Source organism: Equus caballus, chromosome 7 (assembly GCF_041296265.1).
Source record: "Equus caballus isolate H_3958 breed thoroughbred chromosome 7, TB-T2T, whole genome shotgun sequence".
Lineage (NCBI taxonomy): Eukaryota > Metazoa > Chordata > Mammalia > Perissodactyla > Equidae > Equus > Equus caballus.
This window is the reverse complement of record NC_091690.1, coordinates 32,562,466-32,634,554: the sequence shown is the minus strand read 5'-3', so window position 1 is coordinate 32,634,554 and position 72,089 is coordinate 32,562,466. Positions and strand designations below refer to the sequence as shown.

Genomic DNA, 72,089 nt, shown 5'->3' with positions numbered 1-72,089 from the left:
TATTTTTTTGAACTCTTTGTTGGGTAGGTTGCTTATTTCTGTTTCATTTAGTCCTTTTTCTGGGGTTTTTGTCTTTTTCCCTTGCTTGGAAAGTATTCATTTGCCTCCTCATTATGCCTCTTTCTCTGTGCTTATTTCTATGTATTAGGTTAGTTGCCTATGTCTCCTAATCTTGGAGAAGTGGCCTTAGGTATGAGATGCCTTATGAGGCCCAGCAGTGTGCTTCCCCTCTTGTCACCAGTCTAAATGACCCAGGAGTGACCCTTTGTGGGCTACTTGTGTCTTTCTGCTGTGGCAGGGTTGCTCTTACTACAGGTACCCAGGGAGTCTAGTCTTTCCTTCCCTGGCCAGTTGTTTGTAAATCTGGTTTGGGGAGGCTCAGCCCCATTGACTACAAAGTCTATCAGAACACTTCTATTGCAGTTTTCCTCTTAATTGGGTTGGTACCCAGTGTAGCTGGTTGCTAGGCTCAGGGGCTTACAGTTGCTATAGGCCTCAGGCCCTCAAGGCTGTTGTCAGTTCTCTTAGGAGTGCAGCTGAGTGGGGCTGGCCCTAGGCACAGGAACACTCAATTGTTTCAGGCTTTGGAAGGTGAGGCTTATCCTTTTTATGGCTATTTGTGAAGCACAGATCTTCTGTCACTGACAAGCTTCACCCTCCACAGGACCCCACATAGTGTCAACACAGTCCTGGTCCATGCACACTTCCCAACTCCCTGGAGCATACCTCAATGCTTCACTGCAGAGAGTCACACCTCTCCACCACTGGCCCCCACAATTCACCTGGTCCTCACACAGGCCCTGCCTCACAGGGGTGGACACACTTGCCTGCTGGTAGAGGATCGAGGCACCCAGTCAATGCAGGCTGAAAAGTAGCCTGAGGGCTTGCTGTTGGGTGGGACCAGTCCCTAGGGTGGGCTGCCTGCCCTGGCTGAACTAGATTAAATCTGTGGTCTAGTGGGTGTGGCATATCCTTGGGCTCACAGGCCAAGGGATGAACCTCAATGGCACCCACCGGGGTCTGTGTCAGCAGGCCTGGACCAGGTCAGAACAATGGCCCCCACCAATGTCTCAGTCTCTGGAGAGGCCCCTCTTCTCACCAAGATGTCCCCAGAGCCCACCAGGTGAGTCTTGTTTCACCAAAGCACTGTCAGCCTTCTCTCTGGTTATTTTTATGTTGCTATAATGAGTGAGTTTGTATGTGGGCCCTTTAAGACCCTGGTCTTTTTGGCTTTCAGCCAATAGCTTTTCTTGGAGCATCATTGCTGTGGTTAATAGCCAGTGAAGCCAGACAGTAAGACCCTCATCTCAGTTGGGCTGAGTCTGAAGTATGCTTACAGCAGTATCGCCCCTGTTCCGGACCTCACTTCTCCAGGGAGGGCTGCATACCTTAGGGTGTCTCCTGCCGAGAAGCTCTGCTGCTCCCAAAGGTGGCTTTTTTCCTCTCCAGTGGGAATTTCTGTCTTTTCTGCCTTAGTCAGGACTGTCCCTTGTTGTGAGCGTTCTTTTTATCAAGTTTTCAGTTTTCCATGTGGGGTAATTTTCCCAAAAATAGTTGCAACCGGGTTGTGTTCATGGGAGGAGATGAGTTCAGAGTCTGCTTACACCACCATCTTGATGAGATCTCTAAATTTCTGTTACTTTTTCACTCAATATTTTTTGTTGTGGTGATTGTAAAAAAATTATGGTTAGAATTATTAAGAGTTTTTGACTGGTAATTACTGTTAAATTCAGAAAACCTGATGGAAAATCTATCTTCTAGAAGAAATGACACATTTTCATTAAGGATTATGAAAATATTTTATTTGGAAATATTATGTGATAAATAAAATAATTATAATTCTGTTTTAATTTTAAGTGTATTTTGAGTTTTAAATAATTACATTAATATGTTATATATTTAAAACACCCATTTTTCTAATTTTACCATCAAACATACCACGCATATTGAGAAGATCACAGAACATTCATGTAGAGATTAATAAATAATATCAATGTAATCTCTACCTAGGTAATAAAATATTGCCCAGAATAATTTATTAAGTATTTACGGGTGTATTTCACCTCAAGCAGGTGTTTAGGTCCCCCAAACCTGGCCCAACAATAAGAAATAGGAAGTTCCTAAATAGCTTATTTCATCAAATTAATTAAACTGACTGGGTTCACTCACTACATAGTTCAAATTTTGGTCAATATTTTCATAGTTGGAGAAATATTAATATAAGCAGACCTATTTAGTGTTAAAAAAGTGAAGTTCTTATGTGGGTGTGGTTCATGGGGCCCCAAAACAATTACAATAGTAACATCAAAGATCATAGACCCCAGATCATCATAAAAAATATAACACTAATGAAAAAGTTTGAAATATTGCAAGAATTACCAAAATGTGACACAGATTCACAAGGTTTGAAAATGTTATTGGAAAAATGGTGCTGATAGAGTTGCCTGATGCAGGGTTACCACAAACCCTTAATTTGTAAAAAAAGAAAGAAAGAAAAAGCAATATGAAGGAAGCAAAATAAAATGAAGCACAATGAAATGATCTATGCCTGTATGTGGATCTATTTCTGAACTATATATGCTGCTCTATTGAGCTATCTTGTAGCCACCCCTGACACAGGAAGGGTTAATAATCACTGGAAAAAGCTTGCCAACAAACTGTGACCCAGAGGTGAGAAGACCGGTTAGCCAATGACGGGTAAGACCTCCATGTGGAGGCAACCTAAGCCAGGCATCGGTCGCCCAGGGGCACAGATGGAGAAACGATATCCATATCGGGAGCAGGAGGGACCGTTGCCTAAGAGACCTTGCCTGCTCTGAGATAAAAATATACGAGCACAACAATGACATGATAATATCAAAACACACGCCGAGGGAGGGCTCCTTGAGAAATCACTAAGAATTCTTGGCATTCACTAATTATTTCATCCAGAACACCTGTGTATGTCTAACAGATGTAAGCTATGTATATATTGAAACGCTGGTTATAATAAACTCAGAGTGGCCATCAGCCCTCTCCGCATCTATCCTGATGTGTACATTGGATTGCGACACCGACACTATCTATGTACCATCTTGCCAAAACTGCATCGTCTTGATTATTGTAGCATTGTAATGAGTCTTGAAATAAGGTAGCGTGAACCCTCTAACTTTGTTCTTTTAAAATATTGTTTTTGGCATTTCTTATTTCTTTGGTTTTCCAAATGTATTTGAGAATCAGCTTTCTATAAATCATTTTGCTTGGAATTTAATGAAATTGAATGGAATATTTACATCAGTTTAGACAGGATGCACATCTTAACAATATTGAATTTTCCAATTCAGAGACAAAGTTTATCTTCTATTTATATAGGTATACTTTGATTTCTTTCCTCAGTGTTTTATACTCCAGAGTGTATAGATCTTGCACATACTTTATTAATTTTATACTTGTTTTCATTGTTTTTGATGCTTTTGTAAATGGTACTGCTTTTTTAAAAATTCAATTTCCAATTCTTCATTGTTAATAAATAGAAATAACACTGCCCTTGTATTCTTTGACTTGATAAAATCCTTTATGAGTCCTGGTAGGATTGTTTTTTAGGTTTGTTGGGTTTTATTTTATATGATCATGTCCTTTTCTATAAGAAGTAATCTTTTTTTTTTTCTTTAAGATTGACACCTGAGCTAACAACTGTTGTCAATATTATTTTTTCTGCTTTTTTCTCCACAACCCCCCCCCCCGCCCCCAGTATATAGTTGTATATATTTTTAGTTGTGGATCCTTCTAGTTGTGGCATATGGGATGCCACCTTACCATCGCCTGATGACAGGTGCCATGTCCGCACCCAGGATCTGAACCAGTGAAACAGTGGGCCACCGAACCCAGCACACAAACTTAATCACTGGGTCATGGGGTCAACCCTTAGAAGTAATCTTATTTTTTTCCTTTGCAACATATATTCCATTTATTTATTTTTCTTGCCTCATTGAACTATGACCTCTATTACAATGTCAAATAGCAGTTATGAGAGTGGAAATTCTTATTGTTTCCACACTTTGGAGTGAAGGATTCACTCTTCACCTTTAAGTGTGAAGTCAGCTGTAGATATTTTTGGAGATGACCTTTCTTAGGTTGAAGAAATTCCCTTCCCTGCTATTAATAGCTTTTTTAAGCTTTTTCTGAATCTGTTTAACAGATATTTTGTTTTACTATTTTACTCTTCTAATATGGTGAATTACATTGATTGATTCAGGTATTAAACCAACCTTGCATTCCCAAGATTAAACCTTACTTTTTGTGATGTGTTTTTGTTTTTACATACTGTTTGATTCAATTTGCTAAAAACTTAAAAAAAAAAACTTTCCATCTATGTTTATGAAGGCAATTGGTCTTCAGTTTTCTTTTCTTGTAACTACTTTATCTTGTTTTGGTATCAGGGTAATTCTTGTTTTATAGAATGAATTATAAAATTTCCATCTTTTTTAAATTGTTCAGAGTTTGTGTAGAATTTGTATAATTTCTTTTGTAAAGCTTTGGTAGATTTTAACAAGAAAGCTATTTGGGCCCAGAATTTTCTTTGTGGGAAAGTTTTTAAAAGAATATTCAATTCCTTTAAAAGATGTAAGGCCATTCTATTTACCTACTTCTTCTTAAGTGAATTTTGGCAGTTTGTGTCTTTAAAAGAATTTATTTTTCATCATTTGTCAAAATTGTTAGTATAATTTATTCATAATATTTGCCAGCTTTCCTTTTAATATATGTAGGATCTATAGCAATATCCTCTCATACTTCTGATATTGGTAATTTGTGTCTTTTCTTTTTTCAGCCTAACCAGTCTGTCTAGAGAATTATCGCTATTACTATATCAAAAGCATAGCTTTTAGATTACCTGATTTCATATATTTTTCTTCTGGTTCCTATCTTATGACTTTTTTCTGTTATCTTTATTTCACTTTTCTGCTTAGTTTGCTTTTAATTTGATGCTCTTTTTGCAGTTTCATAAGATGAAAGTTTAAGTCTTTGATTTAAAACCTTTCTTCTTTCCAATGTATGCACTTAGGTGTCATAAATTGATTTGTAAGCCCTGTAACTACATTACATGTGTTTTGATATGTTGTGTTTGTATTTTCTTTAACTTTAATATGTTTTCTGATTTCCCTTTTTATTTCATCTTCTTTTTTTTAGAGCTTTACTACTTTTTTTCTGCTAACTTTGTTGATATTATGTACATACTATAGTATTCACATTCTTAAGAGTAAAATTCAACACTTTTTACTTTATTCAGAGAGTTACAAAACAATAACCTCAATCATTTTGGAAGATTTTTATCTTTCCTCAAAGACTGTCATACCCTTTAGCTGTCATACCTCTACTACCTCACCCTCAGTCCTATGCAACCACCAATCTACTTCAGGTCTACATAGATTTAAATATTCTAGACATTTCTTATAATGGAATAATAAAATATGTGGTCTTTTGTGATTGTCTTTTTTTACTTTACATAATGTTTTCAAGTTCATCCATTTTGTAACTTATAAAGGTATTTAATTCCTTTTTATTTGTTGAATAATATTCCATTGCTTGAGAGATACACACTTGTTTACCCATTCATCAATTGATGGACATTTAACTTTTCTGCTTCTTGGCTATTATGAATAATGGTACTATAAACGTTCATTTACAAATTTTTGTGTGGATATATGTGCTGCTAGGCATATATCTAAGAAATAAATTACTGGGTCATATGGCAATTTTGTTTTTATATTTTTGAGGAGCTTTCAGGTTGGTTACCAAGTGGCTCTACTGTTTGACATTGTAATGAGCAGTGCATGAGGTTCCAATTTCTTCACATCCTCAGCAACACTTGGTATCATCTGTCTTTTTTATTGGAGTCTTGCTAGTGGTGTGTGAGGTGATACTTTGTTGTGGTTTTGATTTGCATTTCCCTCTTACTAATGATATTGAACATCTTTTCATGTGCTTACTGCCCATTTGTATATCTTTTTTGAAGAAATGTCTATTCAAATAATGTGCTCATTTAAAACTGGATTATTTGTCTTTGTTATTGAGCTGAAGAGTGGTTTAGGCATTCTGGATACTTAATCCTTATCAAATAGATGAATTGTACATATTTCTTTCATTCTGTGGGTTGTTTTGTTGCTTTCCCATTGATATCCTTTGGAGGTACTCCTTATTTTAAACAGTTTGAACATTTAGAGAGACTGATACTTTTTTTTTTTTTTTTGAGGAAGATTAACCCGGAGCTAACATCTGCCACCAATCCTCCTCTTTTTGCTGAGGAAGACTGACCCTGAGCCAACGTCTGTGCCCATCTTCCCCCCATTTATGTGGGATACCTACCACAGCATGTCCTGACAAGTGGTGCATAGGTCCACACCCTAGATCTGAACCAGTGAACTCTGGGCACCTGAAGCAGAACATGCAAACCCAACCACTGCACCACCAAGTGGGCCCTGAGAGTCAGATACTTTTAGACTAATGAGGAAACTCTTTTTGTTAAGTATAGCTGATGCTCTTTTCCCTCCACTTCATATAAGCAGTGTGTATAAATACTTACCTATGCATATATTTCTCATATATATATATATATATTTATACATGGTTTGAATGTCCTAAGACAGTTGAGTTGATTTAAAGCTTAAAAGAGTAAATTCATTTAAAAATAACAAATGTATTCTATAGCTAAATTGAACAAATTTTCTATTACAAACATCCTCCACAAGCTTTTCGATTGTGGCAGACAGTGTTGGTCTCCTATCCAATAGAAATTCTTCTCTTTCTTTCTAATATCAAAAACCTCGCTGCATGATAATCACTGAAAATAGAAGATGGTCATATTGTCAGTACCGCTTGCAACTAGGTTGGCTGAGTGGCATAGTCCTGACTGAAGAGGCAGAAAAGGAAGTCATCTATTGGCTTCTGGAGAAGATTTAGTTCATGATATAAAAAGAGAGAGATGTGAGGAGAGTCCTTTTGCCTTGTTCTCTTACTTTTATCTTTGGACATAGTTGTCCTTAGAGGTGTCTAAATTTGGAGGTATGGCAGTCATTTTGTGACCATGAGGAGAACAGCTTGAATACTAAGTCCAACACTCTAAGGACAGTGAAATAAATAGTCCAGGTCCTTGAGAGTATGCAGTTTCTAACTCAACCCCAGGACAATGTACACAATTGTTTATTATTATGTGAGAAAAGTGCCTATTTTAAATGATTTTCTAACAGAATTCTGTAACTTAAAGCAGGAAACTTTCTAATTGAGGGTATGGGTTAAATCCTACATTCCTGAGATATAAAATGGAAAGCATGTTATTTTAATAGATGAATATCTTAAGTGGTGTAGCCGCCCCTGATGCAAGAAGGGTTAATAATCACTGGAAAAAGCTTCCCGACAAACTGTGACCCGGAGGTGAGAAGGCCAGTTAGCCAATGATGTGTAAGGCCTCCGGGGCGGGGGGGGAGTCAACCTAAGACAGGCACCGGTTGCCTGGGGTCACAGATGGAGACACGGTATTGGGAGCAGGAGGGGCCGTTACCTAGGAGGACTTGCATGCTCCAAGACAAAATATAGGAGCACAGCAATAACATGATAATATCAAAACAGAGGCTGAGGGAGGGCTCCTTGAGAAATCACTAAGAATTCTTGGCATTCGCTAATTACATTGTCCAGAACACCTGTGTATGTTTAACAGATGTAACCTATGTATATATTGAAACACTGGTTATAATAGACTCAGAGTGGCCATCAGCCCTCTCCGCATCTATCCTGATGTGTACATTGGATTGCGACACCGACAAGGGGTAGTCCTGCAACTTTTCAGGAAACATGGAACAGAAAAGCTGTAATGTGTTATGATAGAAAAGAGAGCATGTACAGATTTAAACTTAAATCTTAATATATTCTTTGGTTCTCTCAGCAGGTGTTTTCTGTTCATTATACTCTTGTGGTCTATGAAACATAAACATTCTCCAACATTTTCTTTTTCATATTTGTTGAGAAGAGTAAGAGTTTGCACAATAATTAATGTGCTCAAAATATTTAAATAAATTGAAAAAGTACTTTCACAATTTTTATAAAATTTAACTCTCACTTGATTTCTTCTTTAATTTTATCCAAAACTTGATCATAATTTGATACTTATACTTTGATTACAATGTTTCATTTGTCCAGCGGGTAATTGAGAAACACTGAAAGTTCTTAAATGAGGAAGGGACAGATCTGTGCTTTCAGAACTTATTCTAGCAAGCAGTGTATATGGTCAAATAAGAGGCAGAATGTGAGAAAAAGCTGGAATAATAGTTGGAGCCACTGCAAATCAGCAGTACAATTCAATTAAAACCTTATAAGTACCTGAACGTGCACGATGACTGAGGAAAATGGATCAAGTCAGTGTGGTTGCAGACTCTAATGCTTAGCATATGAGAAATGTGGGAAACATTCTGAAGGTTTTCACCAGAGGCCAATATACCTTACAGAATTATTTATGGAGTGCCTACTATGTACTCTGCACTATTCATTGCACCATGAGAACAATGGTAAGAAAGACAGAAGAGATCTTTGTCCTTATAGAACTTATAGTTTATGAGGGAAAACAGAATTAAAGGGAAAAAATGTTGAGTGTTACTGTGGAGAATCTATTGGAAATTTTTAGAACATAAATAGTGACAGCCGACATTGACTGACTATTTACCACAAGCCAGGTAATGTTCTCACTACTTCACATGGATTTTTACACTTAATCTTCAAGACAACCCAGTGGAAGAATTGCTATTATCATCACTATTTCAGAAATTATAAACTTGATGCATAGAGAGTTTAAGTAACATGTCCAAGTTAGTAAACATAGGAGTAGGAGTCAACACATACCCTCTAACTCCATAGCCCCACTCTTTTCTAGAATGAGAAGTAATTAATGACCTCATTTAGTGAAATATTACATTTAAGGACTCAGTAGGATCCTCGGGTAGAAATTTCCAGCAGATATCTAGAAGTAAAAACTTTGGGAGGTAAAAAGGCATTACTTTTTTTTTTTCTAGCGGTAACCAAGGAGAGACAACAACTAAATTGAGTTACTGCAAGTTTTGAAAAATTTCAGGTGCAGAAATAAAGAAGACTGTAGGCAGACTCTGTGGATATTTTCCATTCGGATGTGGAAAGAAACAGAGAAAGAAGATGTATAATAAATTTTCCTTAAGAGGTGAAGATGTTACGTAGATGGGAGTTTATTTTTACCTCTGCTTTAGGGGATATACAAACCCTAGAGTGAAGTGTAAACTAGATTAAAACATGAAGCCCCTAAGGAACTAAAGAAAGATCATGATCCAGAGTGTAAATATAATTCTCTTGTTTCCCTTTTACACATAGAATGTAATCCCTGGGCAAGACAATGAGCAAGCTTCTACCATGTTTATAATCAAGCACTCTATATTATTAAACTTAAATTCAATCTTCTTTGTCTTATCAAGTGGTAAATATGACAATAATAAAGTGTTTCTTTTTCTCTGCTGCTTGAGAGGGCTCAAAGTCATAATCAGAAGTTGTGATTGATAGTTAAGAAAGTTTTCAAGGGCATATATGAAATAAATATCTGCTGCATTCTTTTAAAATCAGAAGAACCAAAGCCTTGGAACCTGAAATTGCCTCTCCAGGACCATGGGGGTAAAGACCAAGGATAAGAGAGCAGTAATGTTTTCTGGCCTAAGGAGAGTGAGTTTCTGAATTTTATTTATGTTAATGTCCTTCTTGTTTTGAGATGGAAGTCCAGGGATATAAGATCTGCTATTTTCTTTCTCATTTTAAGCAGTCCTGAGATTCAAGTGAGACTGCTGGGAGAATGTGTTCAATGGAGATCAGAGAATATTCAGAGATTAGGAGGCTCAGAAAGCGCAGTTTCTCAGTCAGTAAGTTCTCTCCCCATGAACAGACTCACTCTTCTAGATTTATGACTTTTACTCTGTGACATGGGGTAGTAACTTAACCTTTCTTAGAATTTGGTCCCTTAGTTTTGGTTAGAAACAATCTTCTTAGTTCCCACTCCACCAAGTCTAATCTGCATTAGAGGCCAGCACCAGGTTTCTAGGGTCTCTGCCTACAACTTTACTGGTGAGGGGAAGGCTTAAGTGAGTGAAGAAATTGTAAGATGAGAGAAGGGTGATTCTGTCCTTGTCCATCCTTCTCTCTTATCCCTTGTTTTTTTCAGCAGTCATGTTTTCAGATGTCAAGAATAGCTTTCCCTCAGTAGGATAATTTCATGATGCTGTTTGCTATATTTAGCCTATGAAGAATGTAGTAAGGGAAAGTCCATGTCACTCAGTATCATGATGGAAAAGACATATTCTATGGGCCCAGGTTGGTCTAGTCTCACGCATTCCCAGTGTATACCTCTTGTAGGACAAGATATTGAGAGAAATGCTGAATTCTTCTCTAGTGTAACCTTTTTCTCCTGTGTCCACAGATTCCCTTAGAGAAGAATGGCTCCTGGAAATGGTTCCTTGGTGACTGAATTCATTCTGTGGGATTAACATATAGATCAGATCTCCAGCTTCCCTTGTTCTTCCTGTTTCTAGCAGTGTATAAGGTCACTGTGTGGGGAAATTTGGGCTTGATAACTCTAATTGTGCTGAATTCACACCTGCACGCTCCCATGTACTTTTTCCTCTTTAACTTGTCCTTCATAGACCTCTGCTATTCTTCAGTATTTGCACCAAAAATGCTGATACATTTCTTATCAAAGAACGTTATCTCTTTCATGGAGTATACGACTCAGCTCCATTTTTTCTGTACTTTTGGCATTTCTGGAGGCTATATGTTGACACCAATGGCCTATGATCACTATGTGGCCATCTGTAAACCATTTTTGTATAACATTGTCACGTCCCCTAAAGTGTGTTCCAGCTTCATGCTCGGTTCATTCTTGATGGCATTTTCTGGTACCATGGTCCACATAGGATGCATGCTGAAACTGACCTTCTGTGATGCAAACATCGTCAACCACTATTTGTGTTACATCCTTCCTGGTCTCCTGTTCTCCTGCATGAGCACCTACATCAATGAGCTGGTTGTTTTCATTGTGGTGGGCATAACATCATTGTGCCCAGTCTCACCATCTTTGTCTCGTATGGTTTCATCCTCTGCAGCATTCTCCACATCAATTCCAAAGACTTCAGTACCTGCAGTTCCCACATAATTGCTATTTCTCTATTCTTTGGATCAGGTGCAATTATGTATCTCAAGCCATCTTCTGCTGTGTCTATGGATAAGGGAAAAATCTCTTCTGTCTTTTATACCAATGTGATTCCCATGATGAACCCCTTAATCAACAGTTTGAGGAACAAAGATGTTAAACTTGCTCTGAGAAAACTCCTGAAGAGGAGAAAATTTTGATTAGAATCTTTGTCTCTGTGCAGGTAGTCACAGAACAGGGAGATTTGTGTGTTTATTTACAATTTTGTTAGCAGCAGCCTTCTAAGCCTATTTTTTTCCTCACAATGGTGATGGAAATTTGATGCTTTTCACTATTGTTTTCTACTTTTTTAGAGTAGTCTGCTTCCTTTCCTCACAATTTCCTTTCCTTTTCCTCATTTTTCTATTTAAGAGTAGCATGAAGGAAGAAATTTATCTGTTTTCTTTCTATTTTCATTATCTACATTCTTTATTTCCCCTGGGAAAAGATGAATTGTTCTGCTAATGATCAATAAAGTAACACTAGTGTGATGTCTTTCATTTGGCAATATCTTAATTGCTACTTGGAACTTGCCTTTGGAAGCATGAATCAGATAATCTGTACCTACTCCTTTTTTTTCCCATCCTGTAGTGGATAGGAATATGACCCCTTCAAATGCTGGGGCTTCACAATTATAGCAGGTTCCATAATGACCTTCAAATATATCCCACTTTGCAGAGGTAAACACTGTACATTAAACTTCTTTCGTTTTACTTGAGAGATTTTATAGTTGCCTTTCTACCCTCAGAGTAGTACATAATAGATTGTCCATATGTATTTATTACATGGATGGAATAATGAAACTCAGATAGATTAATGATTTAAAGTCACAAAGCTTGTTTATGAAAAAATCTAAAATAGAGTGTTAGCCTCTTGTTTTCAAGTCTACTGCTCTTTTTTTTTTTTTTTTCAGTGTGGAAGATTGGCCCTGAGCTAACATCTGTCCCAGTCTTCCTCTATTTTATTATATGGGCTTCCTCAACAGCATGGCTTGATGAATGGTGTGCAGGTCCATGCCCAGGATGTGGACCCCTGAACCCCAGGCCACGAAAGCAGAGTTTGTGACCTTAACCACTATGCCATTGGCCTGGCCCCATCACGTTTATTACTCTTTAGAGTATACTTTCTGTCTACCTACTTTTATTTTTATTTTAGTAGACATGAAATATGAGAAAGCATTTCCATTTTGAAAAGCTATTTCCATACACACAAAAGAACCTGAGATGTTTTCAGGGCCTTATAATTCAGTGAACAAGAAATAGGAGGAATAATTTCCCAGGGACAAGTTATTAGTTCATGACCAATGGAGACATGTGGCCAATAAAGAAGAGGTCCCTCAGTAGGGAATGGACAGTGAGATTTAGAAACCACATTTCATTCTGAATGTTTATCCTGTTCTGTAGAGTACTGTAACTATCTTTCTGTCCATAAAGTACTGCACTCATCATCGACTTTTCTTAAAACTTTTATTAAAACTTATAATACATAATGACCAAACATTAATAGTCGTTTGGGAATGAAGACCATTGGTTACGGTCACATTTGTGTGGAAACAGATAGAGACGGGACAACATCTTAAGGAGGTTATATACTGAGTGGAAGAAGGAATAGAAAATAAAATAATGAGAAAAGACAGCCCTTTCTATGTCTCTCTTCTCCTTTCTGAAAAAAATCTTACAAATATTATAGGAGTCAGCCTTCCAGAAAGGATGAAAGCTTAAGTTATTTGATATTAAAAACATTTACAGGGCTGTTGCACCTGGGAACAAGTAAATCATTCCTAGTTTTCATGGCTTCCATATGCTATGCCCATATGGATTTTAAAGTACAAAAACCTCAAATTGTAGCTGGGAAAGCCATGACAATTTGAAAGAAATAATTGGTGAACAAATTAAATTTAGACAATTTCTCTCCTGGAATTTGATGTTGGATTATTTTTCTTTTGAGAAAACAGGTAAAAAGATGACCACTCCAATATCCTCAATGTGATGTGTCATGATAATTTAAACATGTTCTAAGATAACTGTAATAACATTTACTATTTTACTGTTTTTCTAATCTTCATTCAATATTTAGGTATTTTGCAATTTAGCGTAGTTGGATTGTTGGCTTTTGTTCATTTTTTTGTTTTTTAGACGTTCAGCATTGCTTAAATCTTTGACTTATGGTTTTAAATGACTGCTCATAACTTACCCCTTGACCCCAATATTAATATTTGAACGTACAAGGTGTTACAATGGCTCTTAGAAGTAGTGTTCCAGTTTTCTCTGCACTGTCACATCTGTCCCAGGGAAGAACTTTGGGATAAGTGGAGAAGGGGATCCTGGTTCCCATTTCATAGATGATGAAACTAATGCACAGAGATTTTCATGGCTTGTTCCAAATCACAATTTATAAGTGGTAGAGCTGAGATTAGGATTTGGGTGTTTTGATTCTAGATATATCAAGTTCTTACAAATTATATAAAATTTACCATACTTTTAAACATCAGTGAAACATGAACAATGGTTTCAATGAGTAAAAATGCCTCTGAACACAAACAAAAGCAAAATTTTCAAATAGGAAAACTGTTCCTAAAGAATCTTTCACATTTCGTTGACAGCCATTGCCTAATTTAGTATAGATGAATATGTTAATGGATATATTCTTATTTCATACTTCTCTATAGAATGAAAGGAAACACATAAGTTTAGTCTATAATAATCATTATTGTTAAAATGTGCTTCCTAAGTGCCAGAGTCAGCAGTAAGTTCTTACTTTCAAGATTACATTGAATTTTCACATCAATGATATTGGTAGGCAGCAATATGATTAGCCCATTCTGGCAGATTGCTAGCTATTCACCTCTTCTTCCACAGCACACATTTCCCAGTCATTCTTGCAGAATGATGTAGCATGTGACTGAGATTTAGACATTATGAACATCACCCCATGGCCATGGAGTGCCCTTTCCACATTCTCTTTGTGCTGGATGCAGATGACCATGAGACCCTACTTAGGTGTAAAGCTCTAAAGAAAAGCCAGAGAGGGAATGCAACAGATTTAAGAGAGGGAATGGAAGAATGGATGGAACTACCATCAAGTAGGGGCACATAGAGGGCTCTGAGTTGCTGACAGTAATCTATTTATAGATCTCCATGGTAATTATAAGCTGTTAATTTTATAATAGGCATTTGAAGTGTATATTTTATAGACTTCTACATATCTATTTATGTTGTTTCACAATAAATTAAGGTTACAAAACTTTGATTATACTTCTACTTAAACTGAGCATTAAACTAATCCCTAAGCAAAGGATGAGAATGACAATCCAAGTAGATGGGAACAGCCTTGCTAGCATAGATTGGCTCACACAGAAGAAACCAGCAGAGGTTGAGTAACACGTGCAAAGTAATCTAGACCTGTCCAGGGCAGAGATAATCCCTTTACCGCACTCAGTGACGAATTTCTTCCAGTGTCTGTGGGAGGAGGAAAAAGAATGTAAAATCCTACTTTATAGATTTGTGGTAGGTATAAAACATTATATTTAGTTTAATGGTATAGTAGAGAGGGTATAGTTCTCATTCCACATCATACAATTTCATTTTCTATTTTTTCTTTTTTGGAGGAAGATTAGCCCTGAGCTAACTGCTGCCAATCCTCCTCTTCTTGCTGTGAAAGACCGGCCCTGAGCTAATATCCATGCCCATCTTCCTCTGCTTTATACGTGGGATGCCTACTACAGCATGGCTTGCCCAGTGGCCCGATGTCCTCACCCAGGATCCGAATTGGCGAACCCCAGGCCTCCAAGAAACAGAACGTGTGAGCCTAACCGCTGCGCCACCGGACCGGCCCCTAATTTCATTTTCTTAACCCTTTCTACTTTCTTTATAGAGTCTTTTCCCTAAAGAACTTCTTCATGCATTACTTTGAAAAGGTCATTGATGAGAAGAATTTGGGGATATAGAAATATAGAAATGTTTAGGCATAGAGAAAAGACTGTTCTTCAATCTCCAGAGTGTTATAAAACATAATGATTGAATCAGAGCCAGGGATCACAATTGCAATTGAAGTTTAGGGATGACTCATCAGTAAAGAACTTTGTGTCTAGTCCCAGAATATTGGGTTAAAGCACTTTATATTCCACCTACCTGTCTGGATAAGCATTGTTCCTGGATAACAGCATGGGCTTTAATCTGAATACCTGAATACGGAACTCAGGTTATCTCTGTTTAGTAAAGCAGAGAGTGAATAAGTAGTTGGCCCTTGGTTTTTGAATGTTTGTACTTATAATGGAATCGTCATGATTATTAACTTTCTATAAACTGGTTAGAACATGGAGCTTGCCTTGGATTCCAAGTAAATGATTTTATTTATAAAAAATGATGGTAAAATAGCATGATGACATAGTACTGAAAATAAACATTTTGTTAGTTATTGCTAGGAATTATAATTTATAGGCAGAGTTTATTAAGATTAGTTTTTCACACTGTAGTAGTTTTGATACGAATAAATCTTGTTTTTAGGACATTTGAAATTGCAGGAAGGCTTTCCCCTGAAGACTTAGTGTTCCTTCTCTCCATTCTATGAGTTATATGTAGAGACTTTGTAGAGAATTTACGATTTAGCAAAGTTCAGAGGAAACAGTTTTTTATTAGTGCATCATTGATAAGACAGTTGATACTCGAATAGGGTAAATCCCAGATAACTGTACTTCTTTTCAAGTAATACATGTACTGTCACAATTTGGGACTTACTAGGACACATTTCTGAGTTCTACTGTCCAAAAATTCAGTTGTCCATTGCCTTTACACAGAGTATTTTCATGACTTTGATTTGTTCAGAAATTTCAAATTGGCAAATTTCAAGGAAAGGAGAGTGGCTTTTAAACATGGCCACTTGGTTTTGAGCAAAGGATGATAGTTAAATGCACTGGTCACACAAGTCGTAGTTTGTCAGGTCCTCCTTCTGTTTCTCTGGGGGGTTTTTTTTGTTTTTTTTTAATTAATGTTATGATAGATTACAACCTTGTGAGATTTCAGTTGTACATTTTTGTTAGTCATGTTGTGGGTACACCACTTCACCCTCTGTGCCCTCCCCCCACCCCCCCTTTTCCCTGGTAACCACCGATCAGATCTCCTTATCAATATACTAACTTCCACCTATGAGTGGAGTCATATTGAGTTCGTCTTTCTCTGACTGGCTTATTTCGCTTAACATAATACTCTCGAGGTCCATCCACGTTGTTGTGAATGGGCCAATTTTGTCTTTTTTTATGGCTGAGTAGTATTCCATTGTGTATATATACCACATGTTCTTTATCCAATCATCAGTTTCTGGGCATGTAGGTTGGTTCCACGTCTTGGCTATTGTAAATAATGCTGCGATGAACATAGGGGTGCAACAGACTCTTGAGATTTCTGATGTCAGGTTCTTAGGATAGATACCCAGTAATGGGATGGCTGGGTCATAGGGTATTTCTATTTTTAACTTTTTGAGAAATCTCCATACTGTTTTCCATAGTGGCTGTACCAGTTTGCATTCCCACCAACAGTGTATGAGGGTTCCTTTTTCTCCACATCCTCTCCAACATTTGTCACTCTTGGTTTTGGATGTTTTTGCCAATCTAACGGGTGTAAGGTGATATCTTAGTGTAGTTTTGATTTGCATTTCCCTGATGATTAGCGATGATGAACATTTTTTCATGTGTCTATTGGCCATATTCATATCTTCTTTTGAGAAATGTCTGTTCATGTCCTCTGCCCATTTTTTGATCGGGTTGTTTGTTTTTTTTGTTGCTAATCAGTGTGAGTTCTTTGTATATTATGGAGATTAACCCTTTGTCAGATAAGTGGCTTGTAAATATTTTTTCCCAATTAGTGAGCTGTTCTTTTGTTTCAATCCTGTTTTCCCTTGCCTTGAAGAAGCTCTTTAGTCTGATGAAGTCCCATTTGTTTATTCTTTCTATTGTTTCCCTCAACTGAGGAGTTATAGCGTCCGAAAAGATTCTTTTGAAACTGATGTCAAAGAGTGTACTGCCTATATTATCTTCCAAAAGACTTATTGTCTCAGGCCTAATCTTTAGGTCTTTGATCCATTTTGAGTTTATTTTGCTGTGTGGTGAAAAAGAATGGTCAATTTTCAATCTTTTACATGTGGCTGTCCAGTTTTCCCAGCACCATTTGTTGAAGAGACTTTCTTTTCTCCATTGTAGGCCCTCTGCTCCTTTGTCGAAGATTAGCTGTCCATAGATGTGTGGTTTTATCTCTGGGCTTTCAATTCTGTTCCATTGATCTGTGGACCTGTTTTTGTACCAGTACCATGCTGTTTTGATCACTGTAGCTTTGTAGTATGTTTTGAAATCGGGGATTGTGATTCCGCCGGCTTTGTTTTTGCTCAGGATTGCTTTAGCAATTCGCGGTCTTTTGTTGCCCCATATGAATTTTAGGATTGTTTGTTCAATTTCTGTGAAGAATGTTCTTGGGATTCTGATTGGGATAGCATTGAATCTGTATATTGCTTTAGGTAGTATGGACATTTTAACTATGTTTATTCTTCCAATCCATGTGCAAGGAATGTCTTTCCATCTCTTTATGTCATCGTCAATTTCTTTCAAGAAAGTCTTGTAGTTTTCATTGTATAGATCCTTCACTTCCTTGGTTAAGTTTATCCCGAGGTATTTTATTCTTTTCGTTGCGATTGTGAATGGGATTGAGTTCTTGAGTTCTTTTTCTGTTAGTTCATTGTTAGTGTATAGAAATGCTACTGATTTATGCACGTTAATTTTATACCCTGCTACTTTGCTGTAGTTGTTGATTATTTCTAATAGTTTTTCTGTGGATTCTTTGGGGTTTTCTATATATAAGATCATGTCGTCTGCAAACAGCGAGAGTTTTACTTCTTCGTTGCCTTTTTGGATTCCTTTTATTTCTTTTTCCTGCAGAATTGCTCTGGCCAGCACCTCCAGTACTATGTTGAATAGGAGTGGTGAAAGTGGGCATCCTTGTCTTGTTCCTGTCCTCAGCAGGATGGCTTTCAGTTTTTGTCCATTGAGTATGATGTTGGCTGTGGGTCTATCATATATGGCCTTTATTATGTTGAGGTACTTTCCTTCTATACCCATTTTACTGAGGGTTTTTATCATAAATGGGTGTTGGATCTTGTCGAATGCTTTCTCTGCATCTATTGAGATGATCATGTGGTTTTTGTTTTTCATTTTGTTGATGTAGTGTATCACGTTGATTGACTTGCGGATGTTGAACCATCCCTGTGTCCCTGGTATAAATCCCACTTGATCATGGTGTATAATCTTTTTGATGTATTGCTGTATTCGGTTTGCCAAAATTTTCTTGAGGATTTTTGCATCTATGTTCATCAGTGATATCGGCCTGTAGTTCTCCTTCTTTGTGTTGTCCTTGTCAGGTTTGGGGATCAGAGTGATGTTGGCTTCATAGAATGTGTTAGGGAGTTCTCCATCTTTCTCAATTTTCTGGAACAGTTTGAGGAGAATAGGTATTAAGTCTTCTTTGAATGTTTGGTAGAATTCTCCAGAGAAGCCGTCTGGTCCTGGACTCTTATTTTTGGGGAGGTTTTTGATTACTGTTTCTATTTCCTTACTTGTGATTGGCCTATTCAGATTCTAAATTTCTTCCTGATTCAGTTTGGGGAGATTGTAGGAGTCTAGGAATTTGTCCATTTCTTCCAGGTTGTTCAATTTGTTGGCATATAGTTTTTCATAGTATTCTCTTATGATCTCTTGTATTTCATTGGTATCTGTTGTGATTTCTCCTCTGTCATTCCTAATTTTATTAATTTGTGATTTCTCTCTTCTTTTCTTGGTGAGTCTGGCTAGGGGTTTGTCAATTTTGTTAATTCTTTCGAAGAACCAACTCTTTGTTTCATTGATCCTTTCTATTGTCTTTTTTGTTTCAATATCATTTATTTCTGCTCTTATTTTTATTATTTCCCTCCTTCTACTGACTCTGGGCTTTGTTTGTTCTTCTTTTTCTAGTTCTGTTAGGTGTCGTTTGAGGTTGCTTACGTGAGCTTTTTCTTGTTTAGTGAGGTGAGCCTGTATTGCGATGAATTTCCCTCTTAGGACTGCTTTTGCTGCATCCCAAATGATTTGGTATGTCGTGTTCTCATTTTCATTAGTCTCCAGATAAAATTTGATTTCTTCTTTAATTTTTTCATAATGCATTGTTTGTTGAGAAGCGTGTTGTTTAGTCTTCACATTTTTGAACCTTTCTCTGCTTTTTTCTTGTAGTTGATTTCTAGTTTAATAGCATTATGATCAGAAAAGATGCTTGATATTATTTCAACTCTCTTGTATTTATTGATGTTTGCTTTGGTTCCCAAAATATGGTCAATCCTTGAGAACATTCCATGTGCACTTGAGAAGAATGTGTAACCTGCTGTTTTTGGATGAAGTGTTCTATATATATCTATTAAGTCCATCTGGTCTAATTTTTCATTTAATTCTATTATTTCCTTGTTGATTTTCTGTCTGGATGTTCTGTCCATTGGTGTTAATGGTGTGTTGAGGTCCCCTGCTATTATTGTATTGTTGTTGATGTCTTCTTTTAGTTCTATTAAGAGTTGCTTTACAAATTTTGGTGCTCCTGTGTTGGGTGCGTATATATTTATAAGTGTTATATCTCCTTGGTGGAGAGTCCCTTTTATCATTATATACTGTCCCTCTTTATCTTTCTTTATCTGTTTTGCTTTGAAATCTACCTTGTCTGATATTAGTATAGCGACACCTGCCTTCTTTTGTTCATTATTAGCTTGGAGTATTGTTCTCCATCCCTTCACTCTGAGTCTGTGTTTGTCTTTGGGGCTGAGGTGTGTTTCCTGGAGGCAGCATATTGTTGGATCTTGTTCTTTGATCCATCCTGCCACTCTGTGTCTTTTGATTGGGGAGATCAATCCATTTACATTTAGAGTGATTATTGAGATGTGGGGGCCTACCACTACCATGTTGTGTCTTGTTTTCCAGTTTTCTTCAATTTCCTTTGTTTCTCGTCCCATGGTTTAATCTGTTCTGATGTAGAGCTGCTGCTCTCTGTTGTTGTCCTTCTACTTATCTCCTCTGCTCTTGGCTTTGTAGCCCCTTTCCTTTTTTGGATTTTTCAGGAATGAGGGTTTTCCTGAGGATTTCCTGAAGAGGAGGTTTTGTGGCAATGAACTCCCTTAATTTTTGTTTATCTGGGAAAGTTTTTATTTCTCCATCATATTTGAAGGATATTTTCGCTGGGTAGAGAATTCTCGGCTGTAGATTTTTGTCCTTCAGATTTTTGAATATATCATTCCACTCTCTTCTAGCCTGTAAAGTTTCTGCTGAGAAATCTGCTGATAGCCTGATGGGGGTTCCTTTGTAGGTTAGTTTCTTTTGCCTGGCTGTCCTTAGTATTTTCTCCTTGTCGTTGACTTTTGCTAGCTTCATTACTATATGCCGTGGAGTTGGTCTTCTTGCATTGATAAAGTTTGGAGATCTATTGGCTTCTGTCACCTGAAGATCCATCTCTATCACCAGATTTGGGAAGTTCTCAGCCATTATTTCTTTGAATAGGCTTTCTGCACCTTTCTCCTTCTCTTCTCTCTCTGGTATACCTATAATCCTTACGTTGAATCTCCTAATTGTGTCTGATAATTCTCAGAGAGTTTCTTCATTTCTTTTTAGTCTTGCTTCTCTCTCCTCCTCTGCCTGCAGCAATTCTATATTGCCATCTTCCAAATTGCTAATTCTTTCCTCCATATTATCGGCCCTACTGTTCAGAGCATCTAGATTTTTCTTAATCTCCTCTATTGTGTTCTTCATTTCCAATATTTCTGTTTGGTTCTTCTTTATCGTATCAAACTCTTTTGTGACATAGCTCCTGAACTCGTTGAGTTGTCGGTCAGAATTCTCTCTTAACTCATTGAGAATCTTAATGATGGCTGTTTTGAAGTCATCATCATTTAGGTTATATATCTCATTTTCTTTGGGATTGTTTTCTGTGTATTTGTTACTTTCTTTCTGTTCTGGAGATTTAATGTATTTTTTCATATTGCTTGATGTTGTTTATTTGTGCCTCCGCATGGAGATAGAGTTTAGTTGCTCCTTTCACTTGTTTCAGCTGCTGCGGTGGGGGAGCCGCTGTTTATACTGCACCAACCAGGAACCCTGTCCGTAGTTGCTAACTGGGCCTGGGCCCGGGCCCCTCCTCGTAGTCACAGTGGTCCTTTGGATTCGCTCCTCTGCCGTGGGGGCCGTCACAGGGGGGCTTCAGGCTGCTGGTGCCTACTGTTGCAGCCCACCTAGATGTGCTCCCTCCTTGGGGTCTGCAATGGTGTTATGGGCTTTTCCAGCGGCCAGGGGTGGGATCACTTATATTTGTCGCTCCGTTGCTGTCGGCACCCACAAAATCTCACTTGTCCTCTATGGGTCGCAGGAGAGCTATTGGCATCTTCTACAGTCTGTGGTTAGTTCACCTAGCTATGCTGTTTTTGCCCTGGGGTCTTCCAGCCTTGTGGCTGTCAGCTGGGTGGTTTCTACTGGTGCTGTGCAGAGGCTTTCCCTAAGGCTGCTGTGAGCCTGTAGGGTTTCCCCCTAAGCTACGGAGCTGGGTCTCTGGATCTCCCCCCAGCCCCAGTCCTCTCCGAGATCTCCAGCAATCCCTAGTCCCACGGGGCGGGCAACGGCAGCTGGAGGTCACCCCACCCTCTGGGATTCTCTCTGGGACTCTCCCGGAGCCGTGAATGCTGGGCGTGGCCCCTCCGCTAATGGCAGACAGAGAGTTTTGTCTGCTGCCTGGGCAGAATTCTGTAACTTCCCCTCCGGGGCGCAGAGCGGGCCTATGGAACTTCCCCCAGCCCCAGTCCTCTCCGAGATCTCCGGCAATCCCTAGTCCCACGGGGCAGGCAACGGCAGCTGGGGGTCGCCCCGCCCTCTGGGATTCTCTCCGGGGCTTTTCTGGAGTTGAGTGCTGGGCGTGGCCCCTCCGCTAATGGCAGACAGAGAGTTTTGTCTGCTGCCCGGGCGGAACTCCAGAGCTTCCCCTCCGGGTCGCAGAGCCAGCCTTTGAAACTTCCCCCAGCCCCAGTCCTCTCCAAGATCTCCAGCAATCCCTAGTCCCACCGTGCCGGCAGTGGCAGCAGGGAGACCTCCGTACCCTCAGCGACTCTCTCTGGGACTCTCCGGGAGCCGTGAACACCAGGCAGGGTCTCCCCGCCAATGGCAGGGAGAGGCTCTCCCCGCGGGCCCAGGTGTGCAACTCCAAAGTTTCCCTCTGCGTTTAGGAGTAATTGCGGGGGGTTTAGGTAGGGTTCTGGTCACCTGTTTCCACCATCGCTCCTCTGTTGTGTGCTCGCTCCTGCCCTAGATGTGTGTAGGTCTTCTGGGGACGTCCGTTGGAAGAAAGCCGCTTGTGGGTACTAGGCTGCTCGGTCGGGGTTGGAGAGTTTTCACCTATTTCCACATCCTCCTGGAGGAAAGTCCATCCGCCTTCCGATGTATAGTCGCGTGGGTGTCTCAGACGTCCTGAGATGCTGTCTGGATATCCTTTGTCAAGCGATAAGTGTCCAAATAATTGTAGACTCGAAGGGGGAGAGACAAAGAGGACTACTCACGGTGCCATCTTGGATCTCCTCCCTCTGTTTCTCTGTTTTTGCTCATATTTTAAGAAAAAAATACAGTCAGGCTAGCCAGTTCTTAATCATAACACCTATTTTAAGCCTTATAGTCAAACTTTCTTTGTAATGGATGTACAGAGTTCATTGACCTCCCCGCCTTCCAAGGACACTGGGCCTGGGCCCTACATGAAGGAACGTGTCTGGCCTCGAGGCCAAAGATGACCACTTAGGCCCTGACTCTAGTGCACAAGTTACAAAAAATATGTCCTGCATCATGTTCCATGTCTGGGTTAGCCACCCCCGACGTGCACCTGACTGGACTTTAGAAACATCCCACCCATGGGAACAAGAAGAAATAACTCAAAGTATACAAATGTCTAAAACCCTGAGTCAGAGCCCAGAGAAACCTTAGGATAAAAGGGAGTCACAGACATAGAACAATTGGGAGTCTCACTGAGGAAAGGGCGCTTTGCCTCAGACCCAGACAATCGGCACTCCCACCCTCCATACAAACTGTTGAGACTTCCCCAGCTGATTGTGGTGTGGATGTAGTAAGTACTGATTTGTTGTTCCTCTCTATCCCCTCTCCTCATTCTGTTTCCCTTTATCAATAGACTTTGATTGCTTAAACAACCAAGTAGCCTTGGCGGTACCTGTCATTCCTTGCCCTTTGAGGCTGCGGGCAACACTGGGAAACTTTGGTTGTTACAGAATTCCCATGAGAGAGCCTAGTGTCTCTTTTTTAATATCACAAGCACATGTGGAGATTTCTTGGGTGCTTTCTAACCTCAATTCATGAAATTAATAATTTTCTCCTCACCTTGGATCCTTTTCCAAAATACTGCATCATAAATTTACCTTCTTTAACCAATTTTATGAGCATAGTAGTTTCAAAATCATATGTGATATACTGGGAATATGTTAAACATAGATCTTAGATCATAGATATAGAAAGTGAAGAAAAATCTTCAAAGTGAAATCTAAAATTAAAACTTCAGAAGGCATTATCTTTAAGTGCCTGCTGTAATCTAAATGTTTGTGTCCTCTTCAAAGCCATGTGTTGAAACCAAATCTTCAATGTATTAGTAGTTGAGGACTTTGGAAGTTGATTAGGTCATGAGAGTGGAGCCCTTATTAGTAGGATCAGTGTCCTTATCAGAGAGTTCCGCTGTCTCTTTGGCCATGTAAGGACATAGCAGGAAGATGGAATTCTATGAACAAGGACACTGAATCTGCCAGTGCCTTGATCTTGCACTTCCCAGGTTTCAAAACTATGAGAAATAAATATTTCTTATTTGTAAGGTGTTCAGTCTATAGATTTTGATATAGCAGCCCAAATGGATTTATACAATGCCTAAATGGTCTTTCTCATATTTATCTCTTTAGAGTTGCTATGTAAAAAAAAAATATCCTGTAATTGTGAAAAGACAAGACATTGTTTTCTGTTCAGAGGCACTTCTTTTATTTTGTGAGGAAGATTAGCCCTGAGCTAACATCTGTTGCTAATCTTCTTCATGGACTGGCCTTGTGCTGAGAAAACTCACACTAATAAGCCTGTCCAGACACTGGTCACTTCTAGTTTTTTGTATTAGACCAATCTGCTTTACATCTTCTAGTGGTTCCAGGCATCTGGAGCATGTTGGGTCACATCAGCATTCCAAAACAAGCAAAACTGAAGCCAGTTCCTCAGGCAGCCCCCACATAAGTTGGGTCATTGGAAGCAAAATACACCTTTTCCCCTTACCAAGGAGAAAGAAGGGAAAGGATTTTATACTGCTAGTTTTCTGCTGCAACAGGGCAGGGGCCATAGTGACTTCTAACTAAAATTGCTATCTGTGTTCTCTCTCACATAGGGCAGCTAAACGATTCCATGTCCTGTGTCTCCTCAACTTTCTGAGACAGGCTATTTAGAAGCCACTCTTCTGGAATTCCCCAAGTAAAGTCAGGACATTAGATGCATGGTTTAGCAATTTCCCTCCCAAGAAGAAACTAGGAACTGGGTTTCTTTTTCTAATCAAAACATGCCATACAAGGGTAGGTATTAAGAGAAGAAGAAATCTTGAATTTCCCTAACAGCTTCATTATGAGTGGTTTCACACTTAAAACTGGGTGCAGGACAATCTTAACTACTATCTAGAGTTCTTACAAAGGGAGCCTGTGCATGAACTGTTTTTGAGTCACTGTGTTCATAGGGATAAGATGGTCTAGGTTTCCTCTTCTGGCATTTTTATGAAAGGGAAATGGGAGTTTGTTTGTGGCTCTTCCTTGGGGGATGTACAATCCCAACAGTGACGAGAAAACTTGAGTAAGATTTTGAGTCCCTGAGGAACTGAAGACAGTTTATGGTCCTGAATGTAAATACAATCCCCTTAGTTCCCTATTACACCAAGAAACTGGTCCCTTGGGAAGAGATTGAGTAAACTTCTGCGTTGTTTATAACAATGATTCCATCATTACACTCACATTAAATCTTCTGTGACTTGCCAAGTGTCACAAATAATTAAAATAAAAACTGTTTATTTTTCTCTGCTGCTTGAGAGGACTGAAAGTCATAATCAGAAATTATGATTTGTAGTTCTGAATGATTTCCAAGGCATATCAGAAATTAAGTGTGGACACATCCTCTTATATTCAAAAGAACCAAAGCCTCAGTGCCTGAAATTGTCCTTCCAGGACAACAGGGGTAATAATAGTGATAAGCAAGCACCGATGTTTTCTGACTTAAGGAGGGTGAGTTTCTGAATTCCATTTATATTGATGTTTTCCTTGTTTGAGATGGAATACTGAAGATCTAAGATATGCCATTTTCTCTGCCATTTTTGCAGTCCCTGAGACTCAATTGAAAGTGACAGAAAAATCTATTAGAGAGGTGGCGCAGGAAATGGTCAGAGAAATTAAGGGGCTCAGAGGGTGCAATTCATCAGTTAGTAAGTTTCCTCTCTTCCAGTGAAACTCTCACTTTTCTACATTTATGGCTCTTATTCTGTGACATGGGGAAGTAATCTCCCATAGAATCTCTCATAGAGTCCCTTAGTTTTGGATTAGAAACAATGTTTTGGGTTCCCACCCCGTCATGTCTAGTCTGCATTTGAGGCCAATATCAGCAACTAATGTCTTGGTCTCTAATTTTACTAGTAAAAGAGGGGTCAAGTGAATGAAAAAATGTAGAGATGAGAGAAAAGTTATTCCCTCTAGATCCATCTTTCTTTTCTTTTATCCTTTGGTTCTTCCAACAGTTAGATTTTCATATGGCAGAAGTTCCCTTCACTCTGTAGGCTAAGTTTTGATATTCTTTGCTACCTGGCTTATAATGACTCTATAAGGAAAAGTCCATGTCACTCAGTTCTATGATGATGGTAAAGCAATTCTGTGGGTGCGTGTTAGCTTAGTCTCAGATATTCACAGTGCATATACCACACTTCTGAGAAGAGATATTGTGGAAAAGCTGTTTTTCCTCTATGTCACTTTTTTCTTCTTTGCTCACAGATCCTCTTAGAGAAGGATGGCTCGTGGAAATGGCTCTTTCATTACTCAATTCATTTTGGTGGGATTAACAGATCAACCAGATCTCAAGCTCCCTCTGTTCTTCTTATTTCTAGTAATGTATATTGTCACTGTGTTGGGAAATATGGGTTTGATAACTATAATTGGGCTGAATTCATACCTACACACGCCCATGTATTTTTTCCTTTTTAATTTATCTTTCATAGATTTATTTTATTCTTCTACCTTTACACCCAAAATGCTAGTTAACTTCATATTTAAGCAGAATATTATCTCCTACATGGGTTGCATGACACAGCTTTACTTTTTCTGCTTTTTTAGTATTTCTGAATGCTATGTGCTGACATCAATGGCCTATGATCGCTATGTGGCCATCCGTAAACCACTTTTGTATAGCGTTGTCATGTCCCCTAAAGTGTGTTCCAGCCTTATGCTTGGTTCATATTTTATGGCATTTTCTGGTGCCACGGCCCACACTGGATGTATGCTGAGACTGACCTTCTGTGATGCAAATACCATCAACCATTATTTGTGTGACATCTTCCCTCTGCTCCAGCTCTCGTGCACGAGCACCTACGTCAATGAGCTGGAAGTTTTCATTGTGGGGGGCATCAATGTCATTGTGCCCAGTGTCGCCATTTTTGTCTCTTACGGTTTCATCCTCTCCAGCATCCTCCACATCAGTTCCACAGAGGGCAGGTCCAAAGCATTCGGTACCTGCAGTTCCCACATTATTGCTGTTTCTCTCTTCTTTGGATCAGCTGCATTTATGTATCTCAAACCATCTTCTGCTGTGTCTATGGGTGAGGGAAAAATCTCTTCTGTCTTTTACACCAATACAGTTCCCTTGATGAATCCCTTAATTTATAGTTTGAGGAACAAAGATGTCAAAATTGCTCTGAGAAAAACCCTCAGTATGAGGAGGTTTTAATCAGAAACAGTATCTGTCTGTGCATTTAGTCCCAAGAAAGGGAGATTCTGTGTGTTTAAAATACTTTTAGTGGCAGCCTTCTTATCTTTTTTTTCTTAACATGGTGAAGGAAATTTGCATTTTTATATCTAAGTCTTCTTCTTTCTTCACCAATTGCACAGTATCTTCTCCAACTTTTTTGTACTTATTAATAACGTTAAGTAAGAAATACATTACCTCTGTCTTTTTATTGTCATTTTGAATTTTTTTTTCCACTAGGAAAAGATGAATGGTCTCTAAATGACTGAATTAGGTAACACTAGCGTGACATTCTATTAATAGGCATGTTCCTATCTGTTGCTCCCTATTAGAAGCATGAATCAGATACTTTGTTTCCCCTTTTATCTTTCCATTCTCTAATTGGAAAGAAAATGTCCTTTAAATGCCAAAGATTGAAGGTGCATAAAGACTATCAATTACAATCCATTTTGTGTCTATAAACATTTTGTATCAAGCTTCTTTTGGCAAAGAGTTTTCTTTTTTACCTTTTTATATCAAACTGGCTCACAACAGATTGTCAAAATATATGTTTTGCATGGATGTAAATGAGAATGTTAGAGTGGTTAATGATTTACATAAAGTCACACAGCTTCAAAAGAAAAAATCTAAACTAAACTCTTAGCCTCTGATTTCAAGTGTATTTATTACTCTTAAGTATACACTGTATCTTCTTCACTTATTATTTCTGTTTTAGTAGGCATGGAATATGCTAAATCATTTCTAATTTCATAGTTTGCTGAGCTTTATTCCAGGATGATATATGAATTTCTCTCAGACCAGGTATTCCTTTCTTTGGTTTTTGTTTAGCCAAACAGTTTGATGGTTCTTTTTATTGGAAAATGGAGACCTTTCGAACTAGTATATTGGTGAGTTGACTGGCTCAGATAGGAAGGTTACTTTTTCTGCAAAATGAAAAAACTGCATTTGGAATATTTACAAGTGTTTGTATTTTATATAACAGAGCATGGGAGATAAGGAGGCTACAAACGTGCCATTAAATCAGGACTCCGTAAGACATATGGCCAATAAATACAATCTCTCCATGTGGGGAGTTGTCATGAGGATTAGGAACTTCATTTCATTCTGAAATTATATCCTGTTCTGTAGAGTACTGTGAATATATTTCACTGTCCTTAAATCTTTGGTAAAACTATAGGCACAAGTATAGTAGTAGTGCTTTTGGGAATGAAGGTGAAAAACCTGTGGCCCCATTTTGGGAGGTGCGTAGAGAGAGAGCAGCAGCTAAAGGAGATTTTTAATAAGAGGTATTGAAACTCAAATTAGGAAGAATTTATAAAGTAAAAGATTGGACAGTGAAAGCCCCTACTTATGACTCTCTCCTTTCTGGAAAGCCCTAGAAATGTTATGAAGATCATAGAATTTCTCTGGAAAAATTGAAAGCTTAAATTATTTGATTTTGAAAAGTTATATTGACAGGGCTGGGGGACCTGGCAACAACTAAATCACTCCTGTTTTTGTTGGCTTCGATATGCTACTTCCATGTGGATTTTTAGGTACAAAATCTTCAAATTGCAGCAGTGACAACTTGAAAGAAATATTTGGTTAATGAATCAAATTGTAACATGTCTTTATTGGAAAATCTGTTGGATTTTTTTTATAAAAATGCAAAAAATGGTACTCAAAATCCTCAATATGATGTGTCAGTGACAGTGTGAATGTTTTCTAAGATACCTGCAATAATATTCATTATTTAACACTTTCCTAGTCTCTACTCAATATTTAGCTAATTTGAAATCTGTCATAGCTAGTTTTTGGCTTGTTTGATTTTTTGTAGACGTTTGGCATTACTAACTCCTTCACTTACAGTTTTAAAAGACCACAAATATCCCATTCTTTAAAGATTTTATTTTTTTTTCCTTTTTCTCCCCAAAGCCCCACAGTACGTAGTTGTATATTCTTCATTGTGGGCCCTTCTAGTTGTGGCAAATATCCCATTCTTTAATCTCAGTATCAACATGTTTCTTGTTAACTTTACAAGTTCTATTTACATATATTTATATAAAATAGTTGATCTTGGTTGCTGTTTCCTTTGCTTTTTTTTTTCTTTTTTACTTACTGTTCCTTTTGATAAACTTGTTTTTTCTTATAGGAAGAAATGTGTGTCTAAACAAGTAAATATATCTGAGCCATTTGGAAACCTATGTAGATATTTCAGAGGTGCATCCACTCTGTTATGAATTTTATCAAGATTTGAAGTTTCCCAGGAGAAGGTTAAACTTGGTCACTAGTTTTTCATTTCATGAGCCTGAAAATTCAAATGAAATCTCTTCATTTTCAGAAAAGATAAACTGGTTTTAAAATTTTTTATCTTTAACTAATGTGAAAAAAATAATAAAATAGTTTAAATACAGTTATAATAATTAAGGGTTGTAACTTTTTAAAAGGGGCAAACTAGTTTAGCAGCTTAAGTACATTTTAGTTAGCAATAAACACTACATATCTATCTATTTTGACTTTTTTCAAAATGAGCAATCAAGTCGGGGTACTTTACATGAACAACATAGTTATCCTTAGTAGATTTTGTACTTTTGTGTTAGGTGAATGGAACTGGCAAGTTTTGAGGGAAGATATGATTATATGAAAATTGTCACAGCTGAAAGTCAAACAGGTAAGCTAAGGAAGTCACCTATTCCTGAGTGCTAGGACAGAGCTATTTCTGAAGAAACATGAAAGACTAGAACTAGAAAGGGACAAGTATAAAATAATGGACAAAGAAAAGAGCTTACTCAGCACTGACATGTTGATGAGGAAATGTGAAGAAATTACCATTAATTTGATAGAATTCAGTCTGGAATCTATGGATTAAACTTCCGAATTAGTAAAGCCTGGTAAAGCTGAGATTCAATGATATATTTCAATTTGCTCTTGCATTATTCAGACGATAACCTTCTAATATCCTCTCAACAGCCACAAAAGAGCTCTTAGTCCCTAAATTTTTAAAACTCTTCTTGGTCTTAAAGGAAAGCGCACACTATAGGTAATTTCATCAATAAATTGTGATCTTTGTTTATTGAAACTGAAGTTTGGAATTTTGTTTCATTAATAAAGTTGATAAGTGTGATAGAATTCAAAGTGCTTTGTAATCAACTGTCTATTAAACTCTAGAGAGCGAAAAATTGTCTTTCAAATTTCAGAAAATTGGTGCTGTAGTTGATGTAATTTTGATATTTTACCCATTCTTTTTCTCCTGCTTGGATCCACCACCTCCTAATTTTCCTTACCCTATTACCCGTTCATCCCACCTTCTCAGAGGCATTTTCTGATTCCCAAAGACTTGATGAGGGCTTCCTTCTTTGCCTTGTATCCCATTGGTGTTTGTTCTACTATAGCATGTATTTCATTGCTTTATAAATGCTTTTTACATTTATTTGTCAATCTCAATAAAGAAGTAAAACTAGAAGCAGATTTTTCCCCTGTTGAAATGAATCAGTTTTTGACTAGAGCGCAATAAAAAAGTATGGATTAAACAAAACCATGTTTTAATGCCACCACTTGTATTACAGGCATAGGGAAGAAAATGGAGTTAAGACTTTACACTTTCTCATCACTCTAAGTGATGTACATATATACTCACTGAGGATGGTAAGTGGAGCTGACTTAGCAGTCTGAGAGGCTCAAGAAACTGGGCTTTTCTTCTGTTAAGGGAGGAAACAAACTGAAAACTACTATCAGACAGTCTTGGCAGATTTAAGTCTTATTATCTTTGATACCCTGGAGACAGATGTCTAATTTGACTCTTATGGGGCCAACTAGATATAGTCCTGACACTTGCAGAGAGTTGCCAGACATTCAGGGGCTCACATGTCCATGCTTAAATCATATATACAGATATATATGCATATACGACAGTCTCCCCTAATCTGCAGTTTCACTTTCTATGGTTTCTGTTACCTGTGGTCAACTGCCATCTGAAAATATTAAATGGAAAATTACAGAAATAAACAATTCATAAGTTTTAAATTGTAGGCCATTCTGAGTAGAGTGATGAAATCTTGCACTGTCCTTCCCCATCTTGCCCGTGAAGTGAATCATCTCTTTATCCAGTGTATCCACATTGTACACATTGCCTTCCCATTAGTTACTTAGTAGCCACCTTGGTTATCGGATCAACTGTCATGGTATCACAGTGCTTGTGTTCAAGTAACCCTTATTTTATGTAATAATGGCCCTAAAGTACAAGAGTAGTGATGCAGGCAGATCAGATATGTAAAAAAGAAGTCATAAAGTGCTTCCTTTAAGTGAAAACGTGAACATCTTTGACTTAATAAGGAAAGAAAAAATAGTATGCTGAGGTGGCTATCTATGGTGAGAACAAATCTTCTATTATGAAATAGTGAAGAAGAAAAAAGAAATTGAGGCTAGTTTTTCTATTGACCTCAAGCTGTGAAAATTACAGTCACAGTGCGTGATAAGTGTTTAGTTAAGATAGAATTTGGTACTCTCTGTGGTTTCAGACATCCACTAGGGGTCTTGGAAAATATCCTCCATGGATAACGGGAGACTAGTGTACATACATTAATATATATATGTGTGTATATATACATATATATGTGTGTGTGTTTATATAAAACAATTTGAATTTTAGAAACTATTCAATAAAAAAACTTTAGGTTTTGAATTTAGTTTTACCTAAACACCATTAAATTTGGGATTATCTATTTTTATCAACAAACTGAGTCTCTATATCTAGGTTGTTGCTTAATTTTACCCTTTTCCCCTACTCAGCTTTGACTTAGAACTGTTAGCAATATGTTAGTTGACAACTCTAAGGCTAGATCTATGTCCATGTTTAGAATTTTTTTAAAATGAATTTTCTGAGATACACTAGGTTACAAATACTTTATCCAAATAAAGAGGAAATTGAACAGGAAATTTAAAAAGAAATAAATATTGGAGAACCATGTCCCCTGAGTGGGGAATATTTCAACAGATGTATTGTGTTTATCCATGAACTTGATCAGTTTTAGGACCACAAGTTTTCTCTAATTTTAAAATAAAAACATTTTATTTAAGTACTAGTTCTTAAAGAAACTCCTTAAATAGAATATTTTAGAGCAAATGAAATTAATTTTTCATTTTAGGAGACAACATCATAGCAGCAATACCCCAATTCCCTGGCTTCTAAAAAGGAGAAGCAATCTAAAGAGAAGGAAAACTCATGTCAAGGAACGTGTTAAACATGGAGGATACGAAGATAAATCAGACAGGGATACTAATTCATCGAAAAGGTCATGTTTAAAGTGGAGTTTTGCAAAAATTTCATCTTAGGGAAGAGTAATGGCTATGCAAACCCCCTAAGGTGCTACTTTTGGCATGTTTGAAAAACAGTAAAGGCTACTGTACTGAATGAAAGGAGTGAGAAAGATTGTCAAAGGAGACAAGGACAGAGATGTAACATGGGGCAAGATCACATTGGATCTTGTAGGCAGCTGTGAAATGTGAGCTTTTTCTTTCAGTGAAATGAGTACAGGAGTTTAACACATAATCTGACTTATGTTTTTAAAAGATAATCCTAGTTTCTTTTTTGGGGAATAAGCCATGGAAGGCAATGGATAAAGCAGAGATCCAGCTAGGAGAGCTTTGCAGTAATTCTAGTAGGAAGATTGGTTTCTCAAATCAAAGTGGTAGTGACATAGGTGGGATGTACCTTGTGATTATGTACATACTATATGTTTCAATTTAGTCATATTTTACTGCATAAAATTTGGAAACCTTCTTTGCAAATGATATCTTAAGCAAATTAGTGGATGGTAGTGGGTTAGGAAAAAATACAGCTTAATTGTAGGTAACAGAAATAGGATTAATATATATTGTATTCAACAATTGGTCAACAAATGAGAACAACCTCACAGAAAGTGGGGAAAGAAAATAAATTGACAAGCCATATAAAAGCAAATTCAAATGGTTTAAATATTTATGAAAAGCTGCTTGAGCTCAATAATAGAAGAATGCATATTAGAAAAATTGGAGAAGGAAAGCAAGTCCTACACATTCTCTGTGGGAATGTGAATTATTATAGCCTTTGAGAAAAACATTTGACTATATATTAAACTGAAAGACAACTATATGACATTTTATTTCATCAAAATAAAAATACTGGCATATAATGTGTAAGTATAATGAAGGCTTATTTCAGCATTGCTTTTCATGGTAAAACCTGAAAATACAGAGGTTTTCTATCAATGTGAGATGGTTGGATAAGAAAGTGAAAGGATAAAAAATGACTATTCCAGAGTTTTTATCATAAACTGATGTTGAATCTTGTCAAATTCTTTCTCTGTGTCTATAGAGATAATTGTGTGATGATGAAAACTCTCAAAAAAGTGGGTACTGGAGGAAAATACCTCGACATAATAAGGACTGTATGTGACAAACCCAAACATCAGACTCAATGGTGAAAAACTGAAAGCTATTCCTCTAAGAATAGGAATAATTCAAGGATGCCCATCTCACCACTCCTATTCACCATAGTATTGGAAGTCTTAGCCAGATCGATTAGGGAAGAATAAGAAATAATAGGCATCCAAATTGGAAAGAAGTAAAACTGTGACTGTTTATGGATGACATGGTTCTATATATAGAAAACCCTCAAGAATCCACCAAAAAACTATGAGAAACAATTAATAAATACTGTAAAGTTGCAGGTTACAAAATCAACATACACAAGTCAGTTGTACTTTTATACACTAACAATGAACTAGCAGAAAGAGAAATTAAGAAAAGAATCCCATTTACAATTTCAACAAAAAGAATAATGTATGCGGGAATAAATTTAACCAAGTAGGTAAAATATGTATATGGTGAAAACTATAAGACGTTATTGAAAGAAATTGAAAAATTATATAAAGAAATGGAAAAATATCTCATTCTCATGGATTGGAAGAATAAACATAGTCAAAATTTCAATATTACCTAAAGCAATCTACAGATTCAATGCAATTCCCAGTCAGAATCCCAACGACATTTTCCATGGAACTAGAACAAAGAATCCTAAAATTTACATGGAACAAAAAAGTCTGAATAGCCAAAGCCATGCTGAGAAAAAAGAACAAAGCTGGAGATATCACACTCTCTGAATTCAAAATATACTAAAGCTATAGTAATCAAAACAACTTGATAATCTCCAAAAAACAGACATGTAGAACAATAGAAAAGAATTAGGAGCCCAGAAATAAAACTAAACATCTATGGACAGCTAATCTTTGACAAAAGAGCCAAAACAAACAATAAAGAAAGGAAAATCTCTTCAAATGGTGTTGTGAAAACATAACAGCCACAAGCAAAAGAATGAAAGTAGACCATTATCTTACATCACACACAAAAATTAACACAAAATGGATTAAAGACTTGAATCTAAGCCCTAAAACCATAAAACTCGTAGAAGAAAACATAGGCAGTGTCCGTTTGATCCTAACCTTAGCAGTATCTTTTTAAGTAGCATGTCTTCTCAGGCAAGAGAAACAAAATTAAAAATAAACAAATGGGAATATTTCAAAGTAAAATTTCTGCATGACAAAGGAAACCATCAACAAAGTGAAGAAACAACTCACTAACTGGGAGAAAATATTTGCAAATAACATACTCAGAAGGGCTTAATTTCCAGAATATAAAAAGAACTCATATAACTCAACACGAAACAAATGAGCAACCCGATCAAAAATGGGCTGCGGTTATGAACAGATGTTTTTCCAAAAAAGATATACAGATGGCCAACAGGCACATGAAAAGATGTTCATCATCACTAATTATTAGGAAAATGTAAATCAAAACTATGAGATATCACCTCATGTCTGTCAGAATACCTATATTTAATAAGAGAAAAAAATAAGTGTTGTAGAGGATATGGAAAAAAGGGAACACTCATACACTTCTGGTGGAAATGAAAACTGATGCAACCACTATAGAAAAGAGTATGGAGATTCCTCAAAAAATTAAGAATAGAACTACCATATGATCCAGCTATTCACTTCTGGGTATTAATATAAAGAGCATGAAAACTCTAATTCAAAAAGATGCATGCACCCCTATATTCACTGCTGCATTATTCACAGTAGCCAAGACTTGGGTGCAACACATGTGCCCATCAAAGGATGAATGGATAAAGAAGATATGGTGTATATATATACCATGGAATACTACTTAGCCATAAAAAAGATGAAATTGTGCTATTTGAGACAACATGGATGGGCCTTGAGGATATTATGCTAAACAAAATAGGTCAGACAAGGAAAGACAAATACTGTGTGATTTCACTCATGGTTGGAAGATACACAAAGAAACACATAGATAAGAACAGATTGGTGTTTACTAAAGAGGAAGGGGGTTGGAGTTAGGTGAAAAAGGTACTGGAGCACACATATATGGCAATAACTGGAAACAAGACTTTTGGTGGTGAACATGATGCAGTCTATACAGAAGCCAAAATATAATGAGGTACACCTGAAATTTATACAATGTTATAAGCCATTGTGACCTCAATAAAAATAATAAAAAATAGATATTCCATGCACATAATCAAAGAGAGTAAGCTGGCTATTCTAATATAAGATAAAACAGATATAAATGAAAAATTAGAAGAGACAGAGTACATTAATAAAAAGTTAAATAGAGCAAGAAAATATGAAAATTATAAACATTTACGTATCTAGTAACAGATCATGGTAATAGATGAGGCAAAAGCTGACAGAATTGAAGAAAGAAATAATTCTACAGTAATAGTTGGAGACTTCAATACTGACTCTCAATAAGGGATAGAACAAGGAGATAATTAAGAAAATAGAGAAATTTAGTAGCACAACAAACCAAACAGATGCATCAGAATACAAAATGTTAAGCCGAGTGCAGCAGAATACAAATTTTCACAATTGCACTTTGAATTTTTCCAGAATAGACCATAAATTAGGCCACAAATTAAGTCTCAATAGATTTAAAATTTAAATTTTATAAAAGATGTCTCCTCTGACAACAATGGGATGAAGTTTAAAATCAATAACAGAAGGAAAACTGGAAAACTCACAAATTTGCAGAAATTAAACAATGCACTCTTTGCAAGCCAATAGATCAAAAAAGAAATCACAGGGGAATTTAGAAAATACTTAGAGACAAATGAAATTAAAATTACAGCATACCAAAACATATAGGATACAGCAAATGCAGTGATAAGGGAGACATTTATAGCTATACGTATTTACATTGAAAAATAAGAAAGATCTCAATTCACCAACCTCACTTTACAACTTAAGGAACTAGGAAAAATAAGAACAAACTAAACAAAAAACTAGCAGAAAGAAAGAATTAATACACATTAAAACAAAGATTAACGAATTAGAGAATAGAAAAGAGACAGAGAAAATCAATAAATCCCAAAGTTAGTTCTCTGAAAAAAATCAACAAAATTGAGAAACTTTTACCTATATGGACTAAGATAAAAAGACTTAAATTACTAAAATCAGAAATGAGAGCGGGGACATTGTCAATGATTTTACAGAAATAAAAAGGATTATAAAGGAATGCTATAAACAGCTGTATGCCAACAAATTGGATAATCTAGGTGAAAGGAAAAAAATACTATAAACAAAAAAGTAGGAAGATTAAATCATGAAGACATAGAAAATCTGACTAAACATATAACTAGTAAGGAGACTGAACCATTAACTAAAAGTCTGCCAGCAAAAAAACCTCCTATATTTAACGGCATCACTGGTCCATTTTAGCAAACATTTAAAGAATAATTAACACTAATTCTTCTCAATCGTTTCCTGAATGTTGAAGAGTAGGAATACCCTTTCTTACTGATTCTTCAAGGCCAGCAATACCTTGACAGCAAAGCCAAAGATGCTACAAGAAAAGAAAACTATAGACCAATATCCCTTATGATCACTAATACAAAAATCCTCAAAAAAACCCCAAAACACTAGTGGGGCTGGCCCCGTGGCCAAGTGGTTAAGTTTGTGCTCTCTGCTGCAGGCAGCCCAGTGTTCCGTTGGTTCGAATCCTGGGCGCAGACATGGCGCTGCTCCTCAAACCACGCTGAGGCAGCGTCCCACATGCCACAACTAGAAGGACCCACAATGAAGAATATACAACTACGTACCTGGGGGCTTTGGGGAGAAAAAGGGAAAAAATAAAAAATCTTTGGAAAAAAACCACTAGTAAACCAAATTCAGCATCATATTAAAAGGATTATTCACCATGACCAAGAGGAATTTATTCCTAGAATGCAAAGATGGCTGAACATATGAAAATTGATCAATGTAGCAAACTACAACAACAGAATGCAGGGCAAAACTACATGATCATCTCAATTGATGCAGAAAAAGTATTTGACAAATTACAGCACCCTTTCATGATAAGGATAGTCAACAAATTAAGAATAGAAGGTAACGACCTCAACATAATAAAAGACAGACTTGTAAAACCCACAGGAAACATCATACTCAATGGTGAAAAATAGAAAGCTTTTCCTCTAAGATCAAGAAGAAGGTAAGGATGCCCACGGCTGCCAATTATATTCAACAAAGTGCTGGAAGTTCTAACTAGAGAATTAAGCTAGAAAAAGAAATAAAAGTCATTCAAATAAGAAATAAAGGAGTAAAACTACTTCTCTTCACAAATTATACGATCTTATATGTAGATAATCCCAAATATTCTACAAAACAATGTAAGAACTAACAAATGAATTCCACAAAGTAGCAGGATAAGAGTCAGCACACAGAAATGACTGGCATTTCTATAACTAACAATGAACAATGCTAAAGAGAAATTTTAAAAGCAATTATTTTTATGATAACATGAAAAAGAATCAAAAACTTAGGAATTAACTAAGGTAGTGAAAGGCTCCTACAATGAAAACTGCAAAACACTGCTGAAAGAAATTACAGAAGACATAAATAGAAACACATCTCATGTTCATGGATTAGAAGACTTAATACTTTTAGGATGTCAATACTACTCAAAGTGATCTACAGATTCAATGGAATACTCACCAAAATCCCAACGATATTTGCTGCAGAAATAGATGAACCCATCCTAAAATTTATACGGAATCTCAAGGGACCCTGAATAACCAAAAAATATCTTAAGAAAGAAAAGAGAATTTTAAGGAGCTCACAGTTCCTAGGTAAAAACTTACTACAAAGCTAGCATAATCAAGAGCATGGTAATGGCATCAACACTGACAACGGAATAGAATAGTGCTCATAAATAGTGTCCATCCATATATGGTCAAATAATTTTTGACAAGGGTGCCAAGACAACCAAAAAGGAAAAAGACTGTCTTTTCAACAGATAGTGTTGGAAAAACTGGATATCCATATGCAAAACAGTGAAGTTGGACACTTACCTAACACTATATACAAAAATTACTCAAAATGGATAAGACAAATATAACTCCTAAATATGTGAAACAGAAGAAAATATAGGGCAAAACTTTACAGTATTTGATTTGGCAATGATTTCTTGGATATGACACCAAAGGCACAGGCATCAAAAGAAAAGATAGACAAATTAGTCATTATAAAAATTAAATGAAAATTGTGTTTCAAAAATCACCATCATCAGAGAAAAAACCCAAGCCAATGGATGGGAGAAAATTCACATTAACAGTAGTGAATTCATCAACATTCCTCCTAGCCTAGTTTCTGTTAGCCTCTTCTCATTTTTATTAATGATAATGCCATTCTCTTTGTTTCCAGGAGCCAAACACATGGTCACTTTGAACTTCTTCCTCGTGCTCTGTATCTCATATTTTCCATGTCATGTGAAATCTTCTTGTGTCTCCCAAGTCACTCTTATCTTATTATTACATGGGCCTTCTGTTGAAGTGCTGTCTCAAAATTCCTCTGATTCAACATGCATCACTTCTGGGTTCATTTTTTTACAAAAGTGAACCACATCAAAAAATGAATCACATTTTTCTGCTATTCAACATCCTTTAATGACGCCTCATAACATCCCAAATGTAAAAAAAAATAAAATAAAAGCCCAAATGTAAAAAAGAGCAATAAAATATTTGAATTTATTCTGACTCAGTTTTATGAATTGATTTTCAGCTTATTCTACATGTACTCTTGACCTTAATTAAAATGGAGTGGTCATTCTTCCCCCCATAAACATGTGTTTTCCTGTCTCCATACATTTCGCCATCACTTTTGTCCTAATAATGCTTTTCCTCTGACTATGCCACTGATCAAATCACCGGCTTTAAGATTTCTCTCTTCAAACTTTCCAATTTATTAGTGAAGTTCTCTTCTAAGGCAAAAATATGATTCTTTGTATTCTTATCAGTGCGCAGCATTGCAATGCCTGTGTAGAGGCTTGTACATTATAGGCCTCTGTTAGATGTTTTTTGAATAAATGATTGTAATAGTGAGTACATGACAAACACTATAGAAGTTCTTCAAAAAATTAAAAGTAATTTTTAACAATCTTATGATCCATCAATCCCACTTCTGGATGTATCTACGAAAGAGCTGAAATCTTAAAGAGAATCTCGTGTTCACTGCGGCACTATTCATAATAGCCAAGATATGGAAACAACCCAAATGTCCTTTGAAAGATAAAGGAATCAAGAAAATGTAGTGTACACATACAATGGAATAGTATTCAGCCTTAAAAAAAGAATGAAATCTTACCATTAAAAAGTATGGATTAACCTTAAAAATATTATGCTAAGTTCAATATGTTATAGTCACAGAAGGACAAATACTTCATGATTTCACTTATATGAAGCATCTAAAAAAGTCAAATGTATAGAAGTAGGAAATAGAATGATGGTTACCGGAGGATGAGGAGAGGAAGATAGGGGAGTTGTAGTTCAATGGATATAAAGTCACACTTATACAAAATGAATAAGCTCTACAGATCTGCTGCACAACATAGTACCTATTGTTAACAATATGGTATCATACACTTAAAAATTTGTTGAGAAGGTAGATCTCATGTTGAGTGTTCTTACTGACAAAAGAAAATGTCAAAAAAACACAAAAGGACACAAAGAAACTTTTGGAGGTGATGAATATGGGGTTTTTAAATATGTTTTTTAGAAATAAGTCAGAGGGAGAAAGTCAAATACCATATGATCTCACTCATAAGTAGAAGATAAAAACGACGAAAAAACAAAGAACACATAGCATTGGAGATTGGACTGGTGGTTACCATTGGGGAAGGGGGAGGGGGGGCAAAAGGGTGATTAGGCTCACATGTGAGAGGATGCACTATAATTAGTGTTCGGACGGTGAACATGATGTAATGTACACAGAATTCGAAATATGATGTACATCTGAAAAAAATAAAAATTTAATAATAATAATTTTTTTAAAAGATTGTCTCCTGAACTAACATCTGTTGCCAATCTTCTTTTTTTTAATTTTTTCTCCCCAAAGCCCTCCCAGTACATAGTTGTGTATTCTAGTTGTGAGGATGAATATGTTTATTACCTTGGTTGTGATGATGGTAACATGAGTGTATGCTTATATTCAAACACATCAAATTGTATAGATTATGTACAGTTTTTTGTATACCAACTATACCTCAATAAAGCTGGAAAAATATTAATATATGTCTCAGGTAGAGTTCTATGCATTGTTTTGCAAATGTTAAACACAATATAAGACACAGCCTCATCTATTTAACATATAAAAATATTACTGTAATATCTACCATTTTAACATGCTAACTCTAGAGCTATGGTGTCCAATATAGCAGCCACTGCGCTCACGACTGAGCACTGAAATGTTGCCAGTCCAAATGGAGACGCTTTGAAGGTGTAAAATATACACCAGAGTTGTAGACTTAATACAAGCAAAAAATGTAAATTATCTCATTTATAGTACTCATATGTTGAAATGAAAATATTTTAGATATTCTGGGTTAAATAGAACATATTAGAAAATTAATTTTACCTGTTTCTTTTTACTTTTTAAATGTAGCTACTAGAAAATTTAAAATTACCTATGTGACTCTTATTTGGGGCTCATAGTATATTTGTATTGGAGTGTACTACTCTGAGGAGCATTTAATAGGAGAAAATAACTCCTTTACATGCTTATTCCATTTGCACCACAGTTTATGCCCATTCAGGAGACATTTTCAGCCTCTTTCTAATAAGAACACTCTGAAACTTTAAAAGACTTAGGACGCTTACTGACGGTAGTTAAAGAGGAAGAGGTTTTACTATATCTTGATTTTGGGAGACTTACTCATAAATGGGATACCATCTGGAATATTGCAATACTTCAATTTGTAAAGCATGAGAGATAGAAATTTCTATTCCAATGAAATTGGCAGAGGCTCTACCTTTGAGATGTTATTATAAGGGAATAACCCCTGACCACGCTAGGTGTGATTTGTGTGTACCTACGTTAAGGGAACTGTAGTTCCTATACACATAGTCTCACAGTTTTTCACCTTGTTGTAAAACACTAGAAGTGATCATTGAGTAAGTGACTAGCCTTAGAGCAGAGGGATACTAATTAACTCTCAGGTCGAAAGTTAGGAGGACCTAGAGAGTAAAGACACAGAAGATTATACCCTCCACTAAAATGGGGAGAAGGAAATTTCTAGTGTAGATACAATTTGAGTAGAAGATGGTCTCTAAGAAGACACATGAACAGAAGGTCAAGAAATGCATGTGTCTTGTTCTTTTGAGGTAAGCCTGTATTGCTGTATACTTCCCTCTTAGTACTGCTTTTGCTGCATCCCATAAGTTTGGGTATGTTGTCTTTTTCATTTTCATTTATGTCCTGGCATGTTGCACACGGAAAAAATGACAGCATTTTATTTTCTCTGATCAAATCTGTAAATATTTTATTTTTTAAAATTACTTCATTTTTATGAAAATAATTTATACTAATTTCAAAGACATTCCGATAAGATAAAAAACTAAAATGGAAGAGCAATAAAAGTCGTCTCACATTTGATTACACACACACACAAAGTAAAATATCAGTAAGTAATCATATATAGAGACATATATACACAGATAGATACACAGAACAGATAGAAATTATTAAAGTAGTCTCATGTCATGCAAGCTTTAATAAACAAAAACATTATATAAATTTATATAAATTTTCCTGATCATGGAAGAAGAAAAATAACTCAATTTTTTTTTTTTGAGGAAGATTAGCCCTGAGTTAACTGCTGCCAATCCTCCTCTTTTTACTGAGGAAGACTAGCCCTGAGCTAACATCCATGCCCATCTCCCTCTACCTTATATGTGGGACACCTACCACAGCATGGCTTGCCAAGTGGTGACATGTCCACACCTGGGTTCCGAACCAGTGAACTCAGGGCCTCCAAAGCAGAACATGCACACTTAACCATTGTGCCACTGTCCCGGCCCCGGTAACTCAATTTTTAATGGAACATATTTCAATGGAAGGTATTGCTTTGGATAACATACAGTGAAATGTTCCAGTGCTCAAGAGAAAAACCAATACCAATTGTGCCAGACTTAGGGAGATATACCATGTCAGTAATATTACCTATTGCTAGTAATGTTACTCCATTAATAGAAAGGCAGTTGTCCTTCTTGACTGTACTTCACATAGAAAACTTATATCATTCACATAAATAGATTCTAAAATTGGTCTTAGTATCTTTTTACTTGCTCATTCCTAATGTCAGTTCTGTATAACTCTGACATACATAGTGTGTGAATTCACATGGAATCTCCCTCCAGGTTATCTAAGAGCTGTTTGTTCTCCCCTTTGAGGTACAATTTAAGGGCTTGATATGTTTTTCTCCACTTCTTTAACCTGGTAGTATGGAGGCAGAGTGGAGGAGAGAATTTTTGTATGTACCTCATATTTAATGAATGGGGAGCTGTGCTTTCTTTGGAGATTTTGCTTTATGTGTTGAATCAGGATGCACTCCACCTATTCAGGAGGGGAATTTATGCCCATTGGGATAGTCTTGGAATTCAGCTCATTGCTAAAATTCAGTATGGAGCTTTGGAGACTTTGCTTTCATTAGAGAAGATCTCTTTAACTTGGAGTTTACAGGTCTGAAAACTTGGATAGGAAGTTTATTTTCACTAATCTATAACGAAAATGTAACATTACCTTCAAGTCAGAAACTTAGTAACAAATCCTGTTAAAATACGCAATATCTATGACTTTGTCACCAGTAGAATCACACCATATTTTCCTACCACATTAAAGTTGTTGTACATTTCTCAAAGGGATTCTTAGAATGAAATTAAGTTCTGATCATGAACATTTATACTCACCCTTACTTCAAATTACAGTATTGTATCTGCCACTAAATTTTGCCATTTAATTCATTAATAAAGAACTATTTGCATATATTATATGTATAGCATATATAATACATATATTAATGTATATAATATACACTAATATATATTTATAGGTATATTACTGTCACAATTTTTAAAAATATTTTGATAATCATGGTTTTAATCTTATATATTTTATCCAGTTAGAGACATTATTCTAAGAACTTAATTCTTTATCTCACAACCTAAAGTGTTTCTGATTCAAAAAAGGATTAAGCAGTTCTTCATTAGAGGAATCCCTAATAGTTGTATGTAATGTCTCTTCCTAATCCCTTCCACATAGGTAATAGCTCTTCCTAACTTTGGTTTGTGCACTCCTTAGTCCTAAGAGGAAAAATAATAAGAATCTGTCTTTGGCCATCACTCTATCTCCAAAATGATGATAGTAAGATTTCCCAGAGTCTCATGAATCCAGCAGTTTCTATCACTACCATAACTTGATGCTCATTTCATGGACTTTAATTTTTTTTTTTTTGTATTTCATACATATATCAAATCAGTGATTTTGTAATTTGTGTTTATCATTCTTACCAGAAACTCAGGTTCACATTTTTGTTTCTGTCATTCAAAAAGCTCTTATTAGTGTTTTTTCTTTCCCATTACCGGACTTTACTAAGGTTATTTTGCAAAGTTAATGCTGAGGACCATTCCATGGTGAATTTTTTCACAATAATCTCATTTTCCTGATCACCAAGGGCCACCTAATTGGAAACTTAAAAAAAATAACATTTTATATAAATGTCCTTATTTTCCTGGAAATCTCTGAATATTTGATACTATTGGCTACTCACTCTTTACTGAAACTCTCTGTTTTGGATATTGCAAAGACTGCAAGAGGTTGGATAATTGGAAGAATTCACAAGAATTCATGTAAGGCTTTTAATGAAGACAAGAGGGACAGAGGGTGGAGCCAGGTATCAGGAGCCTAAGAAACTTCCAGTTGTAGCTTTCCAGAGTCCTTCTTGTTGGCAGAAGATGGATTTATTCCCCTGACTGAAACACCAAAATTTGCATGATGTATCTTATTTTAAATAATTTTTTTCATCTTATACCTAAAGTCATTTAACAAATATTAATTAAACTAACTCTAGGCACTCTTCAACACATTCTAAGTAAAATAATGAACAAGACGAGCAAAGTCTCTGCTGTCATGCAGCTTATATCTTAGAAGGATGAAACAAACAATAAAATAAATCAACAAGATAATGTATGGTACTGAAAGGAAAACAGGATAATATGACTCTGAGGCAATTTAGACTGAGTGGTCAGGAAAGGCTTTTCTGAAGAAGTGATAATTAAAGCAGAATCTCAGTATGAATAAGATTCTAGGCATGTGAGGACCTTGGTATTGAACATTCTAAGCAGTGGGGAAAACTGCTACAAAAGACGGAAAGCTTTTAATAGATCTGAGGAGCAGAGAGTAGACTTTGGTAGTTAGACCATTGTGATAGATGGTTATGTTTTCATAAAATCAGAGCAGAAAGTATATGATGTCAATTTTTGTCGTTATTGGTGATGTTAAGTTTAATCATTAGGTTAAGATGGTTCCCACTAAATTTACTATTGTAAAAGTATTCCTTTCCCTTTGTTATTAATAAATAATCTTTGACATGATACTTTGAGATTGTGTGTATATCTTGTTCTTACTCCCCTATAATTTTTTACCCACTGATTTTAGTTTTCATTGATGATTCTTACTTAAATCAATTATTAATATGTTCACTGCAGCATAAGTTTGTAATTTTATCATTCCTTTTATATTTGTTAGTTGATGTTGTCTGTAATGAAGAGTTTTCCCTTTTATACTATTTATTTTATTATTGTCTTTGTTATTTTTACATCAGTAAGGACTGATGATTCTCACAAACCATTCATTTTGGTGTTCAAATTGTCCAAAATTCGTGCACTAGGATCCCTTTCAAGTTAACTCGTTGTCTTTTTGACACATGTCCATAAATTTGGCGCACTTATTTACCCTATGGAATAATAAGATGTTCCAGGCTCATCTTGAATTTTAGATACCTCACTTTGGAATTTGCCATTTCTCCGTGAAGTCCTGGTTTTCTTTTAGCGTGGTGTGATATTTAGAAACCAAATATCATTGGGTGAGAAGTATAATCTTTGTTACTTGAATGTCATTGTTTCTAGGCTCTTTTAGTGGAAAAAGCAAGAGCAATCTATTAATTGTGGCTTCCCATTTATTTACAAGGACAGCCAAACTTTTCATACTTGCCCTCAGTCCCTACAGATTTTGCCTCCTTCCCTCCATCATCCCTCTGATAGCACCTTTCATTACCCTGCCTCTGTTCATTCTGCTTACAGAGCACTTCCCACGTTGCTGTTTCTTAAATGTGCCTGAACATCCTCCTCTTTCAGAGATTGTATTTGATGTTCTCTTTGCCTGCATTTTCTTCTTTCAGTCATGTAGTTTGATTCTTCACCTCCTTCAGGTTTCTATTCAAAAATCAGATTTCTCAGACTGTGACCTCCGTGTTTAAAAGAGTAAGCCCCACCCCACCCTCAGCACCCAACCTGCTTCTCTGCTTTAGTTTCCCTATAGCACTTATTCCCATTAGATATAGTACGCTTTCTTGTTCATTTGTTTGTGATTTGCTTCCCATGAGGGTAGGATATTTTGTCTGCCTGGCACATAGTTGTCCAGCAAATACTTGTTGACTGACTGGGATAAATTAATTACAATGGTGTAGTGAGGCATAGAGATTATTCTGAATACTGGGAAAGTAAATAGTGAGCAATTAAGGAAGTCACCTTGAGATTCAATTGGAATGAGTCAAAATATCCAATACATTGGAAAGAAAGTATGTAAATTAAAATTATAGTGAAAATGTAAAATTAGAAACTCTTTTGTCCCTTTTTGCCATCCTCAGCCTCCACCTCCACCCCATTTGAGATCTTCACAAGACAGATATGATATTTGATGATTATAACAACAGCTGCAAGTCTTATGAAAATAATATTTCTTCTTGTTTACTAGAAACTAGATTCTCTTGAAATTATACTAAGAAATGTCTATTGCTTTTGCAACCTTGTTGTATATTAAAATGTAAATTTCTCAGGGAATTTACACATTTAGCCATTATTAAACATTGCAACTTTAAAATAGGTTTGGTCAGGAATTTTTTGTTTAGCAAGAACATTTACACAAAGGAACAGATCTGAGATACATATAGATAGGTAAATAGAGATGGAGATATATAATAATACCTATATTATATTATGTTTATATAATATAAAATTAAATAATGTTATCTATATTTAATTGTTATGTTATATTAACAGATACCATTGCATATTATAATATATTGTTTTATATTATAAGAATATATTATTACATATCTCTGTATCATCTATCTATCTATCATCTATAAGCATAGACCAGTAAGTAAGAATGTAGGCTAGGAAGACTGTTTCTTGAGTTGTTAGGAGATTAGAGAGAGTAAAAGGGCACTGGGTCTTGGGAGTAGGCACTGCTAAAGAGGAAGTGAGTGTCACCAAAAGTAAATATTCAGACATTTTAGCCTAAGATAGACATTGACTTGAAACTGATTAGTTAATCTTAAAAACAAGCAGAAGTAAAAACAAAAATAAATTTTTAAAAGTGTTATTTATTTTTAAAAGTGCTGTTTTCTACACATATTCAGAAAGTATCCCACCATACATAACTTTTTTAGAGATTCTTTGACATCCTTGTTCCTAAGGCTGTAGATAAGGGGGTTAAGCATGGGAATCACGGTGGTGTAAAACACAGAGGACACCTTCTCCTGTGTTGTGTCACTGGTAGATGGTTTAAAATACATAAAGATGATGGAGCCATAGAAGACCCCAACAGCTGCAAGGTGGGAGCTGCATGTACTGACAGCTTTGGACCTGCCTTCACCTGAGCGGATGCACATGATGCTGGAAAGGATGAAGGCATAAGAGATGAAGATGGCTAAAGCACATGCAAATACATTGAATCCAACCAAAATCATCACCAGAAGTTCCTTTGTGTAGTCTCTTGAGCAAGATATATTCAGAAGAGGAAGGATGTCACAGAAGTAATGGTGAATGATATTAGTTCCACAGAAAGAGCGACTAGCTATGTAGCTGGCATGAACCAAGGCTCCAATGGCCCCTACTATATACACACTCATGACCAGTAGAAAACAAACTCTGCGGGACATGGTGACATTGTAGAGCAAGGGGTTACAGATGGCAACATAACGATCATATGCCATGACTGTCAGCATGTAAGAGTCACCAATACCAAAGAAGCAGAAGAAAAAGAGCTGGGCCATGCACTCAGGAAGGGAGGTGAAATTCTTCTCTGATATGAAGTTCACCAACATCTTGGGAATTATGACAGAGGAGAGGCAGAGATCTATGAAAGATAAATTACTGAGAAAATAATACATGGGAGTGTGAAGCTGAGAACTGATCCTGATTAAAAAGACTAAACTGAAGTTTCCCACTATGGAGACCATGTAGATAAATAAAAACAGGAAGAAAAGAGGGAGCCGGAGTCCTGGCTGATCTGTTAACCCCTCAAGGATAAACTCAGTTACTGAAGAATGATTTCCTCTATGCATGCTTCTTCCAGTTGTGATAGGCTGAGTGGTTTGGGGAAGATGTTCTCATTAGAAAGACATTGTCATCCAACAGAATTTAGTGAACCAAGATCTGATAAATGACATAATATCTAACTGACATAAAATGTCAGGAAACCAAGAGACTACAACACACTTTTAATTGAAGTCTTTATCAAGAAGTCGATACCTCATTTGGCTTCATTACTCCATGTGACATCTAGAAGTGAAAATCATTTTGTCTCCACAAATTGTTTTAGATTCCCCTATAAATGAAAAATAATTGCTCTGTTATTCAGTCACCTTTTGAGAAACAGTACAGAGCTGTTGCCCTGTTTTGGTGGTTTTCAATCTGCAACAATCTGTGCTCCCTTCTGATGTCTCAGAGCTTAACCTCTCCCTTCCTGGTTCCCCTTTTGGCTTTGGCATCTTTAATTTGCTCATTCAGTCCCTGACTCCAGTCAAAAAGAGCTTTGTTTTCACCAAGCTTTCCATCTCCCCCCTGAGTTATTGGTTTGGACTTTGCCTTTTCTTTCTTCTACCCATATTATTATACAGAGAGGAGAGGAATTAAGGCATCCTGGAGCTAGCAGGAAGAGGGCAATGCTAGAAGGGAAGCTGTCATCATGTGTGGAAGGAAACTGAGGAGAATGAAGAATAGTAACAGCAGAAGGAGCTGTTACTGTTGCATTTATTGAGCACCTATCAGGTAGTGGGCACAACGTTCAGAACATTTTATTTGCAATTTCACTTAATCTTCCTTACAATCCCATGAAATAGATACTGTTATTATCTCTATTTTATAGATTTAATGGGACAAAGAGGTTAAATAAATACTTTCCCTAAGTCAGGAAACTTGAAAGCAATATTTTTTTTACTGTTTTACAAGTGAGTTTATGTACATATCCCAAGCTCACACAGCTAGTAAGTGTTAGAGGCAGAATTCATATCTTTGTTTTTCTAATTAAAAAAAAAAAAACCTGCCCTATAAACCAGCTTTTTTCCTGTACCTGACCACATTATTGTAACTTCTGTGAAGCTTTACTTGTTATGCTACTTTTATTACTATTACTGTTAAATCACTTTCTCTAGTATTTTCTTCCTGTTGTTAGCAAAAGCATATTAGAATAGTCTATCGTAGATTTTGATAAGCATTTAAAGCATTTATTTTCTTGTTTAAGTAAGACTGTGTTGTCTCTTCAATAGCTTTAAGGTGGAAAAACAAAAAGATTTGCACGTGCACTATTGCACACACACATACACATTACTCTGTGAAAAAATTACTCCAATGTCCAATTCCTACAGTATAAACTTGTTAGATAACAACAAGAAAAACAGCTGAACATGCACACTCTTTCTTTTAGCTTTTCAAGTTGGAGATACGATGTGAAATAAAAATATTTCCTCTTTAAGGAGAATAAGAAAAATAGTAATAAAATAGGCCTCGAGATACAAAGGATAGAATGAAATAAGGCCAAGGGAAAAAACACTGGGTGGGCACCAATGAAACATTGCAGCAAGTGGGTAGAGGGCCTCTGAAAAATAACACATTGTTTCTGTGTTGCTGGATGTCATGTGAACAGACTTTCTACAGTTTCCAAAACCAAACACAGCTCTGTCTGGTCAAATGAGATTTAAGTATTTCACAGACTTCCCCACTTTTATTTATGGTTTTACTCATTTTCCTATGACTACAAAAAGATGAAAACACATCTTTTCTCAAAACCAACTTAAAAGTATTGTCCTCCATGAAACTTCTTCCCCCTCAAAGGCACTTTGTGACTCTCATGTCATAAAATTTCTTATATTATAGTTGTATTCTAGTCATTGTGAAGTGGTAAAAATATTGGTTTACTAAGTCATATGAAACTGGATTCATTTTCCGGCATGGTTATCTCCTAGCCATGTGAACCTGAATAAGTTACTTCTATTATATAAACTCCAGTTTCTTCATCCATAGAACAGTGATAATAATTCCTACTACACACATACATTTTGAAATGGCTCATTCATTTCTTCACCCAATAGCTATCAATTGAGAATCTTCTATGTGCTGAAGATAAAATATTGAATGAGACAAATTCTTGCTCTCGTAAAATGCACATTCTAATGGGGGAGGTCAATAAACCAACAAAGAAATATATGTAGAATTTAGAGTCTAGTAATGAGAAACATGAGGAAAATGCAGTGTAAGAGGCTGGTAATTAGAGGAGTAGTCAAAGGAGGCCTGTCTAAAGAGGTGACATTTGAATTGAGTCCTGAATGAACTGAGAGGGTGTTGGAGGAGGTCATCAAAAGGATTTGACCAATGGTTGAACTTTGAGCTGGACCCAGGAAATTGGAAGCCCCTCATCCCCTCCTTTGTCCTTGGAATGTACCCTATGCCTAGTATTCCCACAGTGCAAGTCATTTTCAGGGATGTAGCCTTGAGAGAGTAAGGTGTTGAGACCCTCTGGACTGAATATGGAACTGAACCCAGTTAAGGTCTCCATATAAAACTTTAAGATTCTGGCAGGCAGGTGCAGAGATCTACTCACCTTTTGGGCACTCAAGACAAGCCTTGTCCGTAAGTTCCCTTGCTTATTAAACCTTCCAACCTGGGGTGGTCTGCCTCTTTCTTCAGTCTCTCCTTGCCTTCTGTGTACGGGGGTCACTTTGTGAACCAACAGAGGGGGAGCCATGTCAGTATCTGTATAAAAGATTATTCCTTGAAAAAGCACGAAGATAGTTGAAAGATGCAAACTTCCAATTGTAAGGTAAATAAACCCTGGCAATGAAATATGCAGCATGGTGACTGTAGTTAAAAATACTGTGTAGCATATTTGAAAGTTTCTGAGAAAGTAAATATTAAAACTTCTCATCATAAGAATAAACAATTGTAACTGTGTGAGGTGATAAATGTTCACTAAGCTTATTGTGGTAATCTTTTCTAAATATATGCATATATCAAATCATCATATTGTACACCTAAAACTAATACTGTTGTATGTCAATTATATGTAAATAAAACTAGGGAAAACAAGATTGATTTGGGCAAAAGAAACATCAGTGTAAAGGCTCTGAGAGAGCATGCTTGGCATGTTGCAAGATCAGACAGGAAACCAGTGTGGGTGGGCCAGAAAGAGCAAGAAAGAGATTGATATGTGGAATTGAAGATGGAGCTAGGTACCAGATAGAAGCCTTGATAAAAACTGTGAATCTTTTTTTGAGTTGTCATGGGGCACTTTTGGAGAGTTTGCAAAAGGAAGAGTGTTATATGTTTTTACGTATTTTTAAAAGGTTTATTCAAGCTCTGGTTATTCTGTCAAAAATATTTATTAAGGAGTAAAGAAGTAGATTCAGGAAAATCCAGGAGGAGACAAAAACCTGCTCCAGTTGAGAGATGCTAGCTAGGGCCAGACTGTTAATGATGGTGATAGTAAGAAGTCAGAAAAATCTGGGATGTATGTCATTTGTTTACAAGTTGGATATGGGCATCTGAGAAAGAGTAGCAGGGAAGGATCAGGGATATCGGCCTGAGATTGGATCAATGGTGGTAGAGGAAGAGATTTGGGAAGTATTTTTCTCTGCACATTTTAAGATTGATGTCCATTACACGGCCAAATGGATATGTTGCGTAAGAAATTGAATATGCGAATTTGCAGTTCAGAGAAGAGATCTAGCTTGAACATCATTTTTGGGGTCATCAGTGCATATATGATATTTAAAACCAGGAGACTGGATGAGATCAATCAGGTATGATTTGTACAAACACTTTACAACAGTGCCTGTACATGGAAAATTATTAATAAATTTGGCTTGGTCATTTTTACTGTTATTACCAGATACTGAGCTAAATATTTAGGATTTTTAGGGCGTCTTCTCCATTCTTTTCCTATTCCTTATCATCTCTCACCTTCTTGATTTAGTGCCCACTGCTATATATCCTGAGCAATAGTCCAACAGAACATCTGTCATAATGAGTTGGAAGCACCTCGCATGGAATCTAGGACCTAGTGGAGAACCTGTACCTATCTGTTTATTTTTATCTGTTCCTTCAAATTCTACCTATATATTGACTTCTACAAACTTTCTACTCCTCAGTTTTTCACAATCTTCAAAATAAGCAACACACCCAGAGAATGCCCTATATTTACACAAAAGTATCTTATATTTTCTTCCATTGTTTATCTTTGCTTTGGTTGCATTTACATTCTTCACATTTCTGTCTTTTCTTAGACAAATCTAAATAATGAGTACTACAAATAAGGATAAGATTTAACTCAGCACTATTCCAAATTGACACACTTCAGATAAATATTAAAAGCATATTCCTGTGTTGACTGTGACATTAACAGAAACAGTTCGATTATTCTTTCCTTGACAAACTGTTAGATACCCAGATTCTTTAATGACTCTTAATACAACAGGAACTCTGGGTGATGATGTCTATGAGGAGTATGGGTGTTTGAAAAAGTTTAAAGGTTGGGATGTTTAAGCTTAAAAAAATAATATTTTTTATTAGAAACATCAGTTTAAATTAAAGTCCTAGAATCTGTTTCTCATTCTAGAATTACAAGCAGGAGAGAAAAGCAGGCAGAAAAGATGAATAAAGTTGTCAGAGGCAATGCCAGGAGTTCCTTCCTTTCATTTTTAAGGTCAGCGTTGGGGACTTTGTGAATCCACTGTCGGAAAAGCATAAGGTGAGGCATCATTTTTGATCCTGAATATAGCAATTTGTGATGTGGACTAGGAGTCAGAAGCTTGATATTTTATTCGTAGATTGACCCTTTGCTAACTGAGAGATGTTGGATAGTAGATGAATATCAGTGTTTTTTAGTAAAAGAGGAATTCCTAACCTAAGCCTTGTAAAATTATGTTATTCAATGCATGTGTGAATGCTTAGTAAAATTCAACGTTCAAAATAAATGAGAGATATTATTAATATAACTGGAATTTTCAAGAGGAAGAAAGCCAAGAGTTTGAAGACAGAAGAACAGATATAGAACCACTGGAAGGAGAAATGGTTTCTATGCATTGCGTTCTTTATGCCCACCAGTCATGAGGCAGACACTGTGTGCCTGTTCAGTTTTGTCATAGGTAATAATAATTTTTAACTCCCTTCTAAAATTGAATTTCAACTACAATATCCTATTGAAGGTAGATAGAATTTTATGACTTACCTGAATATTATCACCAGGGAAATTACTGCTGGTCCTACAGGAAGTTTTATTGTTGATCTTACATAGTGCATGCACATGCACACACACACACACACACTTATAAGATAATTTTATCATCAAACACTAATGGTCCAGAATCTTTCTGATTCTGGCAAAATAATGGAGTTGATTTTGCCTAAGAATTCAAGGAGTATTGATGAAGAGTAACAGTTTAAGATCAACTAAGCAGAGAAAGAGAAGTACTCCTACTGACCTCTAATTCTCTATCATCGAAGGAAAATTTTATTTGGATCTCTTTGGACCTAAAGTAGATGATTGCAAGCAAAAGTTCCCCTTAGGGACTTGTCTTCCCAGTAGCTGGACTCTATAGGGAAGAAACAATTATAAAGTATATATTTGTTGGCAATATAGTGGCATTCTTATTGATCCCTAGGGTATTTAAAACAAACATCAAACTTTTTTCCCTGAGTTTTAAGAGATTGATAATGATCCCATAGTAAAGGGCAAACATTTGACACCATGTTAAAATTAAATTGCTTTATCAAAACCATAAAATAATGCTAAATTTTTCCTTAGCATTTTAAATTTTCTGTAATCCAGCCAAATCCATGCTATCATCTACAGTCAGAGAAAAACCTTTCTCTTCTTAATTCATTGGCATGTTTTGTAGAATTATACATGGAGGAAAAGAATAAGTGACCTGTTTCCTTTCTGTGCTTTCAAAAAGTATAACCTGGGCTCCAAGACATTTTCTTATAATGTCATATGTCTGCAGAAAGCATATGTCCATACAATATTTTAGGTCACTCCTAATTCCAAATATGTCACTTTTTGCCAAGCTAAACTATCATGGATTGTCTTTTCATTTCTTTATCAAAGTTTTAACAGCTTTATAAAGGCATAATTGGCATTCAATAAATTGCACATTTAAAGTGTATAATTAGGTAAATTTGCAGCATTTACACCTGAAGCCATCACCAAAATCAAGAAAATGAAGACATCCAACCCCCTTTGTCTTCCCTCCCTCTCAATCTTCTTCCACCCATTTTCAGGCAATCATGAATCTACTTTCTGTCACCATATATTAGTTTGCATTTTTGAGAATTTTATTTTTGCAGTTATACAATATGTACTCTTTGCCTGACTTCTTTTATTCAGCATAATTATTTTGAGATTCATTCACAGTTCTGCATGTATCAAAGTTTATTTTGTTGTTCTTTTTTGTTCTTTTTGCATAAGAATGTCTAATTTTTCTAGCACCATCAGAGTGTCTTGTCATGTAACTTTTTCACGATCAGTTGACGATCTTGGTGAGGGTCTAGATTTCGCCTGTTTATTCTCCTCCGTTGATCCATTTGTCTGTCTTCATGCCTGTATCACACTGTCTGGCTAACTGTAGCTTCATAATATGTTTTGGAGTTTATTATGTGAATCCTCCAGCATTGTTCTTCTTTATCAAAGTTGTTTTTTCTATTCTAGGTCTTTTGCATTTCTTTATGAATTTTGGAAACATCTTATCAATCTTTACAAAATACCTACTGGGATCTTAAATGAGATTACATTAAATCTATGAATAAATTTGAGGGAAAATGGCATGCTAATAATGAGTAGTCTGATGCAGAAACAGTATTTCAGGTTTTCTTGAATTTCTCTTGACAAGGTTTGATTATAAAGATCTTGCATATATTTTGCTGGATTTATCACTAGGCATTTCATATGTGTGGTGTTTTTCTAAATAGTATTTTTAAATTTAATTTCCTATTGTTCATTGGTAATGTACTGAAAATGATGGATTTTTGTATTTTTTTTGTTTCCTATGATTTGGCTAAACTCAGTTGCTATTTATATTAGTGTTTCTTGTAGTTTCTATAGGATTTTCCACATAGACAATAATGTATCATTGAAAAGTTTTAGTTCTTTCTGGAGTTGACAAACTTTATGAGTCTTGTTGTTGATATTTTTTCTTATTGCTCTGAAGTCTACTTTACCTAATATCAACATATCCACTCATTTTTTTTAAATTAATGTCCGTATGTTATAGATTTTTAATCCATTTACTTTCATCGATTTACTTCAAGTACAATAAATATGCAACACCGATCTATGAAGATAAAAATCATACTGGTGGTTGCCTCTGTGGAGTAAGTATATGTATAGAATGGAAATAAACACAAGAGGATTTTCTGGGGTGATAGTAGTGATACATCAGGGATTGGCAACCTTTTCTATAAACAATCAGATAGAAAATATTTCAGGCTTTTTGAACCGTAAGATCTTTGTTGCAATTACTCAACTCTTACACCCTACAAAAAGCAGTCATAGATAATATGTTAATTATGAGCATGGCTATGTCCAATAAAACTTTATTCATAGACACAAAAATTAGAATCTTATATCATTTTATTTTGATATTTTCAATCATTTGAAGATGTAAAAAAAAAAACACCTTAGCTCATGGGCAATATTAAAACTGGTTGTGTGCTGGATTTGGCCCATGGACCAGTTTGCCAAGCTCTGCTCTGTATCTTGATAGGTGTGCTCATTACTTGAGTGGATATTTTTATCAAAACTCACTGAACTATATCTTTAATAACTGTTCATTTTACTATGTATAATCATCTAAAAGTGATTATAATATAAAAGTAAAAAATATAGAATATATGACACCAAGTAACACAATTTTTAAAGAAAATGACTCATAAATATTGCCACATAAAAATCTGCACCAAAAAAGGCATCATGAAAAGTTAAAGGACAAGCTACCAACTGGAAAAGGATAATTGAAACACATATAACCAGCAAAGAATTGATATCCAGAATTGCAAAGAACCTCCACAAATTAACAAGGGCAAACAAGAAAATAAAACAGCAAGTAAAGGGTACAAGCAGCCATTTTTCAGAACAGAAAAATCCAATCTCAATAAACAAATGGAAAAAACTGAACTTCACAGAATCAGCCTGATGTGAGTGCTCACGAGACCAGATTTCAAGGACTCAGTGCTATGCTGGTCTCCCACTTCTTTCTTAGTAAAAACCCTCTAAGTAAGTTGGGAAACAGGAAAATATAGCTCCAGATTCACTTGTGAAATGATCTCCCTGAATGTTCTCATCAGTGAAAAAGATCACACTACTCCAACCCTTCCTACATTATAGGATCATTCTGAGAGTTAGATGAGTTAAAGGTGTGAACAAATTAAACTGCAAATCGTTACAAATCTGATACATCATCATTCGTTAACATTCCTCTGACTTGAAAATTATGAAATGCTTTCCTCTTTAGGTTTTGATTTTCTTCTCTAAAATGAGTACACCAAGATGTGTGCTCATCTCTCAGGAAGGTATCAGTATAATGACTATAACTTCTTAGTTACAGAAGAATCTCAGTATACTGTTTTAGGAACAGAGATATTTGTAATGGAATATCACACTGAGTATATATAAAATATACATACATTTCTTCGTGCAGGTTTACAATCTATCTAGGAATGATAGCATCATCCACACACGAATCCCTCACAAACATATGCAGGGTATCTTAAAATGGCCCGAGGGAAACAGCACAGTACTTCTTAAATTGAGGACAAGGTGCAATTCAAGGTAGGTTTCAGAATCCTTCATGTAAAGGAAAAACAGGGCACATTTTCTTAAAGACTGAACTTTACTTATAGATGTGACAGTGAGGGGCTGGCCCAGTAGCTAGGTGGTTTAAGTTCCATGAGGCTAGTGGCCAGGGTTTGCTGGGCCCTGGATGCCAGGGTGGACCTATTCCACTTGTCAGCCATGCTATGGAAGCATCCTACATACAAAATAGATGAAGATTGACACAGATGTTAGCTCAGGGCTAATCTTCCTCACCAAAAAAAAAATCTGATAATGAAAAATCAGCAATTTTTATATTGAAAATCCTAGATCTACTAAGAAATAATATAAAAGAAATGACTTTTAAAAATTACAGCAGCCTTAAACTGTGTTGCTCTCCTCACACTCTGTCCCTATTATTCTCTCTTGTCTGCCAATGGAGTTACTTAAGTGGAAAAATTTAAGAATTATCAAAAGAGCATAGGACCAGGACTTAGAAGACTTACATTTGAAACCTGCCTCTACCATAAAATGCCTTAGCCTTTGTCTTCCATAGTTTTGTCAATATAATTGTGTAGAGATTCTGTAATATAGATAAATGTGTCACCATAAGAAGCCAGACAGGCTGTCCCAGGAGGCTCCATAGAATGAGAGTCATGACCCTGGGGTATTAATCATGTTCTAGAAGCTGCCCTCAGTCCTGCAAGCTTAGAAACCTAATTTTATCTGCACAGAGAAAGGAACTTGTTCTTTTGGGAATGGAATTCACAATAACCAAGGTCAATATTCTGATGTGCACAGGCAGAATGCTATTTTTTAAACTAGAGCAAAATCAGGACACTTGAAGGTATTATCAGTCTCCAGATGCAGTCATGCTACGTGGAAGATTGATCCATAACCTGAAGGCCAATATACTAATTGTAAAAGAAAACTATTTGTTACAAGAACTTGCATGATTCAGCCTGTATGACTCATTCTTTGCCTGTAGAGAGGCCTAAGGATGAAGTGAAATAAGAATTACAATTGATTAGGCTGGAAAATGGGACAATGTGAAAAAATAATCTATTCTCAAAGTTTTGGGTTTTATGGATCAGTAAATTGAAGACCAAGGAGGAGGGGAACTGAGGACAGGTGTAAGATTAACTACTTTTATTTTGCAAAATTATTGTGCTAAAAAACACAGAAATCATTTTCTTTTAAAAAGTAGCTACCATCACAAAAAAGATATTTAAACAGTAAACACATAGGGGAGCATATATGTTCATTCTAAAAGCCCATGCAATGAAAGGACAGAAGGTAACATTAAACCATGTTTTCACCACAGCCTGGTGAAAATGTTACCACAGACTCATAGCAGGCAGGAACCAGAGTTAGGAAATGAGCAAGTTAGATAACTTGATTGTCTGATGCATATGTTTTGCATTACGAATTATTTGGCAACAGATGAACACCCATAATACAATAGCTCTAAATTTCTACATTCCTTTCCTATAAAAGCTGGTCTTGACAAAGACCAGAATACTGCAAGTTCATTGATTAAGCTTCCTTAGATTTCAGTATTTGTCTCTACAGCTTTTCTTTTTCTAAATTTCTGTGACTGATCAACTCCCACCTCCCACTCACCCTTGAGACAGATTATTTTTTAAGATGAGTTAGCATATTAAATAAATTATAATCAATTAATTCTGTCTTGGAAGTCACTGTGCTCATGAAGGTAGCTTTGTGTCTTTTCTGTGATAATATATGAATTAGTATAAAATTTTAACTCTTAGGAATGGAATTCGCTGATTCCTAAGTTACTGGTGGAAGTTTTGCTTTGATTCCTGTTTTCTAAGATGAATAGTAATATCTGCTTTGTCCATTTAGCCAAGTCACTGAGAATCAAAGGAAATAATGGATACATAGAAGAGCTTTGCAAACCATGAAAAGGGGGCACAATCTAATTGTATCCAGGCCTCCCACCATTCAAGTTTGCCTCATTTTCCTTCTATCCTTTAGCCTGATGAGACCTTTTCTTAACTCTATTGTCAACTTCTGCTTTGGCTGTCTTAATCCTAAAATGACCATGGATGGCCTTATGTAGTAAATGAGGATAGAAGGAGGCAACATTCTTAAGTAGATGGTTGCATAAGGAACAGCCTGGTCCCTAGAGCCCTCAACACCAGCTCTTTCTTCCTTTCTACCTCCATACTCTGAGAAAACCCCTTTTGTGAGCTCCAAATATAGAAGAATTTAAAGTTTTTAAGATAAACTTTCCATATAACAATATTTACAAGACTGGGCATTAACATGTTGACAAACAGATGCACTACTGTAACTACTATAATCACAACCGTGACACAATGTAGAATATTTCCATCTCCCCGAAGTTTCCCTCGTGCCCTTTCTCAGCCCATCTCACTCCCCTAAAACAATTTTTGTCCTGATTGTTTCATCTTAAATTAGTTTTGCTTGTTCAGGCACTTCAATATAAATGTACTCATATAGGAAATATTCTTTTGTGCTCAGCTTCTTTAATTTGGCATAATTTCTGCGAGATTTGTTTATGTTGCTGTATGTAACACTAGCTCATTTTTGTCATTAATTAATATATATGTAGATTATAAAGCTTTACATATATAATAAATATATATTGATAATTATAATAATATAAAGATATATAATATAACTATAATAAAATATCTATATAATTATAATAATATATTATTATAATATGTTAGTATAATTGCATAATATATAATGTTATAATTACAATTGTGCAGTTACTTAGAACTATATTCTACTATATACTTATATAATAGGATATTTATATAATTATATAATTTAATTCATATGCAATTATATATTATATAATCATATATAATGTAATATTATATAACTATATAAACATGTTATATTATTATATATCCTACATTATGTAATATAACTATAATAACAAATCTATATATAATATTGTATTTCATGGCAGGAATACATCATAATTTGTTTATCGATCCACCAAGTGATGGATATTTGGGCCATTTCTACTTTTTGGCTTTTTTGAATAAAGTTGCTATAAACATTCTTCTACAAGTATTGTCGATTTATGTTTTAATTTTCTTGGGAAAAGTACCTATGAGTGGAATTGAGAAGCAAAGGATAGGTATATGTTTAGCTTTATAAAAAAACATTCAGGGGCCAGCCCGGTGGTGCAGCGGCTAAGTGTGCATGTTCCGCTTCGGCAGCCCGGGTTCGCTGGTTTGGATCCTGGGTGTGGACATTGCACCGCTTGGGAAGCCATGCTGTGGCAGGTGTCCCACATATAAAGTAGAGGAAGATGGGCATGGATGTTAGCTCAGGGCCAGTCCTCCTCAGCAAAAAGAGGAGGATTGGCAGCAGATGTTAGCTCAGGGCTAATCTTCCTAAAAAAAAAAAAAATTCAAACTTCCAAGGTGGTTTTATATAATTTACATTACCACTAGCAAGATACAAATATTCGCACTGTTTCACATTCTCTTTAATATCCAGAGCTGCCAGGCTTTAATTTTTGCCATTCTTATGGTTTTGTAGTTTTATCTCAATGTGGCCGGGTCCATATATCTAGATCCTTATTTTCTCAGTTATTTTCTAAATTTCATCTGCTGGAACTGGAATGTCCAGGATGCTTTCTCTCCTCTCCTAACATGCATTGTAGCCAAGCTGAGATGGCTGGAACACTTCAAGCTTTCTGAGCCAAGGGTAGGCATCTGTTTTTTCAGATGGTCTCTCCAATTGGCTATCTTTGGCTTCTTCACCTCAGAATTGTTAGACTTCTTACATGGATCCTTAATTCCTCAAGAGTAATTGTTTCAAGGGAGAGGAAGTGGTAGCTTCCACTTCCTTACAACCTTGACCTGGAAACAAGAGCAGTTCCATTTCACCATGTTCTATTGGCCACATCAGTTACAGAGCTCACCAGATTCAAGGAAGGGACATGGATGCTCCTCTCAGGGAAAGGGTGGACTAATACATGTCCATCCTTAATCCTCTATGCACATATCTTGTTGTTCTAGCACTCTTTCACAAACAAGACATTTTTTTCTCCATTAAATTACTTTGGCACATCTGTCAAAATTGATTGAGTTATAACAGTTCACATATTTCTGGATACTAATTTATTCCATTGATATATGCATAAAACCTTATGCCAAAACCACACTATTTTGATTTCTACAGCTTTAAGGTAATTCTTGAAATCAACTTCGCTATTTTGAGCAATGATTTGTAGGTTTCAGTGTAGAGGATTTACACACATTTTATTTCAATTTTTGTAATGACTTTTGATGTTATTATAAAATATTATTTTTAAAATTAATTTTTCATTGTTCATTGGTGGAATATAGAAATAAAGTTGATTTTTGTATTTTGGCATTGTATCCTGAAATGATGCTAAACTCATGTACCGTTGCTGTTGTTGATTGCTTTGAATTTTTTGTATTAACAATGATGTAATATGCAGAATCAGTTTACTTCATTGAAATTCATATGCCTCTTTAAGGATTCTGAATCAGTGGCCACAAAATGTCTTTAAACTTTTCTGAAAAGTCTGTATATTAATGCATTTATGTCTGAGAAAATGTCCACATATGTTCATTATGTTATCTAAGGGATTTGTGAGATCCAAAATGAATGAAGACCATTGCTCTGCAGAATGCATTGAAGAAAAAAATATCATGAATTTTCAAATGCAGCAGGCTATAGCTAAATCTTAAAACATAAGTGTTTAAAATTTTTCTAAAGTAAATGTGAGCAGTTCATTGTCAAACTATTACAAATAGGAAAGATCAGAACAAAGAAACAGAAAAGAAGAGAGAGGCAAGACGAGAGGGAAACAGAAGGGTAAGAGAAACAAAAGAAAAGCAAAGTATGTAATAAAGCTATTCTTACACCCTTCATGAATACAATGTACAGAGTCAAAGAGAAATAGAGGCTTATTCTCTCATGCTTCCCTGGTGCCTCTTACAGATGATCTTCTGGGTTACCTCCTACAGTTTACCTTGGCCTTACAGCCAACGGGTTTACAGTATTTCTGTGTCTCTAGTCTTTCCTGCTGCATCAGATGCCACAGATCCCCAGATAATGCCTGTAGCCTCAAACACCTAACCAGAAATGGTGCCTAAGGTGTGTATCAGACATTAACAGTATCAGAAGAGGCCAGATCACCTGGAGCTTACCTTGAATCTCAAAGGCTTCGAGATTATATCATTGATTCACTTAATATTTAAGAGAAATTAATGATGAAAAGTAAAATATGAAAGTATGCAAATAAGACAAAATTTGTCGAATTGTATAAAACAAGACACAACTATATGCTGTCTACAAGAGAGACTTTAGATTCAAGACACAAATAGCTTGCACGTAAAACTTTAGTGGCTCTACTGTTATCAGAAGAGCTAGAGTGGTAATATCAATATCAGACAAAATATATTTCAGAACCAGAACCATTCCCAGGAATCAAGAGGGCATTGTATACTGATAAAGGGGTCAATTATCTAAGAAGATATAAAAACATAAATGTGTACCTTTTTATGTCGGTGTATCATCAAAATATAAAACTGATAGAAATAAAGGGAAAATATACAAATCCACAATTATAATTGAAGACATCAACACTTTACATTCAGAAATTGATAGAACAGTAGACAGAAAATCAGAAAAGAGAGAACAATTGAAAAACCGTACCTAATCAACCTGACCTAATACACATCAATAGAACAATTCACATAACTGGATGCACATTATTTTCAGAAGCATATGAAACATTTGCCAAGATAGATTGCAGTCAAGGTCATGAAAATAAACTTCATAAATTTAAAAGAATTAAGATTATAAAAAATATATTCTCAGAATATAAACAGGTTAAAATAGAAATAAATAATTGAAAGATATCTGGAAAATACCCAAATATTTGTAAATTGAACAATTCTTTTCTAAGTGGAGCACAAGAAAAGAGGGAATTACAAGGAACATTAGAAAATATTTTAAACTGGATTAAAATGAAAGTGTAACATTTCAATTTTTACAGGATGCAATGAAAACAGTGCCAAAAGAGAAATTCACAGCATTAAATATTTATGTCGAAAAAGAAGAAAGCTCTCAAATCAATGATCTGTTTCAATTATAAAACTTGAAAAGACAGAGAGATGAATTAAAGCCAAAGCAAGCAGAATGAAGGAAATAACAAGGAAAAGAACAGAATCAAAGAAATTTAGATGAGAAAAAATACACTAAAAATAAATTCTTTGGAAAAAATAGCAAAATTGATAAACTTCTGGCCAGAAAGATCAAGAACTAAAGAGCAAAGACACGAATTTCAAATCAGGAAAAAGAGAATATCAGTACACACATTAGAAAAATTAAAAGGATAATAAGGAAATAATATGAAAAATTCTATCCCCATACATTTGACAACTTACATGGAATGGGCAAATTCCTTTGTCTTATGTCAATATAGGCAGGTCATCTCTGTTATGGTAATTGTTTTCATTGTAAATCCTTTTGAAGCTTTTTACTTTCAACCTATTTGTGCTTTGCATCTGAAGTGTGTCTCTTATAGATAGCATAATGTTGGACCTTGTTTTTTCTAATCCAGTCTGAGTGTCTTTACTTTTTGATTGGCATATTTAGTCAATTCACATTTAATGTAATTTTTGACATGATTTTATTAATCTCTGACATTTTCTATTTGTATTCTACGTCTCATTTGTTCCTTTGTTTCTCCTTTACTCCCTTCTTTTTTGTGTTAAATATTTTTCATGTACCATTTAATTCCTCCCAAAGCATTATTTTGACTGAACAATGAATTGTGCATATTCAAATACAATAATAAAAATTAGATTATAATATTTAACAAACATTCTTCTCTGCATATCAATATTCCACTCAATGGTAATGAATCTTTTAAAGTTTACAACTACAATGGTGGGATCTGCAAATTATGAATATTTAGTTAATGCTCTAGGACAGATTCTTTGAATATGGTAATCCTGTAGTTCTACATGTAACGTGACAAGTCAATTTGTCAACCAGTTTTATCCATTTGACTTCTGAGTAAACTTCCCTTGTGCATCATGATATGATGCCATTTGTATTACCAAGTGGGATCAAAGTTTTCAGCACAAACCTAAATAAAGACAGTAGAATTAAGCGGCAGTATTCAATAAGTAGATATCTAAATTGCCTTTAATAAGAGTACTTTAATTTAGTCACCAAATATAAAATTAAAATTTTAAATTCTTAATCCAAGGATCTTCAGTTTAAGAAAGACTGGACTTTCGACTGAGAATTGTAGCACTTTATTTCTTTTGACTAAGTGGAGGTGATCTTTTCCAAAACTTTAGTTTCCCTAAATATAAAATGCATTTTCAAATGCATCTGCTACATCTATCTCCTACAATTCTTGGTAAAAATTAGCATGATGATTTTTATGTCAATCTTAAAAGGCTAGTTTATGCTGAGAAAACAAATAACTCCAATTGTCAAGTGTTAAAAACAAAGATAGGTTTTCCCTCAACCCCATGCTGCATGTTCAACAAGGGAAGAGCAGGAGAATTTTGGTAATCATAGTCAGGGACCATAACTGAGAGTCTCCATATTGAACTGTCACTCTATATCAGGGAGAAAAAAGATGTTACATGTGGCCATTTCTAACTTCAAGGGTGGGGAATTGCAAAGCTACCAAGAATTCACAAAGAGAAGACTCAGAAATTAATGAACAACCATAATGACTACAGATAGCTATGTGACTAAAAAAAGAGAGAGAGACTAAATACATAGTGTTTAGAGAAACCAATAATCAAACATTCTCAGGCTGAATTCTCCCACAAGTATATCAATCTTTCCACCCCACAGCTGAGGGAACTGGGGTGTTTATTCCCAACTTGTATCTGTCAGTGGTTCTGGGTTTCTCCCAGGAACATTAACTCTGAGCCACTTTCACCATACCTTTTGTAGAGGTCAAGAGAAAGTCCTTAAGCAGAGAGATGCAGGTGCTTTCAGTAGGATGATGTTGGGTAATGAGGGGATATAACTGAGATGCTGAAGAGTTTCTACAGCACAAATAAAAATACAAAGGATGGTAATATTTTGTTGTGCATGCTTGATTTTAGCTTGGATGACATCAATTACACATTCAGTCTTCCAAACATAGCATATGACATAATTTTTTTGTATAATTTTCTGACCTTTTCATGTCCTCAGAATGAAAATAAAAATAGTGAGAGTATGCATTCACTCAAATATAATTCATATGTGGAGAGTGGGAATTATTAATTCATTATAATTGATCTGACCATTCTCGAGAGTTTCCATGTGCTGCTTAGCTCCAAAAAAAAAAAAAAAAAGGTGCATTTAATGGAACTCTATTTGAACTGTTGCCCAGTCATTTGGATCAGGAATCAGCCTACTACTGGTCTGTCATCCATTTTTGTAAACACAGTTTTATTGAGCAGACACACCCATTCCTTAACATATAGCAGTAGGCTGCTTCCCCACTACAATGGAAGGGTTGAGTAATTGCAACATAGATTTAATGGCCCACAAAGTGTAAAATATTTACTATTTGGCCCTTTACAGAAAAAATTTGCTGACCTCTGATTTAAACAAATCTTTAACAGTTTCTCTTGGGGAAAAAAATCTTAATCTTTTATATTGCTCAGTCTTTCTTCAAGCCCCCTTACATCATGGCAATTCTCCAAGATAATATCTGTGTCCATGAGTCTTCTGTAACCTCACATGTATCTTTAAAGAGGAAAGTCCTCAGGTGTAGTGTCCTGATACCTCTAGTCACTGGGCTATCACACCAGCTACTTATAGGCATGAACATGGCAATTCCATGGCTATGTACCCATCACTCTAATTCTTTTCCTGTAACATGTGCCCTGTGATTGGTACAATATTTTGCTGGATATTATGGCAATGCATGAAACAATCTGTAAGCATGTGAATGTTAGTGGGGTGTGTATAAGTGTAGATCTGTACTTGCTTCAGCTACTATGTTAGTACTTGTTGCTTCACCTTACACGTTTATGTTATGGAGATGGCTTCTTTTCTTAAACCACATTAATCAACCTCTGTTAGCTTCAAACTTTTCTTCTGCAGCTTCCTCATCTCTCTTGGCCTTCACAGAATTGAAGAGAGTTAGGGCCTTGATCTGAGGGAATGTTGTAGCTGGTTTGATATTCTACCTAGATTACTAAAACTTTCTCCATATCAGCAACAAGGGTGTTTTGCTTTCTTATCATTCTTGTGTTCACTGGAGTAGCACTTTTAATTCTTTCAAGAACTTGCATTTTGCATTCACAACTTGGCTAACTGTTTGGCACGAGAGTTCTAGCTTTCAGCCTATCTCAGCTTTGGGCACACCTTCCTCACTAAGCTTAATCATTTATAGCTTAGGTTTAAAGTGACAGACATGTGACTCTTCCTTTTCACTTAGAGGCCATTGTAGGATTATTAATTGGCCTAATTTTAATATTCTTGCATCTCAGGAAATAGGGATGCCTGAGGAGAGGGAGAGAGACACCTTACACGGATTTAGTCAAAGATGTCCAAAAACAATTAAAGTAATAACATAAAGATCAATAACCACAGACCACCATAACAAATATCATAATAATAAAACATGAATTACTAAACCGTGACACAGAGACACGAAGTGAACAAATGCTATTGGAAAAAACAGTGTCGGTAGACTTGTTCAACACAGAGTTGCCACAAACCATTAATTTGTAAAAAAGGCAATATCTGAGATATGCGATGAAGTACAATAAACTGAGGTCCTGTATAAGATGAATGTGTTACCCGATTTCATAAATTTATCCTTCTGTATTTTTTCTTGAAATTCATTCTGAGGCTGAAATAATTTACCCTGGCTCTGTTGCTCAGGTTAACTTCCTCATTATTAATTCTACCCTTCATCGTGTGCTAGGCAAAGACTGCTCTGAGTGCCGAGAATGCCTGACAGAAATGTGATTGGAAGATATCGCTGAAGCTTCTTTGCCAGTGATATTACACACTCAAAACATGCAGCATTTGGAGCGCTGGTATCAAGAAATCTGTTTTCACTGTTGCATTTTGCCAGAGTCAATAAAGGCTAGGTGAAACTTGTGCAAGACATTTTTATTACTAACACTCGTGACAGAGGTAAATGCTACAAGACTTTGCTTTTCCTTTTCAATGTAGTGGCTTAGGAGGAATCAATTTTATCTTGGAGGTGCTAGAGAAATCGATGCGAGTGGCATATGTGTTTACTTGTGTGTATGTCAGTTAAACTCTGTGTGTGTTTGTGTTATGTGTACATGTTACACTGATGGTCAGCTTTGCCTTGGAATATCACCAGAGAGAATCTAACACCACATCATTTTAACAAAGACCCTCAAATTGCTTCACCCAATTCCCCGGGTAATCCCATCCACTTTGTCTCATTACAAAAATCTCAAAGGGGCACAAAAATTAAGAGGTAAAATACTCAGATATCATAATAAGCCTAGGGAGAGTGTGATCTCTAGCATGACATGCGAATGAGGACCTTGGAGATTAATTAACCAGTTATTTTCTCAGTTATTACTTAATTTAGAGAGTTCTTATAGGATAAGGTAGATGGCAGCAAAAGTTGCTTTAAATTTGTATCTCATGTAAAGAATATCATGGTAGTAATTTTAAGAAACAAGGACCTTTTACTGAGACTTACCGAAATGGTGATACTCTATATGTACTAATTGTTCAAGTGTCATTTTGGAATCAACCTACAAAGCACATGTGTATATGTGTTATCAACATTACATACCATACACAGTACATATTTGCCATCCCAGTAGTAGTGTAGAGAACACTTTTTTGGAACAAGATAAATTTGGCGGCAAATAGCAGCTCTATCATGAACTAGAAGCATAACTCTTAGCACAAAACTGAATTTATCAGCTTCAGCTTTCATATCTATAACATGAGGGGCATCCCTACATAATAAAATTACTGTAAGAATTAAACAAACCATGAATGCAAAGCGTTTATGACAGAACTTTGCACATGTGCAGTGATCTGGAAGTGTTAGGCTACTAGTTTATATTATAGTAAAAAATTTGCTTTCTCTTTTTTGGGCGTCTCAAGCACTCCCTTGATGATATCTTTAGTTTATCAATTTTTAAACACAGTTAAATTTAAACACAGTTATCTAATTTGTCTTCCATCTAATTTAGCATTTAATCTTATGTTTTTCCTTGGTGCTAAATTGCTTTGACAAAACTCTGGTTCCTGGCAGAAATTATTAACAATATCATTGTCACTTCTCCTACTTTCCTGAGGCCTTTATCATAGCAAACTGGGGACTCGATCTTGTGGGTTACCCCTCCCTTTCTTCTTCTTTTGATACCAAAGATTTGTATCAAAATTCTCTTTCTTGAGCTTCTTCAAGGCAAGGGAAAACAGGATTGGAACAAAAAAACAACCCACTAGTTGGGAAAAAAATATTTACAAGTTATTTATCTGACAAAGGGTTAATCTCCATAATATATAAAGAACTCACACAACTCAACAACAAAAAATCAAACAACCCAATCAAAAAATGGGCATGGGACATGAACAGACATTTCTCCAAAGAAGACATACAGATGGCCAATAGACACATGAAAAGACACTCATCTTCACTAATCATCAGGGAAATGCAAATCAAAACTACACTAAGATATCACCTTACACCTGTTAGAATGGCAAAAATAGCCAAAACCGAGAGTGACAAATGTTGGAGAGGCTGTGGAGAAAAAGGAACCCTCATACACTGTTGGTGGGAATGCAAACTGGTGCAGCCACTATGGAAAACAGTATGGAATTTCTCAAAAAATTAAAAATAGAAATACCATATGACCCAGCCATCCCACTACTGGGTATCTTTCCAAAGAACTTGGAATCAGCAATTCCGAAAGTCCCATGCACCCCTATGTTCATTGCAGCATTATTTACAACAGCCAAGACATGAAAGCAACCTAAGTGCCCATCAATTGATGATTGGATAAAGAAGATATGGTATATATATATATATATATATATATATATATATATATATATATACAATGGAATACTACTTAGCCATAAAAAAAGGATAAAATCATCTCATTCACAACAACATGGATGGACCTTGAGGATATTACGTTAAGTGAAATAAGCCAGATAGAGAAAGACAAACTCTGTATGACTCCACTCATAGGTGGAAGTTAAACATATAGACAAAGAGAACTGATTGGTGGTTACCGGGGGAAAGGGGGGGTGAGGGGAGGGCACAAAGGGTGAAGTGGTGCACCTACAACATGACTAATAATAATGTACTACTGAAATTTCACGAGGTTGTAAACTATCATAATCTTAATAAAAAGTTAAAAAAAATCTTTATAGTTGGTAAATTTTGACTGAGACTCAAACTCATGCTGATGTTTATATAAGCTAATTCCAACACTAATTTTTTTCTTTTTTTTCTGTGGAACAGTGTTTACATTTTTAGCGTTTTAGTAGGTTTGGATGAGGATTGTCACACAGATGAAAAAGACATAGTATTATGACAAGAAACAGAACTTTGCTCATTTTTTTAACCCTTACATACAGTAGAAGTATAAAATAATGTATTATACACATATATTAAAATATGCTATTATCAAAAATCATACTAACATTTTGAGCACCTATATTATGCAAAACATTATGTTAATCACTTTAGATTAATAATTCTACCTGATTGCACACAAATGCAAATCTCATACATTGCCAGTGGAAATGTAAAATGTCACGACCACTTTGGAAAATAGTTAGGCTGCTTCTTATAAAGTTAAGTAAACATTTACATAAGACACAACAATGTCACTTCTATATATTTACTCAAGAAAGATGAAAAATATGTGTCTACACAAAGACTTGTATGTGAATGTGTATGGTGGTTTTATTCAGAATAGTAAAAAAGCTGGAAACAATTGAAATATCCCTCAATAAGTGAATGGATAAACAAATTGTGTTATATTCATGATTAACCAACAATAAAAAGGAAGGGACTTCATATATGCACAAAAATATGGATTAATGTCAAAAGCATTACGCTAAGTGAAAGAATCCAGACACCAAAGAGTTTACATTATAAATCTCATTCATAGAAAATCTTAGAAAAGGCAAAACAAATATGTAGTGAAAGAAAGCAGATTCATTGTTACCCGGGTGGGGGTGTTTGGCGATTGACTGCAAAGGGGCATGAGCAAACTTTTGCCCTTAATATTAGCAGGATGATATCCATCCTTAAATATTCACACTCCACTTAGAATTGGTAATGTACTACCTCACATAATATAGGAATATTAAAACATTATAGGCCTATCTCCACCACACACACACACGCCTACGTTTTATGGTATAGTTGTTATATACATAAGACAACTGAAATCTTGACAAATATGCTTTTTATTTTTAGTAACTTCTTGGTAGATTCCATAGGATGTCCATATAAATGGTCATATCATCTTCAAATAAAGACCATTATTTCTTTCTTTCTTCTTCTTCTTCTTTTGTTGTTTTGGTGAGGAAGATTGAATCTGAGCTAACATCTATGCTGCTAATCTCCCTCTACTTTATATGTGGGACACTGCCACAGCATGGCTTAATGAGTGCTGTGAAGGCCGGTGCCTGAGATCCAAACCCACAAACCCTGGGCTGCTGAAGTGGAGCACATGAACTTAACCACTACACCACTGAGCCAGCCCAAAGACCATATGGATGTTTTTTATTTCTTTTCCTTGACTTTTTACTCTGGCCAAAACTTCAGCATAATATTGAATAGAAGTAGTGAGAGCCAACATCTCAGCATTGTTCTTGATATTAGGTGGGAAATGTATTAGTCGAGAGATGGAAACCATGCACTGATTTGAACAGGGAAGGTTTAATGTAAGTTTTTCTTTTTAAGATTTTATTTTTCCTTTTTATCCCCAAAGACCCCCAGTACATAGTTGTATATTTTTAGTTGTGACTCCTTCTAGTTGTGGCATGTGGGATGCCACCTCAGCGTGGCTTGATGAGTGGTGCCATGTCCGCACCCAGGATCCGAACTGGCAAAACCTTGGGCCTCCAAAGCAGAGTGCACAAACTTAGCCAGTCGACCACAGGGCTGGCCCCTAATGTAAGTGTTTTTAATGGAGAATTAGAGTAACAGGATTTTAGGTCTTGAGAATTTAAGAGATTTCTAAAGAATATAGGAGTAGTAGATATAGGGAGCAATATTCTATCTAGGGTGCTATAGAACACTTGAGGAAGAATCCTCCCCCTGCCTGGGCTGAGTCCAGTGCAATTTCATGTCCATCTTGGGCTGGAGTGATCCTGGGCTGGCTGCATGAGATAAAGACTAAAAACGCAGCTTGCTAGATGGTCTGCTATGTGGGAGCCCCAGAATGCCTGCCTGTGCCCAAGCTGAAGGGAAGGTGTGGGGAACAGTGATCTGGGTTGGGATGCAGTTTTTTTCTGAAACTCCCAGCAATGCTACACTGCCTCAGTTAAGGGCTGGAGAAAGTGAGTGGTGGAGAATGCTGGAAAACGTTCCACCCTGCAGAAACCTGGTACTGGAAAAACCATGAGAGGGCAAACAATAGGGGGAAACAGTGTGTTCTGTAAGATTCTGGCAAGAGAGTGAAACCAGAAACTAGGAATTAAAAAAAACCCTCTTCCTCATCAAGTGCATGCTATTGACAAGACTTAACACCTTAACGGAGGACAAAAGAAATATTTTACAATGTTTAGCTTCATTATTACAGAGCAAGCAAAAAATGCTGAAGTTGAAACTGAGGGATAATAAATCCAAAATTGACCCAGGAAATATTCAATGTTTCACCATTAAGTATGACCTTAGCCATGGATCTTAGTAGATGCTTTTTTACAGGTAAAGGAATGTTCATCATTCCTGATTTCCTGAGAATTTTTATCAAGAAAATTGGCTTTTGTAAAATGCTTTCTCTGCATCTGTTCAGATGATCATGTGGATTTTTCTTTTTCAGTCTGTTTATGTAGTGAATTACATTGACTGAGTTTTTTATTGTTAAATCAATCTTACATTCCTGTATAAATCCCAGTTGATATGGATGTATTAGTTTTTTAATATATCTTTGTATTTGATTACTAA

The 72,089-nt window shown here is 36.0% G+C and overlaps 2 protein-coding genes and 1 pseudogene across 2 annotated transcripts; 2 read left to right on the top strand and 1 right to left on the bottom strand.

Moving 5' to 3' along the window:
- OR8B1ALP (olfactory receptor family 8 subfamily B member 1AL, pseudogene) lies at positions 10,470-11,382 on the top strand (annotated as a pseudogene).
- Positions 26,316-27,248, top strand: OR8B1AA (olfactory receptor family 8 subfamily B member 1AA). Its single transcript, NM_001391535.1, has one exon. The coding sequence runs from the start codon at positions 26,316-26,318 to the stop codon at positions 27,246-27,248; it is 933 nt and encodes a 310-aa protein (NP_001378464.1).
- Positions 27,249-47,240: 19,992 nt separating this feature from the next.
- On the bottom strand, positions 47,241-48,197 carry OR8A10 (olfactory receptor family 8 subfamily A member 10). The gene has a single exon (NM_001391533.1). The coding sequence runs from the start codon at positions 48,195-48,197 to the stop codon at positions 47,241-47,243; it is 957 nt and encodes a 318-aa protein (NP_001378462.1).
- Between the last annotated feature and the right edge of the window lie 23,892 nt (positions 48,198-72,089).

What these genes read in the sequence shown, in the direction of transcription:
- OR8B1AA (NM_001391535.1), top strand. Translation starts at nt 26,316, where the DNA reads ATGGCTCGTGGAAATGGCTCTTTCATTACTCAATTCATTTTGGTGGGA.
- OR8A10 (NM_001391533.1), bottom strand. Translation starts at nt 48,197, where the DNA reads ATGCATAGAGGAAATCATTCTTCAGTAACTGAGTTTATCCTTGAGGGG.